This window comes from Garra rufa, chromosome 2, assembly GCF_049309525.1.
Source record: "Garra rufa chromosome 2, GarRuf1.0, whole genome shotgun sequence".
In the NCBI taxonomy this organism is placed as follows: Eukaryota; Metazoa; Chordata; class Actinopteri; order Cypriniformes; family Cyprinidae; genus Garra; species Garra rufa.
In genome coordinates, this window is record NC_133362.1 from 51,343,116 (window position 1) to 51,415,204 (window position 72,089).

Consider the following 72,089-nt stretch of genomic DNA (forward strand, 5'->3'; position numbering starts at 1 on the left):
TATTCATTTTACAAAAACTAAAATTAGTACACGATTATGGCCTTCGTCTGTGTGACTTTCAAATGAACAATACCAGAGGGTTAAGTAAAAGTCAAATATAGGAATAAATAATGCAACCTTTGGTGCAAACGTTGGATGCACTTCAAGTGCCTGAAGGAAGATGGCTCTAAATCGCGTTTTCATCATTCCAAAGGCATGCTCAATAATTGAGCGGCCTTTGGAAAGATGTGCATTGAAGCGCTGAGTAGATGGTGAGGCTGGATTTTTAAATGGTGTCATGATTGCGATTGGCTTCTCTGTGCAGGGGTACCCACCATCACAGAGAAGGAAAAAGCCCTGAGGCGGACACTTGGCTTGTGTGTGAATGGGGCTGTTCTTAAGCACCCGAGAATCGTGGATACTCCCGGGATACCCTACAAAAATGTCTAAAAATGCCCCATGATGGTCGCAGATCCCTTGAAGCAGGATGGAGGCAAACAGCTTTCTGTTTTTATAGCACTGCCCATCAGGGCCAGCTGATGGTTTAATTCTCACATGGCATCCATCAATTGCTCCAACAGCTTTACCAAATGCCTGGTGATTGGTGAGAGTAGCAAAGCCAGAACCAACCTATAATTCTGTGAATGGTTGGCTGTGGGATCCCAAAAGCCTGTGACCAAAGTCCCTTTAAGGTATTCAGCCAATCACAATGCACTGGACAGCTGGTTAACCAGCAGCATGCTTTTCAGAACGATTAGCTTTGTAAAACTCAACACGTTTCAGAAAGGCGGGCAGAGAGGGGAAACAAATATATACAAAAAATAAAGTTTTTGAACCGTAGACTGCGTAAAAGCATTACATTACACCAAATACACAAAGTTACGTTTTAATGTCATATAACCCCTTTAAATTCATATGTAATTATTTCAATTTGCACAACCTACCTCTTTGACAGAATTTTTTTTTTCAGTTTTTCACTCTTTACTTTCTTTGTCTTCTTTCCTTTCTTCCTTTCATTTGAAGAGTCTGAGGTTGATGACTCTGGGTCAGAAGACTGGGACGAGTCAGAGGATTCTTTTTTCAATTCCCAAGAGATTTTCTTTCTTTTGGGGTTTGTCCGCAGGCTTATCTTTAATTTTGTCAGGCATGTTGTCCACCTTGATGGCTTTAATCGGGAGGAACAAAAATAAATAAATAAATAAAACAGGTAATATTCATACTGCATGCTTGCATTCGAGACTTTTAAGGATTAGTTCACTTCCAGAATAAAATTTTTCTGATCATTTACTCACCCCTATGTCATCTTAGATGTTCATGTCTTTCTTTCTTCAGTATTTTGAAGAAAACATGCCAGGAATTTAATTCAAACAGTGGTGTTCAATGGTGGCCAATGCACCATTCAATCCAAATTGCAGCTTCAATGCAGCTTCAAATGGCTCTACGCAATCCCACCTGAGTAATAAGGGTTTTATCTAGCGAAACAATCGGTCATTTTCTTAAAAGAATGAAAATTTATATACCTTTTAACCACAAATGCGCCTCTTGCACTAGCTCTGCAGTGGACATGCATTACGTAATCAGATTTAGAAACTAACATGCTTTTTTTTTGTAAGGGGTGTCCAACATGATAACATAATGTGTGAAGTAGGGCTGGTGCGAAACAATTTGTGGTTAAAAAGTATATACATTTTTATTGTTGAAAATAATCAATAAAAATTATCATTGAAAATGACCGATTGTTTCACTAGACGAGACCCTTATTCCTCGGCAGGAAAAACGGCAGACAAAAGAGGCTTACATTTTTTTATGGTATAGTGCAAAAATAGTACTGATAGCACTATAGTAAACATATGTATATATATTTATCATCAATATTTATCATAATATGTTATATCATAATGTTATATTTATAAAAAGTTACATGTTATAGTTTATTTATCTTAATTTATTTTTTATATTTATTTATAGTTAATTTATTTATACCAGGGCTCTCAAGTTTTGGAAAAAGTTTGGAGTGAGATTTTATCTGTTAGGGGAGGAGCCACTCAAATATTTGCAGCAGCGGCCCCTCGGCCCCACACAATTCTCTCCAGTTTTTAGTAAAAGTTCAACTATCTATTGTTCATAATTAACCAGCACAAAATAAAAAATATAACAACTGGTAGATCTGATAAGTCAAATTCATGTATCAAATGTAAAAGAAGAAATTTGGCCCCAAACGAGCAAACTAAACATCAGTGCTCAATGCACATACTGCTCCGGGTGTGTGTTCACGGTGTGTGTGTGTTCACTACTGTGTGTGTGCACTTGGATGGGTTAAATGCAGAGCACAAATTCCTTGTATGGGTCACCATACTTGGCCTCACTCACCCCCTTTCCTTTCCTTTCCTTTAAACATACAGGAGGATTGCAGAACTTGCTCATAGCATGTATGTCAATCTGTGTGTGTGTTTGTGAAAGAGAGAGGGTACATATTTCAGCTTACTAATGTCATTTTGTATTTCAAGTGTTATTGCACACTTTGATGCCTTGAGGACAGTGGTAGGGGCTTGAATTTAGCTAGAGTAATTAGTTACGTGTAACTGAATTTTGTAATTTAATTATAAATTACATTTAATCTGTTACAGTTACTGAGAAATAACAAATATAGTTAAATTACAGTTACTTTTAAAAAATGTTTACAATTACAAAGTGGGTTACATGTAAATATTTTGATTGATTTATTTCCCAAATCGCATTGACTGCTTTAAAATAGAGACACCAATGTTTCAGGAGTTAAACAGAGGTGCTAAAGATTTTGTGGTGGCTGTGCTTTAAAATTAAATTATTATAATCTTAATTCAAGTTGTGAAGGATTTTGTAAAATTGACAGTAATTAGTGTTGAGTGCTACTGTAAGGAAAACCTGCCTGCTTAAAAAGTTTTTAAAAGGATTAACAGTTGAAAACATTCCTTAGAAATTTAGTAATCAAATGTAATGTTACATTACCTCTAAAGCAATTGAAATAGTTACACTACTTTTAAATTACATTTTAAATAGGGGAATTTAATCTGTAGCCTATTACAGGCTATTTCCAAAATAACCTTCCCAACAATGTTGATACATTTGTGTTTTGAAATATATAAAACAATTTATTTTATTTGGATGAATTTGTCCGTCTTTTTAGCAGATTTACCAATTGTCTTGTCTTTTCCTTAATTTCAGGCCCACAATTGGTTAAAGCTGTTGAAGAACGTCTCGGGTTACTACTGTAACCTTAGTTCCCTGAGGGAACGAGACGCCGCGTCAGGAACGCTATGGGGAACGCCATTGGCGGGCAGCACTCTGAATCATGTCTTGCAACCAATGAACGACGGGGGTGACGTCACAGGCGCGGTGACGTCACCGACCAGGAACTATAAAACGCGTGCGTTTGAAGCCGGCGGCAGCTCATAGGAATGAGGCGAGCGCCGCAGGGTGCGGGAATTATGGTCCGAGACGCGGCGTCTCGTTCCCTCAGGGAACTAAGGTTACAGTAGTAACCCGAGACGTTCCCTTCCGGGAACTCGAGCCGCGTCAGGAACGCTATGGGGAACGAGACTACCAACGCCCCCATAATTTCCGAGCCCTGCGAGTGTCTGCTCAACCAGGGTGGAAAAGGAGAGAGCCCTTGTCTAGCATACCGCGGACAAGAAGGCCCTGTAGTCCTCGGCCCTCGGGCACACGAGGAATGGTAGTCTTCCTCTGTCTGGTCGCCAGCCAGAGCGAGAGGTACTCCACGGCCCTCAGGCACACGCAGAGTCTTAGTCCTTTGTCTGGGAGTCAGCCAGAACAAGAGGGACCGAATGACCACTGTCTAGCACTCGGCGGACAGATGGTGTGTGTAGTCCCCGGTCCGTAGACCCACGAGGACTGAGAGCTTGACCTCCAGGCTCCTCGGCCCTCGGGCACACGAGGAGTGGGTGATCCTTTGCCTGGGGGTGCAGCCAGGGCAAGAGGGATCCAAGGCTCGGCCTGTGCTACGCCAGGACGCGAGAGATAAGGCCATTGTCGGCATTCCGCGGACAAGAGGGCACTGCAATCCCCGGCCCTCGGGCTCACGGGGAAGACAGTAGGGGCCTCAGCCTGGTAGCCAGCCAGTGCATGAGGCACTCCTCGGCCTTGTTGTAAGGCAGACGAGGAGTCTTAGTCCTTGGTCAAGGTAGTTTCCGGAACCAGAGGGACCGCATTACACTCGGTCTGATAGCATACTGCGTCAGAACACGAGGACAAGTGAGCCATTGTCTAGCATTCCGCGGACAAGAGGGCTGTAGAGTTCTCGGCCCGCAGGCACACGAGCATAGAGACCTCCGCCTGGTTCGCCAGTCAGTGCAGGAGGCACCCCTCGGCCCTCGGGCACACGAGGGGTCTTAGTCCTTTGTCTGGGAGTTAGCCAGAACAAGAGGGACCGAATGACCACTGTCTAGCACTCGGCGGACAGATGGTGTGTGAAGTCCCCGGTCCGTAGACCCACGAGGACTGAGAGCTTGACCTCCAGGCTCCTCGGCCCTCGAGCACACGAGGAGTGGGTGATCCTTTGCCTGGGGGTGCAGCCAGAGCAAGAGGGATCCAAGGCTCGGCCTGTGCTACGCCAGGACGCGAGAGATAAGGCCATTGTCGGCATTCCGCGGACAAGAGGGCACTGCAATCCCCGGCCCTCGGGCTCACGGGGAAGACAGTAGGGGCCTCAGCCTGGTAGCCAGCCAGTGCATGAGGCACTCCTCGGCCTTGTCCTAAGGCAGACGAGGAGTCTTAGTCCTTGGTCAAGGTAGTTTCCGGAACCAGAGGGACCGCATTACACTCGGTCTGATAGCATACTGCGTCAGAACACGAGGACAAGTGAGCCATTGTCTAGCATTCCGCGGACAAGAGGGCTGTAAAGTTCTCGGCCCGCAGGCACACGAGAATAGATACCTCCGCCTGGTTCGCCAGTCAGTGCAGGAGGCACCCCTCGGCCCTCGGGCACACGAGGGGTCTTAGTCCTTTGTCTGGGGGTTCAGCCATGACAAGAGGGACTGAAAGCTTGGTCTGATAGTAGTGTCAGACGCGAAGTAGGGCCTTTGTCTAGTTTTCCACGGACAACAGGCTAAGTATTTCTTTGTTTGATTGCAGATCTCTTTAGTTTGGCGAAACTAACTTCTCTTCTTTCCGCAGAAAGATGCGCCTTGAGAAGTCTTCTCCTGGCTAGGGAGGTGGCTGACTCTCCAGGCCTAGCGCACTAGGCCGAGAGCACAGCAGAGCCTGGAGCGGCTCTGAGGTCAAGCTCATAGTACCTGACGAATGTCAGGGGCGATATGGACCAACCCGCAGTTCCTGGAAGCGGAGCTTCTGGAGAACGGAGGCTTCACAGAAGACTCTCTAAAATGAGAGGGAATCTCAACGCTCAATCCAACAGCTCTTAAGAGTGGAGGTCTCAGATAACCCTTCCGTGAGGGGAGACCTAGCTACACTCACGCTTTTTTTTTTTTTTTTGGTACTAGAAGCGGCGCTTGGCTGCACAGCGATCGGGAGGATGTGTAAAGACGCAGCCTCGGCAACGTCCGTACTATGGCGTCCAGTCCGGGCAGACCTGGAGGCACTAGGGAGAACCAGAGGGAACCTTGCGATATCTATAGAGTCGCAGAGGTCCCATCCTCTGAGTCTGTATGCTTAAAATTTTTCATACTTCATTACTCCCGATGAAGCCTTAATCTCCCGACCGTGGAGGAAACGTGTGACCAGGGGGCTCTGCCCACTGAGAGGCCACCTAGAGGGGCGTGGTAGGCACTCGTAGCCGCCACGTAACCCCTCCAGGTGGAGTGAGCTAGCCCTGCGGAAAGGCGAGACTGTAGGAACTCCAGAACTGTACCAACCGGGCAGTCGACTGGGTCTAAGTGGCGCTCGCGGCGCCATCTCGCAAACAAGTTCCACTTGAGGCCATACAGTTTCCTCATAGAGGGAGCTCTGGATTGAAGAAGGGTCTCAACCACCTCAGTAGGGAGACCCGCTCCTCTAGGTTGTGCCCCCTCAGGGGTCACACCCATAACCTCAACTTCTCTAGGTGGGGTAGCAGACTGCGCCCCTGGCCTGAGATAGGAGGTCTCTCCTGACAGGAATCTCCCATGGAGAGCCGTCTAGGAGAAATACCAGGTCCGAGAGCCATACTCGTGCCGGCCAGCGCGGGGCTACTAGTAGCAGCCGCACTTGAAACCGACGGACCCGTTCCAGAACTCCCGGGAGCAGAGCGATCGGGGGGAAGGCGTACAGACGCAGCCTCGGCCACGTCTGTGCCATGGCGTCCAGCCCCAGTGGAGCTGGAGGCACTAGAGAGTACCAGAGGGGACAGTGCGATGTCTCTTGAGTCGCAAACAGGTCCACCTGTGCCTGGCCAAAAACTCTCCATATCTGCTCCACCACCTCTGGGTGGAGCATCCATTCCCCGGGCCTCGGCCCCTGCCTCGACAGGACGTCTGCTCCCACATTCAGATGTCCAGGAATGTGGACTGCTCTCAGGGAGAGGAGTTTTCCTTGAGACCACAGGAGGATCCGATACGCCAGCTTGAATAAGGGGCGTGAGCGGATTCCCCCTTGATGGTTTATGTAATAAACTACCGCTGTACTGTCTGAACGAACAAGGACATGACGGTTTCTTAGGTCTGGTAGAAAACTCCTGAGGGCCTGGAACACCGCCAGCATCTCTAGGCAATTTATGTGCCATGAGTGATGGTGCGGGCTCCACAGGCCTTGGGCTGAGCGGCCACACATGACCGCTCCCCATCCGGTAAGGGACGCGTCTGTCGCTAGTGTGACACGGCGGCATGGCATCCCTAAGACCGGTCCCTGAGAGAGAAACCAGGGTTTCTTCCACATGACCAGGGCACGTAGGCAGCGCCGCGTGACACTGATCTTGCGGAGCGGGTTTCCCCTCGGGGAGAACCCCCTGGTTTTGAGCCACCACTGTAGTGGTCTCATATGCAGCAGTCCAAAAGGTATTACGTTGGAGGCGGCTGCCATAAGACCTAACAGTACTTGGAACTGTTTGACAGTGAGTGACTGGCCTAGCTTGACCGCATTTACTGCAGTAAGTATGGACTCCATCCGAGCAGGTGACAACTGTGCCTGCATCGTGGATGAATCCCATACCACGCCCAGATAAGTAGTCCTCTGTAAAAGAGAGAGGACGCTCTTCTTGGCGTTGAGTCTCAACCCTAACTTCTGCATGTGAGCGAGAACAACACCTCGATGCTGAACCGCTAACTGCTCCGAGCTGGCTAGGATCAGCCAGTCGTCTATGTAATTGAGTATGCGGATGCCCTGGAGTCGCAGTGGAGCCAGCGCAGCATCCACATACTTCGTAAAAGTTCTGGGTGAGAGAGCTAGGCCGAAGGGAAGAACCCTGTATTGGTACGCTTCGCCCCTGAAAGCGAACCTGAGGAACTTCCTGTGCTGAAGAAGGATGGAGACGTGAAATAAGCGTCTTTTAGATCTATCGTGACGAACCAGTCCTCGGACCTGATTTGATACACGACCTGTCTGACAGTAAGCATCTTGAACTTCAGTTTTCTGACTGAGAGGTTTAGAAGCCTGAGATCTAAGATGGGCCGAAGCCCCCCATCCTTCTTCGGAACAATGAAGTAACGGCTGTAGAACCCGGATTCCCTGTCTTGAGGAGGGACCACCTCGATGGCCTCCTTCCTCAGAAGAGTATCTACTTCTTGTTCCATTATCAGACCCTGCTCGGGGCTACTAATGTTGGAAATACCCCGCTGAAAGGTGGCGGCTTGGGGCCGAACTAGAAAACATAAACCTTTCTCTACAGTACGCAGGACCCACTTTGAAATCTTTGGCAGTAGTTTCCACGCTGCCAGAAAATTTACTAAGGGTACCAGCCTCTCGAGACTGGTGTCTGGATTTACTCGAGGAACTAACCCGGAGACCTGTAACAGTGAACCGGCAGGACGCTCCTGAGCTAGTTCCTCTGGGGACCCCCGTGGGGTTGCGAACTCTCCAGGGCCGCTACGTTTTTCGGGCGGAACAGCTAGAGGATGTTCGCGGGAGATTGCCGCGCCTTGTAATGCTGGCAGGGTTAACTGACAAATCTCCTGAGGGCCCCGAGGGGGTTGGAACCCGCACCTAGGGTACGGTGCAAACCCCCCCGCGAGGGGCAGCCCTCAATGGCTCTGAATCACAATCCTCAGAGCCGTATAGCCGAGGACTTCCTGGGTTTTTTTTTTTTTTTTTGGAAGCCCCCGACTTAGAGCGTTGCTTTCCGGGCCCTCTAGGCATAGCCGGAGGGACGCGGGTGGCAACGCTCTGTTTCTGCGCCTCTAAAGTAGAGAGCTGGTACACGGCTGGGTTTTACTTCCCGTCAAAAGACCCCAGCATGTGTATCTTTGCTGATCAAGCCTGAAGTTTTCTTTAGGCGGCTTGGAGAGCAAAGACGGAGCCTTAAAGAATGATGCCTAGACCGGGGAACAGATAGCGTCTGTTCGACCCGCGGCGTCATCTTTACCGTTTGGAAGTGCTGACTTAGTCCGCAGGAAGCAAAACGTTTGCTTTTCTGCGGCTCATATTTGCTTATTTAGCTAATGCACAGTCAGCACAACCACCAGCTCATCATACTGAGGCGATCAGGGGGAGGGGGGCGGTTGAATACTTTTGACAACGTACTTCACATCAACCTCCTCGGAGGAAGATATGGCAAGCGTTGAAAACCTTTCCTGGAGGGAAGTAACCGCATTGCGGGCTTCCATATCCAGAAAAAGATTCACTGATCCACCAGATAGGAGAGGAGATAGGGTATTTTTTAAAACACCCGTCTCCAGTCCCTCTAATAGATCGAGCCGCGATCTCAGCGAGTGCAGCAACCGCTCCGCCTTGGCGGAAGCGGGGCCACACCCGCGAGAAACGCAGGCGAAGGCTCCCTCCTCGAAGAGAGCCTTCTGTGGAGCACCCACAATGGAGGATTTTATGCTCACACTGTGGACAGCCAGCCTTTTCGAGGGCTGACTGTGCGTGCTCTACACTCAAGCAGACCACACATAGACTGTGTGTATCCCCACCAGTAATAAGCATTGGTAGGGAGGAACACACTATCTATGCGGCTGCTTGTACCGCCTAGTTTCGTAACACTTCTTTCCCCCATGGTTGCATTTTAAAGGTCATACTACTCAAATAAAAGCCGTGCAAACTGGCACGAAAAAACAGCAGTATGACCGGGACAGACACAGACACAGAGCGCTCTCGCTGAATGACAAAAGCTGCCGCCGGCTTCAAACGCACGCGTTTTATAGTTCCTGGTCGGTGACGTCACCGCGCCTGTGACGTCACCCCCGTCGTTCATTGGTTGCAAGACATGATTCAGAGTGCTGCCCGCCAATGGCGTTCCCCATAGCGTTCCTGACGCGGCTCGAGTTCCCGGAAGGGAACTAATAATTTTGCACAAATTTAGCTATAATCCCCAACATCAGTTCTCACTATCTTTGATCACAGGCAAGTGATTTTAAAGTGATAGCGGGACAAGTTATCCCTTACTTTTCAGCGTGAGAAATACAAGGTTTGGCGTCAGAGCGTGTGAACTGGTTGAAATGCGTATATCTCACACTGAATGCGTGAGACTTGAGAGCACTGTCTTAAAATGTCATTGAGATTGCTTTGTCTCAGATGCATACCAGTAATGTGTTTTTTTCCTTGCATTTTATAAAAGCTGTTTAAATAGCCTAATTTAACTAAGGTCTAGTCCTGATTTAAGCTAAGCCCTGTCTGCGAATCAGGGTCTATATTTTTTGAAGTTACCACAAAGTTTTTTGTTGTTGGATTTTTTTAAAATAATAATTAGCTTTACCTGAATTCAATGTTATTTTCTTGTTCAAATAGTGTGGGGCAAAAATAAACACATTTCTATGTAAACTGAAGGATGTTTACTTTGAGTGACTTATTGTTTTAAAACCATATTAATTACAGTCATGCATGTTCTCTGATGGAAAAAAGTAAAAAGCATGATTGATTTGATAATGTTTCTATGTTAATTCAATGTTAAATAAGTGATTTTATTTAAGTTGAAGAAATGTTGATTTAATGACCATCTTGATCGATTTTTCATCATTGAAATAACATTTCAGGGTGCAAAACTGATGAAAAAACAATGTTACATTTCAACATTGATTCAATGATAATATGATTGATGCATTAGCATTGATTCAATGTTGATTCAGTGTTGGTCTGCTATCTGGGAAGGTATAAAAACAGTATAGTGTTATAAATTAAAAAAATACATTAAAAAATAGAGATAAGTATTCCTAGATGTATGACGTTAATAACTTTAGACAAGCATCATCATATGGGTACGACATTCAATTCTTTAATCAACATTTCTATGATGTGCTTGTGATTCTAGAGAGCAGTGCAGCAATGGACTTTTATTTTGCTCTGGTGATGTGACGTCATAAAGATGCGCTGAGCTCCTCGTCTGTTGTGAGTCGCCTGAAGAAAGGTTTGTGGTTTTAAAGTTTTTGAATCAATGCTAACTGTTACATTAGTGAAATAATTTACAAGCTATGTAAAATAATTAAATGCACAATTGTTAAATATAACGTTGAAATGCTTTATTTAGTGTTAGTTAAAGCGTTAGCCTTTAATATCAGGGAATGTGCGTGTCATTTCGCTCTCTATATCATGAATCAATCGTGTGATGATAAGAAGTGATGAGAGAAACTGAGAATCCGAATCATTTGAATCAAATCATTTATGAAATGATTCAGTGATTCGATTCAGCGGCACGCGGACTACAAACGACAACAACAAACACAAACGAGTGAATCACAACCGAGAATGATTTCATTAAAGTGTAATATATTAGATATGAACAAATAATCGAATACAAAATATAAATCAAAAGTAGCCTACCTAAATATGAACCTTCTGTGTAATTTGAATATATTTTATAAATTTTATATATTAAGTCTATTAACTCTCTGACTGTCCTACTAGTGCACTGACTACTGAAAAACTCCTGGAGAATCAACAGAGATCCATGTGACACACTATTATAAATATGGAGTTTATGAAAGAGGAGAGTGAAGACATGAAGATTGAAGAAACTTTCAGGGTCAAACATGAAGATACTGAGGAACAAACAGGTTGGTTTTTATTCTCAAAGCTGAAATTAAAGATATTAATGAATAATGTGTGTAGACATCATGCATTTGGTTCAGTTGTAACAATAATATGGAATTAGCCTAAACAATATATATATATATATATATATATATATATATATATATATATATAAAATGAAATGTGAATAATCATATTTGGCTACTGCATGCTATCTACAAAAAATGACAAAAAGTCTGACAATAAAAATAAGCATGAACAAGTTACATTTAGTTGTAATTATGTGAGGTGTAAGATTGTAATGTATAAGTTGTACACTTCTATTTCTTGTATATAAAAATATAAAAAAGGAGGGAAAAAGGGGGGGAAATAGGAAAAAGGGAAAGAAGAAGGAACAAAATATATAAAATAAATAAATAGATAAAGAGAACAAATTAAGAAAATAATACAAATAATAGCAATATAATTAAGTAAATAAATGAATAATAAAAAAAAAATGACTACTGTTCAGGAGCATGAGCATCAGAGTGGAGCAGTACTCTTATAAAGTACTGTAAAGAAGGTTCTGTATTTTATCATGAGAACGGTATAAACCAGTGGTTCTCAAACTGATGGAGGGGTACGTGAACAAAATGCGGAGCTTTGGCATTTGTTTATTTCTACTCCAACTTAAAGTAACATTAAAATAAGTATTTCTGACAAGCAAAGTGCCACTTTTACTATAAAAACAGATACATTTGAGTAAACGACGTTAAGTTACCTCAATTTTTGAATGCCCACAGATTGTGCTGCTTTAGCAAATCATGCTCCTGTTCATTGTGTCTTTAAAGTAGATTTGTAGCACTTAATAGCATGAAGAACATATGTCTACAGACTGTACAGAGCGATTGATTTAAGAAACTCTTTGATACAGAAACATACGTTGTGACTTACTGTTGTTCATCTTTAAAATATGAGCAAGAGTGCAATTTTCTCTGAATATTCAAATTTTTCAATTGTTGGTTTTATAAGTTAAACAAAACGGACGGACGACAAACTCCGGTCCTGGGGAGCCAGCGTCCTGCAGAATTCAGCTCCAACCCTAATTAAATTTTACCTGCCTGTAGCTTTCTAGTAACCCTTTAGACGTTGATTATTTTTTTCAGGTGTGTTTGATTAGGGTTGAAGCAAAACTCTGTGGGGCCACAGGCTCTCCAGGGCAGATGTTCACCCCCTGCTCTGGAGGGTCTCCAATTAGCACACCGCTCCAAAGGAAAACATCTGGGTCCCCCTCTCATCTATGAGAATTAAGTCCTCTGCTCCATGGAACTTCTTGAGGCAACCATACCAGGTGTATTATTCTTCTGTATGCAAGCTTCTCCCTGGGGCTCCAATCATGTGACTGCCTTTATGGTTGTCAGTTGGCAGTGTCTCCCAACCTTAACTCAATTTATATTATGTTATGTCATGTCAAGCTCTGGGGGCTGTTTCAAAAGACTAAGAAGCTGGGATTAAAGTCCAAAACCTGACTTGAGATAAGATAACAAATCAGTCTGGGTTAAAGTGGTTCCATAAATGACCATTTAAGGTCACACAATCTCACTAATGTGATCCTGGTTCAGTCAGTGAAGGCAATTTGATGTGCACGCTTGTTCTTAAGCAGTCCTTAATGTTGATTATGGATCTATTTGTGTTGTTTAATACATTTGAGATGTTGTGTTTTCCTGAGGGCATATTCTTCATCTGTAAATGTTAGAAAGTCATGCAAACATATCAAGTTTACTGTAAGGAGTGGACGAGTTTTACAAAAGGAAACCAGCGATGCTGCATGATAAACAGACTGAGTAAAATATTGTAGTAGCTCAATAATTCTGGGAAAAGTAGACATTTTGCTAAAATATTTGTTGTTGGACATTAACTGTGACACATGTACAATTATAATCCTTAATGTAAGTGTATTTTTATAATAGCAGTAAATGGAAATAAAATGTAAGCTGACTAATACTGTAATGAAGCGAAGACGAGGCAAGACGAAGTGAGGATCTAAGTGCAGGAGTTTATTGAAAATCCCAAAAAATATTAATCTGAAACAGAGAAAACCAGGACAGAAAGCAACCATTAGACATTTAACAACTGACAAGGCACAGAGGAAACACAAGGACTAGTTATACAAAGGGCTGAGGTAATGAGCTAATTGGTACGAGGGGTAACTAATGAGGGAGTAGGTGTGGTGAAGGAGCAACTGTGGTTTGACTTGGCTTTGAAGGAGCAGCTGTGACTTGGCTTGACTTTACTGGAGCAGCAGCGACTTCACGTTATTCAGGAGGTTCTGCTGTGTCTTGATATGACTCTGGAAGTGCTGTTGTGTCTTGACTCAGGAAGTGAAGCAGTATCTTGACTTGACTCAGGAAGTGAAGCGGTGTCTTGTCTCAGGAAGTGAGGCTGTGTCTATACCTGACTCAGGAAGTGAGGCTGTGTCTATACCTGACTCAGAAAGTGAGGCTGTGTCTATACCTGACTCGGGAAGTGAGGCTGTGTCTAGACCTGACTCAGGAAGTGAGGCTTTGTCTTGACCTGACACAGGAAGTGAGGCTGTGTCTTGACCTGACACAGGAAGCGAGGCTGTGTCTTGACATGACTCAGGAAGTGAGGCTGTGTCTTGACCTGACTCAGGAAGTGAGGCTGTGTCTTGACCTGACTCAGGAAGTGAGGCTGTGTCTTTACCTGACTCAGGAAGTGAGGCTGAGTCTTGACCTGACTCAGGAGGTGAGGCTGTGTCTTGACCTGACTCAAGAGGTGAGGCTGTGTCTTGACCTGACTCAGGAAGTGCTGCTTAACTTAGGAACCTAAACCGTTACATGACTCAACTTAGCAGGAACAGCAGCTGTGACGTTACCTGATTTTGCAGGAACAGCAGCTGTGACGTGACGTGACTTGACTTTGCAGGAACAGCAGCTGTGACGTGACTTGACCTTTCAGGAACAGCAGCTGTGACGTGACTAGACTTTGCAGGAACAGCAGCTGTGACGTGTGACATTAGCGGGCGCTGGCTTGGCAGACGTGAAGCTAGCATAAAAGGATGGCTGTGTAAAAGGAACTCTTCCACATAACATTCAACAGGTCGGCCATTCTGAAATATGGTGCAAAGGGCCCTTAGAGGGTTGCACAAAACTCCTGCTAGATCCATTTTTTGGTCTGTTGTTCTGTAACAAAGCGAAGACGAGGCAAGATGAAGTGAGGATCTAAGTGCAGGAGTTTATTGAAAATCCAAAAAAACAACAACTAATAATCCGAAACAGAAAAAATCAGACCAGGACAGAGAGCAACCATTTCAGACATTTAACAACTGGCAAGGCACAGGGGAAACACAAGGACTATTTCTACAAAGGGCTAAGGTAATGAGCTAATAGGTAACCGGGCTAACTAATGAGGGAGTGGGTGTGGTTCAATGAATATCCATGACCAGGGGTGTCGCTGGGAATTCTGGGCCCCGTGCACTGACTCAGCTAAGCGGCCCCCCTAAAAAAAAATTACGTTCTAACTAAAAATGGTTGTGTAACCCCCTCTCACTCTGGTCCTACTTGCACCCGCTCTGAGCGGGTCTCCGGCATGGGAGGCGGATGCACTAACAAGGAGGCTAAAGAGTGCAATCTCTAGCATCGGTCGCTAGTGTGTCTCTTGAGATCGGATTAGGGACTCTGCTTCCGGCTTTGCTACTGTTCGGACGCTTTTGCTTACTGCTCCACGCTTTTCTCCCTGTTTATGAACTTTTCTCATATTTTCTAAGATTTTAACTTCAGCATATCAGCACAGTGCACAGTGAATCCCCAAATGTGACTGAACATGGATCGTATCAGCCTGCTGCTTACATCGCTACAAACAGGCGTGCAAGTTCGAGCAGACAGTGCTCCATCTCCATTATCAGAAATATAAGTAGCAAAACTACAACTAGATGCTGCATTCCTCAAGCAACCATCTCTGATGTGAACAAGGAACTTCGGAATATTCTAATGAAACACAAGACTGCAAATCGAATCATCATCCATGTGGGAAAGAACGATATTCTGAAAGAGCAGTCAGAACTCCTAAAGAAGGATTTTGGTGAACTCATTGAAACACTTCGAAGACTTGAAATTCAGTCGTTCATCAGTGGACCACTCCCAGCAAGGGGAACTAACATGTTTTCACGGTTGCTTGGACTGAATACCTGGCTACAAAGAACCTGCAGTCTAAAATAAGTCAACTTTATTGACAACTTCAACCTTTTCTGGGGCCATAGACAACTGTTCAAACTGGACGGCCTCCACCCAAACAAACTTGGTGCGAGAGTGCTAAAGGACAATATCTATTTTTCACTCCAGCATCCATCAGTGGAATGTGCCAGTCTACCCAACATGAATGGCACACACACACTTGGACAGTGTATGCGTGACGACAGGACATCTTATCAGCTTCAGAGTCATCATGTGGTCAACACAACCCACAAGGACACTGACAACGCCACACAGCCACAACAAGCACTGCTTATGGACACTTTCCTGCCCACTGAGCTCATCACAGACAGACTGTGACGTACTGTCACAGCTCCAAGACTCAGCACCGAAGGACGACTTTCTGGTAAACAGCCAGGGAAGCCAGGACAACAAAATTTTTCAGCCACTGGAAACATCAGAGCCAGAGCTCCATTCACCAGACTCATTATCCCTTTCTCCAGCATCTCCACTTCTAAGCTTCTCACAGAAAATGGAGGAACTGGTATATTCTGGAAGTTATCAACTAAAAAACGGCGGCCCCACAACCACCAAAGCCTGTGGGCCCAGCTCACCCTCCTCCTCCTGTGAGAGCTCTCTGGCTGCTGCCACAACGCCAGGGCCCAAACCCTCCTGCATCTGCTGTGAGTGAACCAAAAACAACTGATAACAGCTCTCAGTGATATGTGCCGGGTCCCCGCTATGATAACAGCAACACTCAGCAATGTTTACAGAACAAGCGGGAACCCAGTGTGCCTGTAGTTTTCCCTATTTCTGTTTTAATATGTGAAAGAAAGTTTAAGGCCATCCCAAGCCGTACGGTTGACCCATCTAATCTGAGGCCTATCCTGCATCAAACTAAGATTGCTCTAGAGACAAAAAGTAATACCATCAAGCTAGCATTTTTAAACATTCGCTCAGTAAAAAATAAATCACATCTGATCAATAATTTGATAACCACAAACAACCTGGATTTTATGTTTCTAAATGAAACATGGCTAGAAGACAGCTGCAGCGCAACAATCCTCAATGAAGCAGCCCCTCCTAACTTTACTTTCATGAGTGTCTGCAGAGCTGTTAGAAGAGGTGGTAGTGTAGCTGGTCTTTTTAAAGATGTCTATCAATGCAAGCAAGTGTCATTTGGTCAGTACATGTCTTTTCAATATCTAGGGGTTATGCTGAAAGGGGCTCCACTCATTCTATTTATCATTGTTTACAGGCCACCAAAATACTGTCCAGTCTTTGTTGATGAGTTCACAGAACTGCTATCAATGATTTGTTCAGAGTTTGACTGTTTTGCTATTGCAGGGGATTTTAATGTTCACATAGAAACTGCAGAAATCAAAACCACAAAAGAAATTATAACGGTTTTGAACACTTTTGACCTGATTCAGCATGTGCATGGTCCTACACACAATCGTGGACACACTCTTGATTTACTCATCAGTAAGGGTCTAAACATTTCATCCACTGTTATCAAGGATGTAGCACTTTCTGATCACTTCTGTGTTTTCTTTGATATTGATCACTGCTCCTAATGAATCTAGATCTGTCTCTGTCAGAAAGAGATGCATTAACGATAACATAGGGCTGGACAATATATCGAACGATATTGTGCGGCGCATTTAGTCAATGAAGCCGGTACTTTGATTAGTAGTAAATCTCCATCACGTGCGTTCCGCTCATTCAATAAATGCACAACTGAACAGATGAGTTTTGAGTCTGTATTTAAATGTGGCTAATGTATTAGCATATCTGATCTCTTCTGGAAGCTGATTCCAACTGCGGCCGCCCGCTAAAAGCGGATTCCCCTTTTAGCTTAAACTCTATAGGACACCAGGCGACCATGATCAGGTTTGGATACTATGATATGAGATCTAGCATACATGCTTTACATATTGACATGTTTTGGTGTTACCTATTGTGGCATTGTGGCATTAAACTGGGGTTAACTATTATTTCTTTGTTTTCCAACCTTGTGCCCAACAGCACTGAAAGAGGAGAGAGAAGATCTGAATGAAACTGAAGAGAAAGATCAGTTTGAGAATCTTCATGATTTCATAACTGGAGAAAAATCATTTTGTTCCTTACAGTCAGAAAATAATTCTAGACAAAAAAGAGCTCAAAAGACAAGAACTAGGAGTTTTTTTCACTTGCTTACAGTGTGGAAAGAGTTTCAATGAACAAGGATTTAAAGTCCACAAGAAAATTCACACTGGAAAGAGGCGTTTATGGAAAGAGTTTCAGTACTAAAAGAAACCTTGAAAGTCACATGAGAATTCACACAGGAGATAATAGTCCCTTTTACAAGGCTATATCGCCCTTATCTTACATCAACTAAACACCTGTTGTAAAGTAACTCAATTTCGAACATGGTATCTTCAATTGTTTCATTTTCATTTCAGTTTCATTCGTTCATTCCGTCGGAGCTTGTGTTGTCTCTTTGAAATCCACGCAGTTTCTCCCGATTCTTAGCTCAATGTGCTTCCTTACTCTTCTTTGATATCGCAACGGCTACTTCCCAGGATCTCTGTTCAGGGTTCATACACATTTTTACCAGTAAAATTCCATGACTTTTCCATGACTTTAAGTAAATATTCATGACTTAATGTTTCATGAAATGTATCAGGGCTCGAAATTAACTTTTTTACTTGGTAGCACTGGTGCTCCCAACTTCAAAAAAATTAGGAGCATCCCAAAAAAATTAGGAGCACCCAATTTCTTTTTAGTTATGTGCCATTCTTCATGGCGGATTCTGATTAGCACACGTACATCTCAGAGATGTCTATTTGACGTCTGCATTTACATCTGCAAGACATCTACAAGACGTAGTTTGCTCATCTTCAATATGTCTATTGGACGTTTCCTATCAGATGTCAAATAGACCTCTATTAGATGTTTGTGATTCAGAATGTGTGTAAAACTGACATCTTACTGACATCTGCCAGACGTTTGTACACAGCAGATACTTTCCAGATCAAGAGATCTTTAACAGACATCTTGCAGATGTACGTGTGCTTTGTGCGTTGTACAGTATATTGACACGGAGGCGCCAGAATTGTATCTGACAGAATGTGCGCTGTAGCACAAAATATACAATATTTCTACAAAAGCAGATTGTGGAGACCTTTTAATTGTCCACAATAAAAAAAGTAGTCATACTTCACACCCCTAATTGCCATGCAGTTTGTGCAATGCCGGTACAGGGTTTGGTTGAGAGAAAGAAAAAAAAACATCCAGTTCCAAGTTAAGCGGAGCGCAGTGTCAGTGACAGGGAGTGATTGACGGCTCAGGGCTCGCAAAGTGTTAAAATCTCTGGTAGCCCTTTGGGCAGGTACTCATCAGATTTTGGGAGCCCGAATAACTAGCCCAAATAAAAAATACCTTTTTTTTTTAATTTAGAAAATCAGATAGTTTACATTTTAATCAAAAATGTTTATATAAAAAAAAGATATAAGATTATTCTATATATATTACGTAATTGTTTAGATTTTTAAAAGGCATATTAACTTTTTTCACATTTACACCTCTATGTGTCTGCTGCATAAAAACATGGATTGATAATTGCAATAATTTGACCATAAAGAGCTGGAAAAAAAATTATTGCAAATAAAAAATTATTCTGTCACTAGGGGACGCTTTAGGAGCGCTTTGGAATGGACAAAAGTCTCTGGTTAGAGGACCGGAGGGATATGGTTACACTGTGCTCAGCGAGTAATTCTGAAATATATGGTGGAGCAATACCATGAAGTGATTTATAGACTATGAGTAAAAATTTTAAATCTACTCTGTAACGCACAGGGAGCCAGTGTAGGGACTGTAGAACTGGAGTAATATGATCCCGTTTATGAACCCCGGTCAAAAGACTAGCTGCCGCATTCTGAACCAATTGTAATCGGGATAAAGCTGTTTGACTAATCCCAACATAAAGGGAGTTACAGTAATCTAATCTTGTAGTAATGAAAGCATGGATTACCTTCTCAAAGTTTTTAAATGGAAGAAAGGACTTTACTTTAGATAGAAGACGCAGCTGAAAAAAGGATGATTTGACCACAGAATTTATCTATCAAACCTCAGATGTTCATCAAACACCGCACCCAAATTTTTTACATATTGTTTAACACATGGGGATAACCCACCAAGGTTTGGATTTGGAACATTTAAAGAATCTGAGGGTTTAAAAACAATAATTTCAGTTTTGTCCTCATTAAAATTCAGACAATTTAGTGACAACCAAGCCTTTACATCTGTTAAACAAGCAAGGATAGTATTTAATCCATCTGAATGCCGGTTTATTGGCAGATAGACTTGCGTATCATTAGCGTATGAATGGAAAGACAGCCCATATTTTCTAAAAATGGAACCAAGAGGAAGCATATATGTGAAAATCTGGAATCTGAGGGTGCAAAAAAATCAAAATACTGAGAAAATCACCTTTAAAGTTCTCCAAATTAAGTTCTTAACAATGCATCTTTCTAATCAAAAATTACATTTTGAAATATTTATAGAAGGAATTTTACAAAAAATCATCTTGGAACATGATCTTTACTTAATTTACTAATGATTTTTGGCATAAAAGAAAAATCTATAATGTTAACCCATACAATGTATTTTTGGCTATTGCTACAAATATACCCCAGCGACTTAAGACTGGTTTTGTGGTCCAGGGTCACATATAAAGAAAAAAGAATAGGAGCCAAAATGGATCCTTGAGGAACCCCACAAGGTAACATAGCACTTCTAGAAGAAGACTCTCCTTTCTTCACTGAGAAAGATCTATTAGTAAGATAGGATTAAAACGACTCCAATGCACTGCCTGTAATACCTACATAACATTCCAATCGATCAAGAAGGACAGCATGGTCAATAGTGTCAAAAGCGGCAGTAAGATCTAAAAGCACAAGAACTGCGTAGTTGCCTGAATCACATGTTAAAAGAATATCATTAAAAACCTTCAATAAAGCAGTCTCTGTAGAATGATATTTTCTGAAACCAGACTGAAAAACTTCAAAAAGCATCTTGTCCGCTAAAAAGGTTTGCAATTGTTCAAAAACAGTTTTCTCCATAATCTTTGTAAGGAACGACAAGTTGGAGATGGGCCTATAATTTGATAAAATGGTGGGATCCATGACCTGTTTTTTAAGCAGTGGACGAACTTTTGCATGTTTTAGCAAATCAGGTACAGTTCCAGTTTCTAAACAACGATTTATCAGACACAAAAGATGTGGACCCACCACATCCAATACTTGTTTAAGAAAAAACGGGGGAACCACATCTGTTAAAGAGCCAGATGGCTTAAGATTTTCCACTAATTCTATAAGATACGATTCAGTAATGGGAGTAAAATTACTTAAAACAGCAGTACAACTAATGGGAATCGTAGGGTCAGACAGAACAGTATTTACCCCCATTCGTAAAGCATTTCTATTGTTTACAAAAAACTTGAGAAAATCATCACATGATAGTGAAGACACTTCAGTATCAGAGCAAGAAGAAGGACTAATAGTAGCATTGATAATGTTAAAAAGTATTTTTGGTTTATGGCAGTTCTTATTTATAATTTCAGTGAAATACCTTGATTTTGCTGTTTTTACAGCTTTCTGATAGCGGAATAATGAGTCTCTGATTGAGGGATTTCAGGAGTTTCAGAGTTTATTTAAAACGCAAGGGAGCACTGCAAAGGCTGGAAAAGCAAGGAGAGAGGGCTGGCAAAAAGTTGTGAACACATTAAATATGTTAATGCTGCCCATGTTACATGTTTTTTCCTTTATATGTTATTTTATTTATATTTTTATTTTTTTATACACTACCGTTCAAAAGTTTGGGGTCAGTAAGACTTGTAATAGTCTTTAAAGAAGTCTCTTATACTCATCAAGGCTGCATTTATTTGATAAAAAATACAGAAAAAACAGTAATAGTGCAAAATGTTTTTACAATATAAAATAATGTTTTTTTTATTATTATTTTAACATACTTTAAAATAGAATTTATTCCTGTGATGAAAAGCTGAATTTTTATCAGCTGTTACTCCAGTCTTAAGTGTCACATGATCCTTCAGAAATCATTCTAATATGCTGATTTATCATTAGAATGATCAATGTTGGATAACATCAACAGTTGTGCTGCCAAATATTTTTTGGAACCTCCGATATATATATATATATATATATATATAACAATGTAAATTATTTATTATTAACTTTTAATATTTTTTTTCATTATTAACTTAATACATCCTTGGTGAATTAAAGTATTAATTTCTTTAAAAAAAAAAAAAATGTACTGACCCCAGACTTTTGAACGGTATATATACCATAGACTGTAAAAAAGATATATACTTTCTTGCAAGATACTTTTTGTGTGTCAGTCCGCGTCAGTCGTGCTCTTTAACCAATCAGATGTGACCTCGCCATTTCAACCAATCATAACCCGACAGGAGCGCAGCCTAAATCCTGTTTACATGAAATAAACCTGCTCCAGAGCAGGTTTAAGCTGGCGCACCTGTTGCTATGACAGCAAGTCCCGGATGAGCTTCGAAGAACCGAGCGATCCAAGATCACGCAAAATCGTCAACAATCAAATCCAGCTAACTTAGTTAGCGAGGTACGAAGAACGGACCCCTGGAGTCTATCCTTTTTCCATTTTCGCTCACATTTTCTACAGATTTGCCTAAGACAGCGAGTAAAGTCATCTAACTAAGATCTCAATTTATGATGAAGTGTCTTTAGGGGTGCCACTTAATCTAAAACATTGTCCACAGGTGGAATTAAACCGAAAAAGAAGCTCTTCAGCACTTATATCACAGTTTAAAACATCCATTCGTAAAGACACCTCACTAAAAGATGAGGAAAAAGCTTCCCTCGTACTTGGAGTAATAAGCCGAGACCGGCGAGCAGAACAAATCGGCTTAAATACATAAGACATAGATAAAAACGTAAACATAACAGTCTTATGATCAGAGAAACCATTTTCACACACCTCTAAATCACAAAGAGAAAACCCATAAGTTAACACTAAATCTAGTGTATGACCATGCTGATGAGTAGGTACATTGACCTGACGAGTTAAATCAAAAGCTTTTAACCCCTTAGCGTTCCTGTCAAACTTAACTCAATGCAAAACGTTCCGCCGGTGGAACGTTGGAACACTAAGGGGTTTTAAAAGATTAAAAAATTCCTTTGCTAGAGAATCAGCAGCACAACAAACGTGAACATTGAAATCTCCTAAAATTAGGAGTTGCTCATATTTCGGTATAACATCCCCCAAAAAGTCTGCAAAGTCCATTAAAATGTCCTTATTATATTTTGGGGGTCGATAGATCAGTGCAACCAAAAAAGGCTCACACAGCTTCACTACAAACAGCTGCAATTCAAAACTATTATAATTTTTTGACACAACGGGACGACAAGAAAACATCTTTATATATGGAGGCCAAACCTCGACCTTGCACTGTTAAACGTGGAGAATTAAAGAACAAGCAGTTTGAGGGAAGCAATTCAGAAAAGGAACTTAAATCCCCAGTAGTGAGCCAAGTTTCAGTCAGAAAGAGAAAGTCCAATTTACTAGCAGAGAAATAATCATTGATGATAAAAGTTTTATTTCCTACTGATCTGACGTTGATCAAAGCCATCCTAAGCTGAACCGGGTGATCAGAAGAAACCGGATTGATTTGCCCGAGGTAACGGGCGAAGGTGGTCCGTACACACTCCTCCACGACCAGGCCGAGGTGAGCGGAGTATAGGGAGAGGTGCCGATGAGATGGGAAATACAGGAGTAATCCATCCGTACACTGGTTCCAGCGAGCGCCAACGGATAAAGCGATTCCCGTCCAAACCTTCCACGTGGATCCCCAGTTGAAATTGAGACTCCCTATGGAGTCGCTGGGCAAGCTTTAGCCTAACCGCTAGGCCACCCCGTCTTCCGCATCGGCCAGCGGCGTAGATAGCCAGGTATCGACATCAATAGGGGAGGAGGGGCATACTGAGAACGGATCACCGCTTGATTCAGTAGCTTAAATGAGATTTCTTCCAGATTTGAAAGAGACAGTCGATCATAGGTTAAAACTGATGAAGCACATTGCGTTAAACATAACATAAAAAGATTAAAACAGACAAATGCAGAGACAGACGGCAAGCCACCCACAATGGCGCCATCTTTGCCATCAAGATAGAATACAACAAACAAGGGTCAGTCTATATATAGATCAGTCTATATATAGATTTCCTAGATTATCTTTTTTTCTTTTTTTTCTTTTTTGTATAACAGCCAGCTTAAACTCTGGCCAGGATCAGGTTTGGACACCCTGGTATAGGATCTAACATACATGCATTACATATCTACATATTTTGATGTTAATTGCTTTGTGGCATTAAACTGGGGTTAACTTTTTTTCTCTTTATTTTTCCACCTTAGGCCTTACAGCGCTGAAAGAGGAGAGAGAAGTACCGAATGAAACTGAAGAGAAAGATCAGTTTGAGAATCTTCATGATTTCATAACTGGAGAATATTCTGAAAAGACTTGTGAACAAAAAAGAGCTCAAAAGACAGAAACCAGGAGTTATTTCACATGCTTTAAATGTGGAAAAAGTTTCCATCAACAAGAAGACCTTAAAGTCCACACTGGAGAGAAGCCTTTCATCTGCAAACAGTGTGGGAAAAGTTTCAAAAGAAAGCTAAAACTTAGCTTGCCAACCTGCCAACAGTGTGGAAAGAGTTTTAACCGACGAGGAAACCTTGACAGGCACATGAAGATTCACAATAGAGGGATAGAGGGAGTCAATCAAAGTGGAAGCCTTGACGTCCACCAGAATATTCACACAACAGAGAGCCTTTTTACCTGCCAACAGTGTGGAAAGAGTTTCAGTCAAAAAGCAAGCCTTAATAGGCACATGAATGTTCACACTGGAGAGAAACCTTACACATGCAAACAGTGTGGAAAGAGTTTCAGTCAAAAAGCAAGCCTTAATATGCACATGAGAGTTCACACTGGAGAGAAACCTTACACATGCAAACAGTGTGGAAAGAGTTTCAGTCAAAAAGCAAGCCTTGAAATGCACATGAGAATTCACACTGGAGAGAAACCTTACACATGCAAACAATGTGGAAAGAGTTTCAGTCAAAAAGCAAGCCTTGAAATGCACATGAATGTTCACACTGGAGAGAAGCCTCACACATGCAAACAATGTGGAAAGCGATTCAATCAAAAAGCAAGCCTTGAAATGCACATGAGAGTTCACACTGGAGAGAAGCCTTACATATGCTGTCAGTGTGGAAAGAGTTTTGGTACAAAAGGAAGCATTGACAAGCACATGAATGTTCACATTGTAGAGAAGCCTCATTCATGCGAACAGTGTGGAAAGAGATTTAGTCTACAAGGAAACCTTGTTAGGCACATAAAAAAAATTCACAATAGAGAGAAGTCTAAAGATCCCCTCATCGTGGAAAGTGTTTCAACTAAAATGTATAAAACAGACAATTCCGGTTCTTTATTTCTGATTGGTTGAGCCACATTTGAAGCTTAACATTTGAAGACATAAATACATCTATTAGAATTTAATTTTATCTTTTCATCTTTTTTATCTTTTTTTATCTACTTTTTTCCCTGGTATCTATGTTTAACAAATATTTTATGTTTAGTTTTATGTTTTACCTTGATGTACATTTTTTCATTTCAAGAGTATTTTAATTTTGTCTTTCTTTCATAAGTACAATTGAATTACATTGAATTAGTTTTTTTTTGTTTATATTAGATTACAATCATTACAGGCTTTCACCAAATTAGTTCATTAACCATATGAATTATTGAGGAATGGTGTGGGCAATGAAACTAACACTGGCCAATATAGTGTTGAAGGTTTCATGGCTATATTTGCGCAGCCTGGTGGCTAATCTTCACTGGTTGAGTGTGAAGATTGACTGTTCATCCAATGGTTCAAACATTGTAACCAGAAGGTGGTGCGATGTATCAGGAAGATAATGCACCAATACACACCACAAGATTGGTGAAAGAGTGGTTTGATAAACATAATAGTAATATTTTTCATCAAAATGCTGTATAGGCAGCAAAAGGAGGCCCAACGCCATACTAATTGTGGTATAAAACCAGGTGTTTGAGTTTCATTGTCCAACCCCTGTACATTCACTGTTGAACTCCTGAAGGCTGAGCCTTAAACTATTTTTTATTTTAATTTTTTTTTTTTTTATTATTATTAAATTAATTTAAATAATAGTCTGTCTAAATATTTATTTTGACTGGCTGGAAGGTAAGCAATAAAATGCAAATGAAATGAAAATAGCTGTCATTTTTATTCTTTCATTCAAATATTGAGCTGCAAACATCAATAACTGCTGTTAACTTTTAAAGACTCGCAAAAACCATGGTATAATCAAGAAAATCAATGGTTAGCCATTATGGCTGTGAATCTTTGGGTAGACAGCGAATCGATTCTGTAAGGGGAATTTTACAGTAAAAACCCAAGGACCAGATATGATGAACAAAAACCAGGAGTCAAAGATTCAATCAATCGAAGTCATGTTTACTGAAGAAAATAGTTTGCAGTTTCATCAGCAGAAGTCAGCTTCAACACTCTCGATGGAGTTCGTAGGCCGCTCTGCGTACATGTTCAAAACACCAGTAATTATACTCTAACAGAGGTTGCTAATTACGTCAATGCATAGGTTAGGAAGATCCTGATTGGTCAACAACTTAGATAACTGTAAAATTTTCCACATATGGTAGACAAATCAAAGCTATCAACAAGTGATTACACAGGCGACAAAGATCAGAGGTCAGACACAACAGGCTGTCTTCCAGAAGCCCGTTGTGACCCGCAACATCAACAAATGGCAAGAACCTCCTCAGGATGGTCTTTCCGCCGTCACGCCTGATATTAAAGACAGAGGCTGACACACACACACACAAATTCACACATAGAGACCTTATCTATCTTCAAGGTTGCCTAGCCAGGCAAGACTCAATGTGGCTTGATACACGCACACCTAACAGTTAGCCTCTTGGAAAAATGGAATCAAATCAACAGGATTTCACTAATACAAGTCTAAGGGATATCAAGAACATATGTCATAGATGTCCCAAATCACAGATGTCTTGGTCACAGTTGCTCACGCAATCAGGAGGGTCATCCTGACCTCCTGAGGTGTGATCTCAGTCCCTGAGAAAAGAGAACTTCAACAGACAGAAAACACATTTGGCACACACTTTAATATTTTCTATAAGGCATCTATTCTAGTCACTTACTAATATTAACCCTTTAGGCGCCAGGTTTTTTTTTTGAAAAATGCTGGATTTTGACATCAAGATTTCAAAAGCTTGTGGCTTGAAAGGGCTTAAAGATAGAGATCTACTGTAAATTAGAAAAATGTTGGGCATCACCAAAAGTTGATGTGGGGTGTAAATATTCTCATCTAATTTGCATATTATGATGTCATCATGGGGGCGGCATTATTGAAATTCATAATATTCAGGAAATAGTAGATATTGAATTGATGTTTTTTTTAGTTTTTTGTCTTTTTATCCACATTATAAATGATCAGAAAAGAGAAAACCAACAATAAAACAGGAAAAATTACTCAATTATTACTATATTACTATACTATATAGTAAAATGCACGTGAACAGTAGCGTAATGTTTGATTAGTTCATCAGTAATACTCAGGAAATAATAGATATTGAATGGATGTTTGAACTTATTTGCTCATTTTTTGGTCTTTTATCCTTATTTCAAATAATCAGAAAGAGGAAACCAACAATAAAACAGGAAAAAGTACTAAATTATTACTATATTACTATTCGATGTAGTAATAAAATGCATGTGAACAGTAGCCAACTGTTTGATCATTTCACAAGTAATATTCAGGAAATAAAAGATAATAAATGGATGTTTGAACTTATTTGCATGTTTTTATTTTTTTATCCTCATTCCAAATGATCAAAAAAGAGAACACCAACAATAAAACAAAAATATTACATATTACACTACTATACAGTAGTAAAATGATCAAATTGATGAGAATAGAGGAAACCAACAATAAAACAGAAGAAATGACTAAATTATTTGAATATTACTATAACCCTGTGTACAATATGACCATATTCATCCCTGCCATCCCCGTTCCTTTTGGGCAAAGGGACGAAATGATCGCTGGTTATGCTTTGTAAACACTTTCTCGTGGTGCGCGGCGGCACCACTGCGAGGCAAAGATGTACCGGGAGACGCGCGTCTATTAGACGGCCGATCGTCACTTCCAAAAGGCAAACATTCCCCTTCAGAGTGAGAATCGGCAAATAACATTTGCAACATTTGTTTGTGCTTTATTTGTTTGTGCTTCATGAACAATCTCGTCTTACACAGCACAACTGCTCCGCAAAGATGTACCGCGAGATGCACGTCTATTAGACGGCCGATCGTCATTTCCAAAAGACAAATATTCCCCTTTAGAGTCACAATCAGCAAATAACATTTGCAACACATCTTCACGGTACAACTTTTTATCAGCCGTTTGGTGCTTTTCTCCTCACAAATCTGACAATTTACTCTATTTACACTATGAACTGTACTGCTTCCGCATCAATGAAGATCGCTCGCTTTCTCTATGATTTCCGCCATATGAACAGGAACAAGACGTAATTTTGGTCTAGAATCGAAGTACTACATGTCTGCCATCTAGTGGTTAGGAATACAAATGAGAAATTACACCGTATTAGGAACTACAGTCTATTTCAATGGGTATGACGTCTTGTCGCAATTCTGCGACTTTGGCGCTTAGAGGGTTAAACAACAAATAATATTAGAAGTTAAACACTGATTTATGAGCTAGATCATCTACTAAAAATGTGTAAGAATTAATAAGGATATTAATTTGTAAAAAGGCCATGATGTCTTCCGACTTCCACTCCTTCAATCCCCCGTTTAGACCAATTGTGGAGTCCAATACTCCACGTCCGGTCTACCAAGTGAGGTCACTATGGAAGGCGGAGGTTTTGAGTCATGCTCCCCTGGCGGGTCACAATCGTCTCTTCACCCCATCATGGACAAGCCGGAACCTAAAAATTCCGGTCCCCATGGCAGGGGCTCTCCCACCTTCCACTCACAACAGGGCGTTGACGTTGTCTTTGGTCAATCGTTGATGTAAGCTGTTTGACAGCTTCAGCAGGCACATCTCTCCTTGTACAGGATTCACTGTCCTGCAGACATATTTAAAAACGTACAAGAAACAACAACAAACCATCCTCCAAATAATTAGGACAGCTAGTCCTAGATATCCTCCAAGCGCGTACAAAGCATACTTTAAAACTTCCACAAACTCCTCTACCGAATCTGTCAAGTCCGTAAAAACGTTCCTACTGTAAATGTAACATTCACTTGGAGCTCTCTTCGTATTATTATTTTTTTTTTTCTTCTAGCAATAATTTTCAAACACAAATTAAACCTATTTAAATGCATCTAGCAGTGACATTATAGACCATCGAAGTGGCACTAAAGCAGTTACCTTTAAGATGGTCATGTAGTTGTTCCGTTCTAGTAATGGACTTGGTATCTGCAATAAAACATCTACAAAATTTGCTCACTTATAGTCAGCCTTAACAAATGATAATTAACAAACATCCTTATATATAAACATACTAAAATCAATCCCAACTATTGGCCAAAAGCATACTGCACACATTTTTTTCAACTCCAAGAATTATACTTCTTCAATGGAAACAATTCTTTAATTGGTCTGCTGCTTCTCACAACCCCTGTGAGCAAAACTGAATATCTTTTCCCTTTAATAGTTATACTGGAACTAAAAGTCCTACAGTGCATGTAGTGCATTGTTGGCTGTCATTATCTTAGACACAATTGTCTTTACCTGTCTTATACAAATATAATGCCTCTTAGTTAATTTGGTAATATCTGAAAATTAACTGATTACAAGAATCAAGCTTATTTATTCCATGGAAGCCAAGCTAAATTAATAAGCATTCTCAAGATAGATATCCTATTTTTATAAAAACTGTTATTTATAATATATAGTGCAAGATGCGGGATTGTAAATCCACTCATTCATTCCCTATCATGGACCATTTTGTGGTCCAAAACAATGGCAGTCTAAAATAAACAAACCCAACATAAATAAGACCTTGATTAAGCCATTGTTAAAAATAGAAATAAAAGAATACATAATCATTATTCCACTTAAACCTAGAATAGTTCATAATTGTTACTTAACAGCCCTTTTATTATGTTTAGTCAAAATTACATTGTCAGTATCTAACTTGTTATTGCCTTGCATATCATTATATCATGAAATGACTCAGTGATACCCAAATGCCTAATTATTGTAATTTCAATCTTCTCAATTATCATACCATATTACTGTACTCCGATTACAGTAAATAATTCAGGACTTTCAGCGAATTCTCAGGGCTTTGTTTAAAGGCAATTTCTCATTGTCTTGTCAGTTAAAAATGGTTACAGGTCAAGCTACCTGATCAACGTCTTAAAAACCCTTTGTTCATATTTGTCATTTGGCAATGATCATTATCATTAATTTCTAAAACTAGAACTGACAGATTTCACAATCCTGTAACCATATAAACAAATCTATTGCTCAGATGTAAACTGGCAAATAGTTTACTCAGTTTCTAAAGCTGTTTTAAAACAGTGCACATTATCAGCAGGCCCTGCCAGTGTTATTGGAATATTAATTTGGTTTGATTTGACAAGTGTTCATAAACTGTTCCAAAGTTCCTATAACAATTTTGTTGTTCATAACATTTATTAAAACTACTTGTCACCAAATTCCTCCATCAGCAGGTTATCCAGCAGATTCAAAATGTTTTGTTAAATTGTCTCTGTTCTATAAAAACCAAACCAACTATTACATCACCTCAGCCTTGAGACACAGACAGCCTTACAGCTGTGTTTGCCTTTAACCCATATTACTCTTAGAATGTATTAATTCCTCCTTTGTTTGCCCACCAGCCTTTCTTACTATAACATGAGGGTACTCTCTGCACTCAAAAAAATAATTCGGTCTAAAAATAAACTTTATGTAATTAAATTAAATGCTAATTTTCCATGTATTTGGATTACATAGTTTTGATATAAACATATTAATAAACTTAATGTGATTCATATGCATCAGTGATACGTGAATGAAACAGGTAAGGTTTATGTAATTATTCCCAGTGTTAAACAAGCACTGCTCAGTGTTCATGTGTTTCCACACTACAGAGTGTTCAAGTAGCATTGACACAGTGTTGGAGTTAAGGAGATCATTATGTGATGATTGATCATTAATGATGAACACCTGCTGAATCATCAATGGAAAGAGAAACACAAGAACTACAGCTGACTTCAACCACAGCCTTAGAGGAAATCAACTCAAATAAAACAATACATTAAACCTCTCAAGATCTGATTCAACAACTCCACAAACAGATTGACCAGCTTCACTCATTACTAACCAGATTGTCTTCTGTCAGACTTCTAGAGAAGCTCTTATTGAGAATTAACAGACGTGTAGATGTTTTGTTTCATGTGAAATCACCATCAATGAGAGCAGGGTTTCCTTTGGTTGGGCTCTTGACCCGTCACATGCTAGGTTTAATGTTGTGCTGATAGCTTTTGTTGTACTTAAATCAAACATGTAGAGCTTGGCCAACAAAGTGTTAAAAAAAAAAAAGAAAAAAAAAAAAAGTAGGGGGATCTGTTAGTGTGTCAATTTCTTTTGAAGTTTATTTGTTGCATAGATGGATATTGTGTTACTTTAATATTAGGCCTACTTACAGCTTTACATTTATGTGTTGTATAAATCATATTAGCCGAATCATTTTATCATACTTTGTGTGCTAAAAGTTTTCATCTGTTTCTTTCTAAAGACCACAGACATCATGAATCAGCATATGAACCTCAACAATGGTGATAATCAACAAAATGTTCAGATACATCTCTGAACATCTTAAAACAAGCTATTAAAAAGTCTCAACAAAAAAGGAAGCATAAAAACAATTATTAAGAGTAAAATAAAAATAATCTGACAATTCCACTGCATTGTTTATTCATGTTGCAATGCATGCTGGGATACATGGGAGGGTCTTTTACCAAACTTGTACCCAGCATGCATTGCAACATGACACATATTGTTGACCGTCATCATTGTTGAGATTCATATACAGATTCTTGATGTTTTTGGATTTGAAGCTGATACAGATGAAAACTTTTTGAGCACATAATGAAATACAAAGTATCTAATCTTCGTGACTTATGAAAAACAGTTACTTGTGAAACTATAGAGACTACTATAACAACACAACACCCATCAAATCAGGACTTTGAAAGAATCTGGAGGATTGACTAACTTTTTTTCTTCTTTGACTTTGGTGGCTAAGCTTCATGTGTTTTATATTTACACAATTAAAGCTACCACCACTGACACCAGCATGTGACGGGTCAAGAGCCCAACCAAAGGAAACCCTGGTCTCATTGATGGTGATTTCACATGAAACAAAACATCTACACGTCTGTTAATTCTCAATAAGAGCTTCTCTAGAAGTCTGACAGAAGTCAATCTGGTTAGTAATGAGTGAAGCTGGTCAATCTGTTTGTGGAGTTGTTGAATCAGATCTTGAGAGGTTTAATGTATTGTTTTATTTGAGTTGATTTCCTCTAAGGCTGTGGTTGAAGTCAGCTGTAGTTCTTGTGTTTCTCTTTCCATTGATGATTCAGCAGGTGTTCATCATTAATGATCAATCATCACATAATGATCTCATTAACTCCAACACTGTGTCAATGCTACTTGAACACTCTGTAGTGTGGAAACACATGAACACTGAGCAGTGCTTGTTTAACACTGGGAATAATTACATAAACCTTACCTGTTTCATTCATGTATCACTGATGCATATGAATCACATTAAGTTTATTAATATGTTTATATTAAAACTATGTAATCCAAATACATGGAAAATTAGCATTTAATTGAATTACATAAAGTTTATTTTTAGACCGAATTATTTTTTTGAGTGTGGATAATCTGATTAGTGACTTGGCCAATGTGTCACTGTTTCTTTGCCATCAAGTCTAAAACATATACCTTTTATCATTCAGATACCAAACAGTTAGCTGTATTTTAATTTAGACCCTCAGTTAAATTTAGACATGGGTTTTTACCCCATTATGGATGACAATTTCACAAATTCAATTTACCTAAACACTCTGAAACATATTAAACCAGAGAGTGATTCAAATCAGCATTATAAAGGACAAAATAAGTAGTTATTACTCATAACAGACCGAGCCAAATAACCAATCTATATAAAGCTTGTCCATGTTCTGTGTCCTCTTTTCATCATATTCACCAAGAATGATCAACTTTTGTAACGTTTGCCATTTAATTTAACCCAACAGTAACGATAAAACCCTCATTCCAGAGGTTGTGGGCACAATATAGACACAAAAGCAACATAATCGTTCCCCAAATCAACAACAAACAGTTCATAGGTTAGGTTACTATTTTGGTGTTAAATCTGAAGGATTTAAACTTAATATTTTTCCCTGCTAGTTTAAAATAGTTTTTACCTTGCCTCTTTTCCAGTCTCAATGCTTGTCATGGCTTTGTTTTGGTTGAACTTATTTAGCAGGCCGATAAGAGAGGCAGAGTACCATCCTTGCCTCCACTCAAGCTGTCTCTCTCTCTCTTGCTGTGCAAATTATCATTTGACAGCTTTACCAGACATTGACTTTGACTATCATACTAAATTCATTACAATATAACACTTCACTTACCAAAGCTAAAAGTGTTACAGCTTCTATCTCAAATCTCAATTTAGATTATTTAAAGTATGCTAGCAGCATTTTTTTTTTCTTTAAATTGTTTACTTTAAATGCTTAATTTACTTAACCTTCATTATCCAGACTATCTGTTCAATCAGCAAAAGCAGTCTTCATCTTTAGCCACCACCATGTCTTGTAATTATCCTATGCTATGTCTAAGGACCTGCAAAAGTAAAAACTGATATAGACATATTAGTTTATTATCATCTTGGCCTCATTGATTCAGGAATTTATCATAATGCTGAATCCACAAATGTTATGCAGTTCTTGTCAGTAAAGCAACCAACTTCATCCTGACATGAATAAAGATATTTTGTTATGTCTTACTAGAGATAATGGCTGCCATCACATGGTCTCAGATGGTTCTTGAAAGCCCATTGCAGTTAACTCTTAATAAATAAGCTCCTTTTCCTCAAGGTGTGATGCCCTGGCATGTTTGCATCAGGTTGTAGATGCTTGTCACAATCAAGCAATGCGGTTGCTGGTGATCAGGTCTGGAGGAGCGCACATTTTTGAGGCAGATGGCTGTAATTTCTTACAGATCCCCTCTTTAACGATGCTTTAGGCCTATTCAGCATCCGCTCAACTCCGCTACCATCTCAAATATAACACCTCCCTTCACGGGCAGGTGCCCAGTGGCGGTGACCCCCTGCCTTAGGTTGCCCTCCGCTTGGCCAAAAGAGGATCTTACCCGTCATTGAGAAATCACCTCATTCACACTGGTAACCGCTCTTTCCATTTGGACATCCTCGACAGTTTTCTTCCAGAATCTGGTAATTTCTTCAGCTTAGGAAAGGAGCACTCAAGAACCATGCGAGCCATTGAGACCACCTAGTAGTACTAAAACATTGAGACATGTTAATCAAAGCAATATTTTATCACTAAAATCAATTAGACATCTTCAAATCATCGTGCTCATATTACTCTCAATTAAAATATCAAACCCATCCACTCAGTGTAATGCTCTGCTACTGCTGTATAGCCAGAGCCATCAGGCCCTGTATGATGGTGGAGACTAAAAATAAGACAAACAAGTTATTGGCTGCAATACAAGTTACGATGCAAGTGTTTAACTATTTCAAATCATCACTTCTATTGTTCAAAATTCTATAGATTCTAAATCATTTAACAACTAATTGCTCTCTGACTGCATAAAATTTAAAATGTAGAATTTTTTAACTCCCTGGGGCATGTCCTTTAACATCTCTGTGTCTATGATTTGCATTGAGACATTGTGCTGTACTATTAATAGCTTATTATCATTTATGACACAAGCTCAGATTACAGCATTTAGCTGACTTTGAATGAGAGAGAAGGAACTCTGAGGGATTCAGGACTGATAGCAATGCATGCCATTAATCTATAATTTCAATGTGATATCTTTTACTATAGCCCAGTTTAAATTTATATAAAATAAAAAAAATGACAAGCACTTTCAAATAAACATCTTCCTAATTGTCTTTTTTTTTTTACTTACTTTGCTACTCAAAGGCTAAGTTTTTCCAAAGCTCTGCCTATGGCTTTGGAAATTCGACAATGGTACTTTAAATCTGTCAGGGGTTATCTGACCCAGATATGTTACCTCATGCTATCTAAACTTCTTTAAAATTAACTTTAAACCCCCGTTTATGTTACTTGTTTACAATATTACCAGCTTCTATACAAACATAATTATTCACTAAACATTGGCATATGGCTGTGATGCTGAGTGGCTGAAATGTTCTATTCCACAATAAATTTAGTCTTTTGTCCAAACATCAGTTATTACTGATTTCAACTCAGGACAAGACTCTGTTACTTTTACAGCTTCAGCCACACAGCGCAAGATAAGCAAACTGTTTCACTGCAGTCAAATGCAATCTTATCTTCTGAAAGCAAAACAAAAGCTTCAAAGTTTTTCCAAAATGCTAATGCCTAACTGTGTGTCTAGACAGTGTTTTTACTAACCCAGAATTCAGTCCAATACATTGTCAGAGCTTACAACAACTAAATAGGGACTAAAACAGATTTATGATTTCATTCTTTGTCATTTAAAATCTTCTATGTACAAAGAATTAGATTAAATCATTACTCAATTAATTCTGGTATTATTTTTAACAAATAGCCACTCTACACCTCTAAAAATAGGCACATACGTTGTATCTGGTTCTTTCTTTGTATGTAGCCAATCAAGTTGTTTTAATTTCCCAATCAGAATCAAAGCCCAGACTGACCATTTCACTTGGGCTGAGAATATCCCTAAGGTTTGAGCTTCATAGCAGAGCTGTTTACAGCATCTGTTCTCTTCTATTTCATTATTTCTATAAGGATTAAGCAAGTTACCTAATTTATCAGCCATATTTCTATTACAAACCAAAAAAACAAACAAAAGAGATGATAGCAGCAAGAGATTGAGGCGGCGATCTTACCAATTCCACTTGACGTCTGCGTGATGAAACTGCAAAGTATATTCCAGAATTTCCATATAGGTCCATTCCAATTAGGAACATACAAACAACCATTTTAGCTCTTTCGGGGTTGTTCCTGATACATTCCAGATCAACCAGTCCTTTCCCTAACATATATTAATATATAGATGTGCACATTTATTGTATTACTATTTCTGTTTTTAACACTACTTTCTGGTTACTCTGTTCCCTAACCAACTGATCTGACCTGATCGCTAAAGCTCGGGGTACCCCTGTCTGTGGTGGTAGGAATGGAGAGTTGGTTGAGCGATTTACGACTAGAACCCCTCTCTAGCGTCTTACATTCTCTCAGTATTTCATATACTTAAAACAGACTGCACAGACTGCAGACTGCACATCTCATCTCTACGGCTCTCATTGCCACAGAATGCACTATCTGGCCTTTACGGCTCTTTAGTGCCACAAAATAGAGAATGCGTTTTGTCCCTACTGGACTGTGCTTTTTATCCCCCAATGGAATGCACCTACTTCTACTACACACCTCTCAATCTAAGTCTACTATTAATATCACAGGTGTGCACTTGTACACCATGCCAAACCATATGTAACTTAATGTTACAGGTGTACCTCAATTCATGACACCAGTTTACTAATTCACCAAGTTCACCTAAGTCTGGTGTCACCTCAAATCCACGACACCAGTTTACCAATTCAACTAAATTCAACTAAGTCTGGTGTCACCCACTCACGTCTGAGTGAGTCTCTATATCACTCTCCCTTCTCCCACCCCTTCCACCACAGACAATCCCTAACCAGAAATAATTTTACACATCTTCCTACCTTTATTGATTGATCAGGGATATCACCAAAGAACAATTTGCCCGCATTCTCCACCATTACTGTAAGGGGAATTTTACAGTAAAAACACCCAAGGACCAGATATGATGAACAAAAAAAACCAGGAGTCAAAGATTCAATCAATCGAAGTCATGTTTACTGAAGAAAATAGTTTGCAGTTTCATCAGCAGAAGTCAGCTTCAACACTCTCGATGGAGTTCGTAGGCCGCTCTGCGTACATGTTCAAAACACCAGTAATTATACTCTAACAGAGGTTGCTAATTACGTCAATGCATAGGTTAGGAAGATCCTGATTGGTCAACAACTTAGATAACTGTAAAATTTTCCACATATGGTAGACAAATCAAAGCTATCAACAAGTGATTACACAGGCGACAAAGATCAGAGGTCAGACACAACAGGCTGTCTTCCAGAAGCCCGTTGTGACCCGCAACATCAACAAATGGCAAGAACCTCCTCAGGATGGTCTTTCCGCCGTCACGCCTGATATTAAAGACAGAGGCTGACACACACACACACACAAATTCACACATAGAGACCTTATCTATCTTCAAGGTTGCCTAGCCAGGCAAGACTCAATGTGGCTTGATACACGCACACCTAACAGTTAGCCTCTTGGAAAAATGGAATCAAATCAACAGGATTTCACTAATACAAGTCTAAAGGATATCAAGAACATATGTCATAGATGTCCCAAATCACAGATGTCTTGGTCACAGTTGCTCACGCAATCAGGAGGGTCATCCTGACCTCCTGAGGTGTGATCTCAGTCCCTGAGAAAAGAGAACTTCAACAGATAGAAAACACATTTGGCACACACTTTAATATTTTCTATAAGGCATCTATTCTAGTCACTTACTAATATTAAACAACAAATAATATTAGAAGTTAAACACTGATTTATGAGCTAGATCATCTACTAAAAATGTGTAAGAATTAATAAGGATATTAATTTGTAAAAAGGCCATGATGTCTTCCGACTTCCACTCCTTCAATGAGATCAGTTGTCCTCTAATCACCGCTTTAGCTGCGTCCCATATCACTGCAGGAGTGACAGGGGAGGCTGCATTGTCCTGCCTATACTGTTCCAGCCATTGTCTAATATTACTACATGCTTCCGTATTCATAAGAAGCGAAGAGTTAAATTTCCAGTACCTAGTTGGATGCACCTCTTGATTCAGAAATAGCCTAAGAAAGACAGGTGCATGATCTGATATGAGAATGGAGCCTATACTACAGGAAATAACAGAAGAAAGAGAAACCTGGGGCAAGAGGAAAAAATCTAGCCGAGAATATGTTTTATGTCTCGCCGAGTAAAAAGTATAATCTTTCACTAAGGGGTTAAACTCTCTCCATACATCAACAAGACCTGCATCATTGGAGGCCACGTTTAAAGCTTTTGCTGCTTTAGGATTAGAAGCAGAGAGTGAAGATTTATCTAGGCTGCTGTCCATACTACAATTGAAATCTCCAGCAATTATTCCAAATTCTGTATTATATTGGCTAAAAAGAGCAATCATTTTTGTCATAAATTTAGGACAATCTGCATTTGGGGCGTAGATATTAAGCAATGTAAATTCCTGACCGTAAAGTGTACCACGTATTAGTACATACCTACCCTCTTGGTCATTATATTGCTCTTTAAATATGAAAGGTAGATTTTTGTGAATTAGTATTGCCGTCCCCCTTTTATTGCTTGTAAAACTTGAAAAATAAACCTGCCCTACCCAGTCTCTTTTGAGCTTTTTATGTTCCTCACTGGACAGATGGGTTTCCTGTAGTAATGCCACATCAGCCTTTTCCTTTTTCAAAAAGGTAAGGATTCTCTTACGTTTAATTGGATGTCCTAAGCCTCTGACATTAAAAGAAATCACATTAAGTGTGTTAGCCATTCAAAGATATACATATCCATATAGTGCATGACCAAAGAAAAAAGAAGAGAAGAAAAAGAAGAGAGAAAAAAACAAACAAAAAAAAAAAACCGAACATCCCCTTATCCCACCCAAAAAATAAAGCCTAGTCCCCAAACGACAAGGCAACTTTATAACCACAATATCCGATGGGCCACTAACTAGAACGGCCAACAGCAGGGTCCCACAACAACACGCATTATTTTACATGTGCGCATAGAACTTCACATTTGAATCAAATAAATATAGCTTAACTTCCGTTATTTATATTAGCAAAGAAAACTCTTTTTTTTCTTTTGGGTATAAATATAAAATAAAATGAAGTAAAGTACTTTGTCGTTATCGATATTGTTCACTGTTTACAAATCGACTGGTATAAAGGTTTTTTTTTTTTTTTTTTTTTTTTGTCTTGTAAGGTTTGGGATGGTAAGCTTATACAAACTAACCATTCACACCTTCCCCTTCATATGAAACTGTCAAGTCCGACCTGATCGTCCATGGTTTATTTGGCGCTGATACTGCGATGGAATTCCTCAGCCTCGCGCGGTGTGGAGAACAGCTGTATCTTCCCGTCATGAAGCACCCTCAGCTTACACGGATGGTGAAACCCGCGGAAGGTTCCTTTGCTGATGAACAATTTCTTGACGTCGTTAAACTCACGCCTCTGTCGGATCGTTTCTGCTGACAGATCTTGAGCAAAGAAAATTTTGGACCCATCGTGGATGATACCCCGGCTTCTTGCGGTGCGCATGACAAACTCCTTGTCTTGAAACTTGAGAAAACGGATAAGCACAGGTCTGTTTTGATTAGGAGCTGCGGGTGCCACCGTGCGGTGGACTCTTTCCAACGTGAAGGATTTTTCGGGTTCGAGGCCCAGCCATTGAGGAAGCATATCGTGCATAAAGTCCAGTAAAGAGCGTTTACCTTCTGCTCCTTCTTTGAGGCCAAATACACGGATATTCTTTCTTCTCCCGCGATTTTCTAGATCATCCGTCTTCATCTCCAGATGTGCAATCCGCTTTGTCGCCGCGGTTAATGCAGATTCGGTTTTGTCAAGTTTGTCCTCTATTGCAGAGATGCGGGACTCGGCTTCTTGAATCCGTTTTTCATTGGTTGACACCTCACGTTTGATGTCAGTTAAATTGGTCTCCAAAGCTGAGATAGAGCTTGCCATTACTCCCAGGCGATTGTTTATGCCATCTAACTTTGAACCAAACTCGGAGCGAAGTGCTTTTAGTTCAGTTAGCACCTCAGTTAACGTTAGATCCGCCATGCTGCCAGTCTTCACGCTCTCTGCCGACGATGCTGCTTTCCCACTTCGTGTGCGTGCTTTAGTAAAAATATCACATTCCTTAACTGACAAGGGTTTAGACATAGTTAAGTCCAGGTTTACGACCAGGTTTGTTGAGTTTAGGGGTAGTTTTTGCGCGAAGTTGTGGAGAGATTTTAAATAGGGCAAATACTGTATCTATCACTTGACGAAAGCTCAGACTTTTGGATTCCCATTAGTTTATTAATTGCACCGATACTTACAGCATAGTTGTCGTTCTGTCAGGATGGCCGAGCGGTCTAAGGCGCCAGACTCAAGGGTTTCAACCTTCTCAAATCCTGAGGCTTCTGGTCTCCAAATGGAGGCGTGGGTTCAAATCCCACTTCTGACAATAACTTTTCAGAAGCCCGAAAAAATGACATCTACGACTTAAGCAATATAGAATATGTTCTCTAGGGCTGTCCCCGACTATGAATTTTCATAGTCGAATCAGAATTTTCGAATCTTTCTATAGTCGACCGATAGTCGAATCATCTTATGTGCGTGTGTGAATGGGTTGGGAGGGGCACGACACTATAGTCAGCAGGAGGGTAAAAATATTTTTATTTTATTTTATAAGCGACCAAAACTGCCTGCCAACTGACAGACAAACGTATTTAGGTTTAAATAAAAACACAGAACGCGTCTTTTAGTTCTAAAAACGCAAGGCGCACAGCACTGCCTTTTTTGGTGACTTTTAATGAAAGAGCAGTGTGCTGCGGTTTTTTTATGTTGCTAAGCAACGACCAAAACAGCTGTCCTGTCAGTCAATTCAAAGGATTATAGCGCGAGCGCTCTAACTTAGTTTTTTGCTGTTAAGTAAACTGTCATATTAGCAGAAACCCTAAATAATACAGCTCCGGGTTACCCACGATAGACACCAAAGGTTTCTCCTCCATTTCTTGCAGTCCCCGCACTTTTTAAGCAACGGTAAACTTTCGCCATCACAACAGAAGACCCGCATCTCCATTCATTCGATTGGACAATGGAAAAGAACGCGAATGACGTTGGGTGTTTTTCCGCTCAGAGTTGATTTTTTTTTTTTTTTCAACTTCAGGCGCTCAGAGCGCTCCTGCAAAACGCGAGGCGCAGCAGCCGGGGGCGCATAAACAGGGCACAGAACGCTCACTGCCAGCAGAAAAACATTCAAAAGAGGCGCCTCCAAGGCTCCAACTGCAAAAACGCGTCAAGATGGTCCTCATCTCATCAAGCATCAGAGAAAGTGAAAATTAAATTTGTCACAGGGGTGGTTGGAATTATTCACAAACACGTTAAAAATATTTACTGAACGCTTCTTTCTTTTCACTTTTGTTTTTACTGCATTATCATAATCAAAGGCTGTATATAACTTAATATAACCGTACAAAACCAGTAGTTCTGTGTGCAATTAGACATTGAGCACCCCCATAATGGCAAAATGGTATGATGCTCGTTTCACCCGCGAAGATTCGACTGTGAGATCGGTGGTCGAATCAGGCTCCGCATATCGATGCATCGAATCTTCGACTATTCGGGGACAGCCCTAATGTTCTCAGATTTTAAATGTGGCAAAACTTGACGAAAACTCAGACTTTTGGATTCCCATTAGTTTATTAATTGTGCCGATACTTACAGCATAGTTGTCGTTCTGGTCTCAGATTTTAAATGTGGCAAATATCTATCACTTGATGAAAACTCAGACTTTTGGATTCCCATTAGTTTATTAATTGCACCGATACTTACAGTACAGCTGTTGTACTGTCAGGATGGCCGAGCGGTCTAAGGCGCCAGACTCAAGGTTTCAACTTTTCAAATACTGAGGTTTCTGGTCTCCGAATGGAGGCGTGGGTTCAATTCCCTCTTCTGACAACTATATTTCAGGAGCCCGAAAAAATGTCAAAAATTACTTAAGCAATATAGAATATGTTCTCAGATTTTAAATAGGGCAAATACTGTATCTATCACTTGACGAAAGCTCAGACTTTTGGATTCCCATTAGTTTATTAATTGCACCTGTAACCCGGGTAATCCAGGCTACAAAGAAATTAAAATACTTCAAAACATAGAAAGAGCTGAAGGAAACTGAGAGATGAGAAAAAGGGAGAAAGTTCCAGAAGGATGAAAGATTGATCAAATTACTTCTCACTTCAGTGACAAACTTCTGTAAGAGCCAATGGTAGCAGCACATTTATAAGCCCCGCCCACCTGCAGCGCCGGCGCTGCTGCACCTTTCAGAACAGACAGAGAGACGAGATTGCACGAGACCGCAGCACGGAGCGTTTGTCTAGAAGCTCATAGCGTTGAACATTAATCTAAGGAGAGATGTGATAGAGAACACTTGGAAACGAAACTTAAGGAATCGTGACATCATCTTGAAGTGTTGTCGTCGGACGAAAAGAGAGAAGGGAGACGTGGAAATTGGAAGAAGTGTAGTTGGAGCGGATCTCAGTGCTGAAGCCCTGTGATTAATCATCTTTGACAAAATATTGTTCTATTTTGCTCTGGTGAGTGAATTTTCATATACTGACCTAAAATAGTTTCAAAATGAGATGTTACAAAGCAATTTTGAGTAGGCCGTGCGCATACCGCGTGCGTCAAACTAGTTAGCACGTGTGCTAAAGCTATCACATGTAATATTCATAAATCGGTTATGAGACAAGTCAAAGAGTAATTTATGAAACTCAACGTGTTTAATAACAGTTGAAATGTTGTATTTGAGATGTGTGTGTGTGTGTGTATGAACTTGTGATGAAAACGTTTGAATCAGAAGTTAATTGTGTTTGCCTTGTGTTTTGCAAGGCTGGGTTTTTTTCTTCCCTATGTTTCTTCTGAGATCTTCTGAGAGAATTACCTGTTTTGTGCCGAACGTAATCCTCTGGTGAGAATCATCTGTGTTGATCGCGATTACATGTGCACAAATGGCGAGCTGCCCACGGACCTTTGAACTGTGATTTGAATTCATCGACTGGTAGGAGAATTCCATTGTTTCCTGTTCTTTTGGACACAAAAGATCCCGATACTTTGAACAGAATTGATTTTTTTTTTTGCATCTGAAACGGAGAGACTTTGTTTTTGAGTTGGAACTGGTAGAACGAGTGTTCTTGAAGCTGAATCATTTGATTCACGAACTTTGATCAACTGAGTCGTTTAATCCACAAAGCATTGTTCAATTGAATCGTTTGATTTGTTCTTGTGTTTTTACATTTCATGGTTGAATTTACTGTTGAGTTTTGAAGAAAAAGTGTCATTTACATCTATTTTCTGGAATTTAGTCAGAGTGAACATCCTATTACAAACTCTTTTTGAATTATTGGGTTTTTGAATGTAAAGCTCATTGAAGAGTATTTTATTGTGAATTTATTTGAAAGGAACACACACTATTGTTTTGTTTTTTGAAGAGCTTATTTTATTTTGGTCAACATTGATTTGAATCTGTTGAACTGTTAACATTTTTGATACTGTTTGAGACAACAGAATATTTCTTGACCGCTGTCAATTGGTTGTCCTTCAATGTGACTACTTGAAACAAACTATAAAGAAAAAGAAAAGAAAACCCATCAATATAAATTCTTTTTAAAATCAAATCTAATTGTCTTGTCTATTCACTCACCAGTAGCATCTCACCCTCTCTCCAGTAGACGTTCCTGGCTTCTGATCTTTGGCCCATATTGAACCCTAAGCTAGTGTGACACGCTAAAAACGTCGTATGCTACACACCGATACTTACAGCACAGCTGTCGTGCTGTCAGGGTGGCCGAGCGGTCTAAGGCGCAAGACTCAAGGTTTCAACCTTCTCAAATACTGAGGCTTCTGGTCTCCGAATGGAGGCGTAGATTCAAATCCCACTTCTGACAACTATTTTTCAGGAGCCCGAAAAAATGTCATAAATGACTTAAGCAACATAGAATATGTTCTTAGATATTAAATATGGCAAATATCTGTCACTTGACGAAGCTCAAACTTTTGGATTCCCATTAGTTTATTAATTGCACCGATACTTACAGCACAGCTGTCGTATTGTCAGGATGGCCGAGCGGTCTAAGGCGCCAGACTCAAGGGTTTCGACCTTCTCAAATACTGAGGCTTCTGGTCTCCGATTGGAGGCGTGGGTTCAAATCCCACTTCTGACAACAACTTTTCAGAAGCCTGAAAAAATTCCATATATCCTTATATGTCACTTAAGCAATATAGCATGTGTTTCAGATATTAAATATGGCAAATATCTGTCACTTGACAAAAGCTCAGACTTTTGGATTCCCATTAGTTTATTAATTGCAACGATACTTACAGCGCAGCTGTCGTATTGTCAGGATGGCCGAGCGGTCTAAGGCGCCAGACTCAAGGGATTCAACCTTCTCAATACTGAGGCTTCTGGTCTCCGAATGGAGGCGTGGGTTCAAATCCCACTTCTGACAATAACTTTTCAGAAGCCTGAAAAAATGACATCTACGACTTAAGCAATATAGAATATGTTCTCAGATTTTAAATGTGGCAAATATCTATCACTTGACGAAAACTCAGACTTTTGGATACCCATTAGTTTATTAATTGTGCCGATACTTACAGCAGAGTTGTCGTTCTGGTCTCAGATTTTAAATGTGGCAAATATCTATCACTTGATGAAAACTCAGACTTTTGGATTCCCATTAGTTTATTAATTCCACCGATACTTACAGTACAGCTGTTGTACTGTCAGGATGGCCGAGCGGTCTAAGGCGCCAGACTCAAGCGTTTCAACCTTCTCAAATGCTGAGACTTCTGGTCTCCGAATGGAGGCGTGGGTTCAAATCCCACTTCCGACAACTATTTTTCAGGAGCCCGAAAAAATGTCATAAATGGCTTAAGCAATATAGAATATGTTCTTAGATATTAAATATGGCAAATATCTGTCATTTGACGAAAGCTCAGACTTTTGTATTCCCATTAGTTTATTAATTGCACCGATACTTACAGCACAGCTGTCGTACTGTCAGGATGGCTGAGTGGTCTAAAGCTGAGTTCAGACTGCACGATTTTCAAAGCAATCGCGTCACAGATGTTTTCACACTGCATGACTATCTGGGGTTGCATTCTGTCGCTGCTGTGTTCACACTGCACGATGGATCGGAGACAGGGGGTTTCACACTGCATGACTTTGCAATAGGAAGAATCGCCGACAACTTTGTCCCGGTCCGCGAACTACGTCTCACAACCAAACACACGCGAAATGTGACATGGAAACAACGTGAGGTCAGGCGTGCAAGTTCTCACATGAGACTGGTGTTATTATAAAAAATGGTAGCCCGCAAGAAGCTTGTCATACAAATAGCATGTGCACTCATTTGCAGCGAAAAGAAAAGAAGCCGAAGCCATTCTTGTTGATACTGTGATCTATACCTTCATAACTCCTCCCCCAACTTTCCGCTGGCCTGGATGTTGCTGTCTCATTGGCTGTAGGTAATCGCCGATGTGATTTTCAGTCAGATCACCTTTCACACGGCATGATTTTGAATCGCCGACAGGTCCAGATATTTAGCATGCCAAATATCTCACGGTTGTCGGCGACACGTCGGCGATTCTCTCAGATCGCATCTTTGATAGTTCACACTGTGTGATTGTCACTCACGTGAACGAGCACTGATTTGCCTGTGATTTCGGGCATTTGTCGGCGATTTCTCAAAACCTGTCGGCGAGTCAAAATCGGGGCTAAAATCATGCAGTCAGAACTAGGCTTAAGGCGCCAGACTCAAGAGTTTCAACCTTTTCAAATACTGAGGCTTCTGGTCTCCGAATGGAGGCGTGGGTTCAAATCCCACTTCTGACAATAACTTTTCAGAAGCCCGAAAAAATGACATCTACGACTTAAGCAATATAGAATATGTTCTCAGATTTTAAATGTGGCAAATATCTATCACTTGACGAAAACTCAGACTTTTGGATTCCCATTAGTTTATTAATTGGATCGATACTTACAGTACAGCTGTCGTACTGTCAGGATGGCCGAGCGGTCTAAGGCGCCAGACTCAAGGTTTCAACCTTCTCAAATACTGAGGCTTCTGGTCTCCGAATGGAGGCGTGGGTTCAAATCCCCCTTCTGACAACTATTTTTCAGGAGCCAGAAAAAATGTCATAAATGAATTATGCAATATAGAATATGTTCTTAGATATTAAATATGGCAAATATCTGTCACTTGACGAAAGCCCAGACTTTTGGATTCCCATTAGTTTATTAATTGCACCGATACTTACAGCACAGCTAATGTACCGTCAGGATGGCCGAGCGGTCTAAGGCGCCAAACTCAAGGTTTCAACCTTCTCAAATACTGAGGCTTCTGGTCTCCGATTGGAGGCGTGGGTTCAAATCCCACTTCTGACAACAACTTTTCAGAAACCTGAAAAAATTCCATATATCCTTATATGTCACTTAAGCAATATAGCATGTGTTTCAGATATTAAATATGGCAAATATCTGTCACTTGACAAAAGCTCAGACTTTTGGATTCCCATTAGTTTATTAATTGCAACGATACTTACAGCGCAGCTGTCGTATTGTCAGGATGGCCATGCGGTCTAAGGCGCCAGACTCAAGGGTTTCAACCTTCTCAAATACTGAGACTTCTGGTCTCCGAATGGAGGCGTTGGTTCAAATCCCACTTCTGACAATAACTTTTCAGAAGCCCGAAAAAATGACATCTACGACTTAAGCAATATAGAATATGTTCTCAGATTTTAAATGTGGCAAATATCTATCACTTGACGAAAACTCAGACTTTTGGATTCCCATTAGTTTATTAATTGCACCAATACTTACAGCATAGTTGTCGTTCTGTCAGGATGGCCGAGCGGTCTAAGGCGCCAGACTCAAGGGTTTCAACCTTCTCAAATCCTGAGGCTTCTGGTCTCCGAATGGAGGCGTGGGTTCAAATCCCACTTCTGTCAACTATTTTTCAGGAGCCCGAAAAAATGTCATAAATGACTTAAGCAATATAGAATATGTTCTCAGATTTTAAATGTGGCAAATATCTATCACTTGACGAAAACTCAGACTTTTGGATACCCATTAGTTTATTAATTGTGCCGATACTTACAGCAGAGTTGTCGTTCTGGTCTCAGATTTTAAATGTGGCAAATATCTATCACTTGATGAAAACTCAGACTTTTGGATTCCCATTAGTTTATTAATTCCACCGATACTTACAGTACAGCTGTTGTACTGTCAGGATGGCCGAGCGGTCTAAGGCGCCAGACTCAAGGGTTTCAACCTTCTCAAATGCTGAGACTTCTGGTCTCCGAATGGAGGCGTGGGTTCAAATCCCACTTCCGACAACTATTTTTCAGGAGCCCGAAAAAATGTCATAAATGGCTTAAGCAATATAGAATATGTTCTTAGATATTAAATATGGCAAATATCTGTCATTTGACGAAAGCTCAGACTTTTGTATTCCCATTAGTTTATTAATTGCACCGATACTTACAGCACAGCTGTCGTACTGTCAGGATGGCTGAGTGGTCTAAAGCTGAGTTCAGACTGCACGATTTTCAAAGCAATCGCGTCACAGATGTTTTCACACTGCATGACTATCTGGGGTTGCATTCTGTCGCTGCTGTGTTCACACTGCACGATGGATCGGAGACAGGGGGTTTCACACTGCATGACTTTGCAATAGGAAGAATCGCCGACAACTTTGTCCCGGTCCGCGAACTACGTCTCACAACCAAACACACGCGAAATGTGACATGGAAACAACGTGAGGTCAGGCGTGCAAGTTCTCACATGAGACTGGTGTTATTATAAAAAATGGTAGCCCGCAAGAAGCTTGTCATACAAATAGCATGTGCACTCATTTGCAGCGAAAAGAAAAGAAGCCGAAGCCATTCTTGTTGATACTGTGATCTATACCTTCATAACTCCTCCCCCAACTTTCCGCTGGCCTGGATGTTGCTGTCTCATTGGCTGTAGGTAATCGCCGATGTGATTTTCAGTCAGATCACCTTTCACACGGCATGATTTTGAATCGCCGACAGGTCCAGATATTTAGCATGCCAAATATCTCACGGTTGTCGGCGACACGTCGGCGATTCTCTCAGATCGCATCTTTGATAGTTCACACTGTGTGATTGTCACTCACGTGAACGAGCACTGATTTGCCTGTGATTTCGGGCATTTGTCGGCGATTTCTCAAAACCTGTCGGCGAGTCAAAATCGGGGCTAAAATCATGCAGTCAGAACTAGGCTTAAGGCGCCAGACTCAAGAGTTTCAACCTTTTCAAATACTGAGGCTTCTGGTCTCCGAATGGAGGCGTGGGTTCAAATCCCACTTCTGACAATAACTTTTCAGAAGCCCGAAAAAATGACATCTACGACTTAAGCAATATAGAATATGTTCTCAGATTTTAAATGTGGCAAATATCTATCACTTGACGAAAACTCAGACTTTTGGATTCCCATTAGTTTATTAATTGGATCGATACTTACAGTACAGCTGTCGTACTGTCAGGATGGCCGAGCGGTCTAAGGCGCCAGACTCAAGGTTTCAACCTTCTCAAATACTGAGGCTTCTGGTCTCCGAATGGAGGCGTGGGTTCAAATCCCCCTTCTGACAACTATTTTTCAGGAGCCAGAAAAAATGTCATAAATGAATTATGCAATATAGAATATGTTCTTAGATATTAAATATGGCAAATATCTGTCACTTGACGAAAGCCCAGACTTTTGGATTCCCATTAGTTTATTAATTGCACCGATACTTACAGCACAGCTAATGTACCGTCAGGATGGCCGAGCGGTCTAAGGCGCCAAACTCAAGGTTTCAACCTTCTCAAATACTGAGGCTTCTGGTCTCCGATTGGAGGCGTGGGTTCAAATCCCACTTCTGACAACAACTTTTCAGAAACCTGAAAAAATTCCATATATCCTTATATGTCACTTAAGCAATATAGCATGTGTTTCAGATATTAAATATGGCAAATATCTGTCACTTGACAAAAGCTCAGACTTTTGGATTCCCATTAGTTTATTAATTGCAACGATACTTACAGCGCAGCTGTCGTATTGTCAGGATGGCCATGCGGTCTAAGGCGCCAGACTCAAGGGTTTCAACCTTCTCAAATACTGAGACTTCTGGTCTCCGAATGGAGGCGTTGGTTCAAATCCCACTTCTGACAATAACTTTTCAGAAGCCCGAAAAAATGACATCTACGACTTAAGCAATATAGAATATGTTCTCAGATTTTAAATGTGGCAAATATCTATCACTTGACGAAAACTCAGACTTTTGGATTCCCATTAGTTTATTAATTGCACCAATACTTACAGCATAGTTGTCGTTCTGTCAGGATGGCCGAGCGGTCTAAGGCGCCAGACTCAAGGGTTTCAACCTTCTCAAATCCTGAGGCTTCTGGTCTCCGAATGGAGGCGTGGGTTCAAATCCCACTTCTGTCAACTATTTTTCAGGAGCCCGAAAAAATGTCATAAATGACTTAAGCAATATAGAATATGTTCTCAGATTTTAAATGTGGCAAATATCTATCACTTGACGAAAACTCAGACTTTTGGATTCCCATTAGTTTATTAATTCCACCGATACTTACAGCACAGCTGTCGTACTGTCAGGGTGGCCGAGCGGTCTAAGGCGGCAGATTCAAGGTTTCAACCTTCTCAAATACTGAGGCTTCTGGTCTCCGAATGGAGGCGTAGGTTCAAATCCCACTTCTGACAACTATTTTTCAGGAGCCCAAAAAATGTCATAAATGACTTAAGCAATATAGAATATGTTCTCAGATTTTAAATATGGCAAATATTTATCACTTGACGAAAGCTCATACTTTTGGATTCCCATTAGTTTATTAATTGCACCGATACTTACAGCACAGCTGTCGTACTGTCAGGATGGCCGAGCGGTCTAAGGCGCCAGACTCAAGGGTTTCAACCTTCTCAAATGCTGAGACTTCTGGTCTCCGAATGGAGGCGTGGGTTCAAATCCCACTTCTGACAGCTATTTTTCAGGAGCCTGAAAAAATGTCATAAATGACTTAAGTAATATAGAATATGTTCTTAGATATTAAATATGGCAAATATCTGTCACTTGACGAAAGCTCAGACTTTTGGATTCACATTAGTTTATTAATTGCACCGATACTTACAGCACAGCTGTCGTACTGTCAGGATGGCTGAGTGGTCTAAGGCGCCAGACTCAAGGGTTTCAACCTTCTCAAATACTGAGGCTTCTGGTCTCCGATTGGAGGCATGGGTTCAAATCCCACTTCTGACAACAATTTTTCAGAAGCCTGAAAAAATGACATCTACGACTTAAGCAATATAGAATATGTTCTCAGATTTTAAATGTGGCAAATATCTATCACTTGACGAAAGATCAGACTTTTGGATTCCCATTAGTTTATTAATTGCACCGATCCTTAATTCAATTCAATTCAATTCAAGTTTATTTGTATAGCGCTTTTTACAATACAAATTGTTGCAGAGCAGCTGTACAAAAGTTTTAGGCTACTACAATATATTTAGTAGCTTATTAGTGGTGAATACTGTATGTTGAGTCGATGTACATATGATATAAATATTAAAATCAGTAACTGTGTAATCAAACAGATGATGAACACTAATTGCAATGGTTATGTGCTGTAATCGACTTGTAGGAAAATTATGTAGTGCTGTATGTTGTTTCAAGGCTGGCATCATCTGCGGTCCTCTGAGGGGTTGGCATCATCTCTTCTTCTGAATCCGGGCTGAATCTTGTGTAAACCCTAGTTACCACGGGATGGAAATCCCGTGGCAGAGACAGAGAAACAAAGAAATAATTAGCGTAGCTGCTTTTCCAACTTCCGACCAAACAAAAATGATGTGTTTAGCCCAAGCTGAGGAATATTAATGTGCATTTGATCAGATGTTACTGAAATTACAACGTTATGAGATACATTATGTGAATGCTTGGCTAAAGATGAGTCTTTAACCCTCTGGGGCCTGAGGTGTTTTGGGGCCCTGAAGAAGTTTTGACATGCCCGGACATTTGTGCTTTTTTCAGTATCTTAAAAACATATGAATGGTTAAAGTCAGATTACATTGTAATCAGCACATATTGGGCTACAATAATATGCAAGCAACATTAATGTGCATGTTTGTGTTTTTGAGAAAACTATGTTTATGCGTGGTTATTGAAATTCTAAAGTTTTGAAGTCACTGAAATAAGGCCATGAAGCACATACAGGACATTTCTTTACAAGACTTTAGATAATTGGATATCGTAGGCTAGAATTTTTTCAACCAAATGATGTGAAAATCATCTCGTTCACTCGTTCAGAGAAAACAATATATTGATTTAAATTTTATAAAACATGTTTTGTGATCGAAAGGGATTATTCATAGGTGTGGCAATGGCCCATGAATATTTAGCAATTCACACCTGAAAGACAAAAGGGCCCTCCCTAATGGCCCCATCAATGTCTGACTTGACTATAGCAGGTAAGGAAACAATGTAAGAAGATTCAGAGAATGGTGTTTTAGATTATTTTTATTTTATTTACTATCACTGTATACACAAAACATACATAATGAAGGTCAAAGACACATTATTGAGCTCCCTCATCTTACCACACAGATGTGCACAGACTTTGTGGCATTTCTGAAAACTTCTTCTGAATTCTGTTCAACAAATGAAACAAATCTTACCTCCTATTTTGTGTGCCCTTAAAAAAATAAAAAAAAAGTCAAAAACTTGTTTTACACTAGAATATCAGTGTAGTTGAACATCTCAAGTTTCTAGTGCTCTCAGAGGAAAACAGTTTGAAGGGACTCAAGGGAAAGAGGGCAGGATTCATCTTTTGAGCAGGTTTGAGATCACTACAAAAACAAAACAAACCAAAAATCATATCAGGATCATCTGTCAGAATACAGTCTATACTCTAGAATTTGTACTAATGTAAAAAAAAGGACATGTAATATCTAAGAAACTAATAATTATCGTTTAGCACTATATTACTAATAAACGTGATGTAAACACACATTCAGTGTAAGCACTCAGAATACTTTTACACTGTTATACAATAAAATAAATAAATAAAGTATGATTCTACATTCATAAAGATATCGTCCTAAATGCATCTCACAGTCATAATCACATCGTTTTTATAGAACATTATAAATATCCTGCCATTGTAAGAGATGCAACCCAGATAGCAAGAACGTTTGGGCCAAATGTGGCTGATAGCTGTCACGTTTGGCCTAGGTATGGCATGGCTGAGCACATATGGGCCAAACTTGTACCATATATGTTTTGCCATGGCTTTAGAATTGGAGGGAATTTTCATTTGGGTGACTTTTTGTATTAAGGTATATGGCCCATATGACAGTACACAGACAAGAGCCATATTTGGCTAGGCTATGGCACATCCTGAAATATGTCAACTTATGGTTAACATTTGGCTTTTACTTGGAAAAACACACATAACCTGCTATAGTCATGTGTGGCTGGTTTGTGGCAGTCCAAATGTCAGCCCATTCATTCCTTCTTCCTGTATTCCTATTGGTGGATTACTGAAAATTTGAAAATACATGTCCGTTATTTCCCGCTCTGCTCCTGAGTCTACAACAGCCTTTGCCCAGACACACTCTTATTCAGGTAAGTGCAGTTTTGGTGTTTTAAATGTTTTCTAGGGATGTAATGGTACGCTTATTCGTACAGAAAAAAATTGTGTGCTTAGGTATGTGTACCGAACAAACACAGTTTCGTTTTGACCACGATCATGTGCTGAATTCATATGCGTGAATAAAACGTCACTATACATACATGCTGTCCAGAAATCATGATAAGATTTGGGTTTTGTTATTTTCGATAAGTCTCATCTTTAAAATTATGTCTTTTATATCAGAAAATTTAAACGATAAATGCCTTTTTGACACTCTTTGATGTTACGTGACAGACCGCTGTAAGTGATGTTACAAGCGGAGAGCGCATGAACGCGATCATCCTTTCTACTAGTTATAACGTGATTTAAAAATACCCTCGAAAAATGCTAATAAAACAGGATTACCTTTACCACCAGCGAGCACTCATGTCATGGCTTGTTTTAATATTCAAATATCTAATACTAATTATGATATGCTAATAATCTTTTTTCTCTCCTTTTTCCTGACAGATTGTGAAAGAAAGGCTGGGGAGACTTACTAAAAGTATCCATTATCAGTGTTTCCCCTAGGTTTCCAGTGTTAGGGGGGTGCCGGTAGCCAACGTTACTTTTTTTTCCCCGGTACTTTACCCTACTTTGTGAAATAACGAAAACATTATTATAGACTTATTCAGTGGAAAAATAAGTCCAAAACTCTCTATTTTAACATTTTGAACAATAGGGCTCTACCAACTTTTGCTTTTTTTTTTTAATTCTTGTGTGTATTATTTTTTCTCATAATCAAATTAAAAGTATAAACATTTATTTATTTTTAATCAAATGAAAAATAAACCCTTTTAATTTTTGGCAAACAAACAGAGGTTTACTGTTAAAATCAATAAATAATAATAATTTAACATTTAAATAATAATTGTAGTATTTTTTCTACAATTAAGTGGTTAATCTTGTTATATTTATTTTTATCATATATATTGTTTCATGTCAATTATTTAAATAGGAATATATAAACAACTACATTATACTGTACAAAAGTAATACAAGACTAATGTTCTGTTACATGTTACTTTTATTTTGACAGGTTGCCTTGAAGTTTCTGTGTGTGTACAGCATGTTATGATGCTAGTTTTCTCAAATGAAACGGTAAAAGTGACACTCACAGCAGCTTTGGATATTGAGTTTATCTGTTCATGCGAGATGCAAATGCCCAAAATTAGCGGGAGCGTCACGTGTGCTTCAGTATATGCGTGTAGTAAAAGCGCGTCTCCTCCATTCATACATACAGAGGCAAACGGAGCATGCAGGATTCATATTGAAACGGTCTTTTTGCATTTCAGTTTTCACAGACACTAGTCCATATCGCGATTTGAATGAAGTAACAGACCAACTTTTGATTTATTAATCCAAAAATCGACGAATTTACGTGGCATTTCGCGCTATAGTAGATTCGGTTTTTATGAATGGAGTCCGCGATCCCGTCTGTGTTTTCGCAGATGAGACATTGTAAACACGCGATCATGTAAAGACAGAAATGACATGCCTTCGTGTAAAAAAGATAAATAACACAAGGCAATTTAGTTTGTTTAATAAAAGAACAATGTATAGCCCTGTTCTATAGGAAAGATAACCTTAATGACTTCTATTGTGATCTGACGCTATATCAAAAATAAAATGAACTTGACATTCAAGGGGGGCGGGGGGTGCCGTTGGGGGGGCGGGGCGCCCCCCTAAGATAATGGTAGGGGAAACACTGCATTATTGTACATTTATTTACTCATTTGACATTTACACCACATCTTATGTTCTGTATTGTACTTCTGTTATTAAAATAGTATTATATTAAAAATGTCTGTGAATCAATTTTGTGTTTAATACGTGTTTAAGATTTACTGTGTAATTGGTATTTTAAATAAATAATAGGTGTGGCATAAATATGGTTAAATTATGGCTTTTGATCTATCAGCCACATGTGGTCCACATAGGGGCCATTGCCCTTTACAGAACTCAGCCATATAAGAATACCACATAAGATCCATATATCAGCCACATCTGTTTTCATGATTTGGCTCATTTTAGGTTGGGTTATGGCACTGTTTTGTTTCGGTTCTGGGTAAAAAGATGTGGACCAGTTTTGGGCCGGGGAACCTAAACTTATCTGGGCCACACTTTAGCTGTTGGTATGGGCCAGATCCGGCCCAGAGGAAATTTGCTGACTGGGAATGCAATCAAACGTACATCATAATGTTTCATTTGATAAAGTCAGGAATTTTAGTTTGGAATAAGTCTAACTAGTAAAATGTGTACATGTTTTGTCAAAGTAAATAACAGCGAAAGCTAGTAGGAAAATGAAAGTAAGACTCACTCATGTAAATGTCTCCTCCTGCTGGGTTTGCGTCGCATCGCGTCCTTCTTGTGATTGTGGTAAATATAAGTCTTATTCCTCACAGCATGTCTTCATTCAGTAACAAACTGTAACCAAGATGAACTTGAAGTCATGTTGCTTTATTGCGGTGATGTGGGAGTTTCCTCGCGTACAGATACTCCGGTCCTTGCCGCGCTAGTAGCACATGGCTAATTTGCATGGCAAAAGATTTCGCGATAGTGGGCACGGTCACATTAGAGATAATTAGTTGGAACTGGACAGACTAGACATCTCCTTGGTTTCATATAGATTAATTCATCTCAGATTATTTGTTTTTGATAAAACTTACTTTGTTTAAAAGCATAAATCTCAAGCTTTCAGTAGATACCACTTTTATGTTTGTGTGCTAAATATTCACCGTGTTTGAATGATATAAGTGACGCATTTCTAAAAGCAGTTCACGGAGACAGAGAAAACAGAAATCACCCTGTTTGTTTTCTTTATTCTAAATAAAAAAACACAACTTTCTGCTGTTCTTTTGAGTGTGCCCAAATAAAAGTACACGCTTTACAGTTTCCATTGATGTATATCTCTAATGTGTATGACTAAAACCGACAGAGCATTTTTAGTGTCTTTTGCACTGATCTAAAAAAAAGTAGGTTGGTCACGCCGGCGTGACCGTCGGCCCCAGGGGGTTAATCTAGATTTAAACATAGAGAGTGTGTCTGAACCCCGAACGTTATCAGGAAGGCTATTCCAGAGTTTGGGAGCCAAATGAGAAAAGGCTCTCCCTCCTTTAGTGGACTTTGCTATCCTAGGTACTACCAAAAGTCCAGAGTTTTGCGACCTTAGGGAGTGTGAGGGATTGTAGCGTAGTAGGAGACTAGTTAGGTATGCAGGAGCTAAACAATTTAGGGCCTTATAGGTAAGAAGTAATATTTTTTAAGTGATACGGAACCTAATAGGTAGCCAGTGTAGAGACTGTAAAATTGGGGTAATATGATCATATTTTCTTGACCTGGTAAGGACTCTAGCAGCTGCATTTTGGACTACCTGTAGCTTATTTATTGAAGAAGCAGGACAACCACCTAGTAGTGCATTACAATAGTCCAGTCTAGACGTCATGAATGCATGAACTAACTTTTCTGCATCAGAAACAGGTAGCATGTTCCGTAGCTTAGCAATGTTTCTAAGATGAAAGAATGCTGTTTTTGTAACATAGGAAATATGATTTTCAAAAGACAGGTTGCTGTCTAATATAACACCCACATTTTTGACTGTAGAGGAAACAACAGTACATCCGTCTAGTTGCAAGTTGCAGTTTAAGAGATTCTGTGTACTGTTTTTTGGTCCAATAAGTAATATCTCAGTCTTATCTGAATTTAACAGTAGAAAATTATTGGTCATCCAGTCTTTCCCATTTTTAACACACTCTGTTAACTTTGCTAAGTTAGAAGTTTCATCTGGTCTTGTTGAAATATATAGTTGAGTGTCATCAGCATAACAATGGAAACTAATCCCATATTTCCTAATAATATTACCAAGGGGTAACATGTAAATTGAAAATAGCAGAGGACCTAGGACAGATCCTTGTGGCACTCCATACTTTACTGGTGATAACTGCGATGACTCTCCGTTTAAATAAACAAAGTGGTAGCGATCGGACAGGTATGATCTGAACCATCCTAAAGCCTGCCCTTGAATACCTGTATAGTTTTGTAATCGATTTATGAGTATTTCATGATCTATAGTGTCGAACGCAGCACTAAGATCAAGTAAAACTAGCAATGAGACGCAGCCTTGATCTGACGCAAGTAGCAAGTCGTTTGTGATTTTTACAAGTGCAGTTTCTGTGCTATGATGGGGCCTGAAACCTGACTGAAATTCTTCAAAGATATTATTATTTTGCAAGAAGGAGCACAATTGAGCAGACACAACTTTTTCTAGAATTTTAGACATAAATGGAAGATTAGAAATGGGTCTGCAATTTGCCAGTTCACTAGGGTCTAGCTGTGGTTTCTTAATTAGAGGTTTAATAACCGCTAGTTTGAATGGTTTTGGGACATGACCTAAAGATAACGATGAGTTAACAATATTAAGAAGCGGTACTTCTGCTACAGGTAACAACTCTTTTAGTAATTAAGTGGGTACAGGATCTAATAGGCATGTTGTTGGTTTAGATGTGGTGATACGTTTATTTAATTCTTTCTGTTCTATAGTTTTAAAGCACTGGAGTTTTTCTTCCAGTGTAATGACTAGGGCTGGGTATCGAGTTCGATACTTTTTAAGCACCGACCGAATTGTCTCGATACTATCGAGTATCGAAAAAATCATTTTCGTTCGGTACCAAATTTCGATACCCAAGGATATAATCTTGTCAACGTCAGTGAGCTAGAAAACGTGCGGTATCTTTAACGTGCCCGGATCAAATGCTGGTGATTAGCTGCGGCGAGGCTGCCTTGAAAATCAATAGTTTACGGTGGTTACGCCCACTCGCCCAGAGCTTGTCAAATGTGAGGCTGTAATGTACACTATACTTTAAAGCATAGCATAAATGTAACGCAAAAGATGTATAAGCGATCAAAAGTATTGCTACATTATGCCAATATTGACGGCAACAGCGTGCAATGCAATATTTGTAAAAAGGTTATCGCGTCCAAGACTGGCAACATGTCAAATATGAGAAAACACCAGACACATTCTGGCGCCTCAGTCTCAATATAGTCTCAGTATAGGTACAACGCCACATACATTCACATCAAACGATAACTCAGCGGCAGAGCTGCACTCACACAGGGGCGTAATTTTCACTGGGGACACGCTTTTCAAAACCCCGTTTGTGTCCTCCTCCCACTTTCAAGAGGTTTTGTTAAAGTAATCTCTTGTATTGTAGAATGCACGCTCATCCCCGCCGAGTTTCGCGGGATCGTTGAAAAGAAACCAAAAGTAACACGCGCACACGCATTTAAAGCTATTTTAATAACCCACGTTTAGAGAACGACTTCCAAATGCGCGCAAATTAGGCTACATAAAATATTGAAGCTGTTATTAGAATGTGGGCTAATAAATTGTGTAGTTGTCTATTAATAGCTCTGTATCATGCTTGAAGATTCGGTCTCTGTTTGCACTTTGAATTTTGAAAGAGTATAGCCTATTTTGATTATAGCTGTATTTATTGTCTTCACGACTAAGAAAGAACTGTCGTTTATTTTTTGTTATTTATAATATATTTTGTAATTTATTTAGATTTTAATCTAAATGCAGTGGTTGCCTATAATTTAAATGGTTGTACCTATAGCCTAATAGAGAAAATAAACATATTGTTCATCTACTCATATTATCATTCATTCTTGTCCCTTGCTTAAGGTGTAAACTAAATATATTAAAAAGGCTTTCAGAATCAGCCTATTTGCTTGTAAAACATCGGCAATCGAAATCGACCATGAAGAATCAATATCGATGCTACATGCTAATTTTTCTGAAGAACTGTTGAGTGATTTCAGGTGATCTTAAAAGGTTAGTTCACAAAAAAAAAATAATAATAATTATTCTGTCATTAATAACTCACCCTAATGTTGTTCCAAACCCATAAGACCTTTGTTTATCTTCAGAACACAAATGAAGATCATTTGGATTTAATCAAAGAGCTTTCTGATCCTCCTATATTTACTGGATATGCATTTTCAATGCCCAGAAAGGAACCAAAAACATAGTCAAAATAAGTGGTTCAATCATAATTATATGAAGCTGCGAGAATACTTCTGTGTGCAAAGTAAACAAAAATAACTTTATTCAAAGATTTATCTATGGGAGGATCAGAAAGCTCTTGGATTAAATCCAAAATATCTTCATTTGTAGATAATTAATGACAGAATTTAAATTTTGGGGTGAACTTAACCTTTAAGCACCAGTGAGCCTCACAAATACTTAAATCTGATTGAGTTAAAACTGTTTGAACTTTATTAAAAAAAATTCACTGTTATATTGTCTTAACTACACTTTGTTCATTTTGTGCTTTTGTTCCTTTGTTTATTGGTCTTAGAGATAAGCCTGATGTGAAAGTGTCACAAACATCCTGAATAAGTAATCTTGTTAAAATACATTTCTTAAAATAAAAGTATCGAAAAAAGTATTGTTCGGAACCGGTATCGAATTCAGGGTATCGGTATCGGTATCGAACATTTTGGAACGATACCCAGCCCTACTCATAAGTCAAAATTGGGTTGTTTAGACAAACACACACATCAAGAACCAGCGTATGAATCTCAGGAAAGGTGACAAACGACGTGTTCAGATAAACAGATCAACTCTGAACTCTCATAATTTATCCATGCCGCAATGCATGATGGGAGTCATGGATGAGTCCTGATTGGCTACAATACTATTTTTGATGGTCACCGTTGTTGTGGTTCTCACACTGATTCTTCATGTCTGTGTGTCTTAACTACTTTATTTTCATTTTGTATAGTCTTTGATCAAAATACTTTTTTTTTTTTTTACATATCTGTCTGATTAAAGATGTGGTTCTCATTCATAGAGTCTATGTAACCAGTGATAAAAACCATAGTCTAATATTTCACAAAGAATTATTGAAAATCTGGTTGCCTTTTGTCTGGCTGTTATAACACTGCTACAGCAGCCAAACAAGTTGAGATTTTACAAACGTTAAGTTCAAGAGCCCAACTAATGCAAACACTGACCACTGTAATGGTTTCTTAAAAAATGTGATTTTCTCCTTTGGTGATTGTGCTTGTTAACATCAGGTGTCTTCAATAATGATCAATCATGACTTAATTAATCACTAATTATCTCGTTGACTTTAACTCTGCTTCAGTGTTAATTTAACTCTCTGATTTTAACACTTAACACTTTTGAGAGTGGAATCATATAAACTCCCTGGAGAGTTAATTTAACTCTGGCCTTTTTGCTGTGTAAACACCAGAGAGATGATTCATGAAAAAGATGGTCTTTACTCATCTCACTTGCACAAAATAAATGCAGTAATAGAAAATACAGAAATGCACAAAATACACTGAAATACACTGAGAATTATATGCATTTAAAAATTTGGTCGGGTTGAAGTCATCCCCCCGGATCTTCTGCATCCACTCAGCCCCTACGCAGCGTCAACGGGGAATGCGACGAAACAGTACATAACGGCACACAACGATGAAGTGCTGAGGCTGTCACACTCTGAAAGGCAAGTCTCCTCTCTTGAATCCTAAACACTCAATGTGAAAAATATCTCTGTGGTAATGGAACTCAGTCGCTAATTACTGTTAATTTACACACACACACACACACACACATAGAGAGAGAGAGAGAGAGAGAGAGAGAGAGAGAGAGAGAGAGAGAACAGCGAACCCACTCCAAAGTCCCGATCTGAATCAAATGATTTTTCGCGATACGCGATCCGATGGTCTCTCTTTTAGGCGCGCTCACGATTACACTGCGTTTAAAATCTGACAAGTTTTATGTGATGTGAATAATCATCCTTTCTAAGCTTGTGAAGTGAAGTACAGATTCCCTCTTTACACTGTTTGCGTAGTTGCTGCACACTGACAACACAGCGCCCTCTATGGTATACAAAATACGATGGTCACAGAATTTGGTGTAACACCCATAGACATATCGGCTGCGTTCGAAACCGCATACTCAATGAGTAGGTACTTAATTTCAATAAGTACTTACTTAACGAGTGCTAAAAGAGTACGTACTCTACAGCCAAATCTCGTTGAGTATGGATGTGATCTGCACGTCTTCCGCCATGTTGACGTTATCATGTGACCAACGACGTTATAACAAGTGCAACAACTTAACATATAGCGACAGGTTTAATTCATCTTTCTATAAATATTTTGATATTGATGACATTTGTTCATTTTGTGGTCATGTTGAAGAAACAGCTGTTCTTTTATTGTGATTGTAGTATAACGGATACGTTTTGGGTTCATTTAGGTTTTTGTATTTTTTAATTCTTAAAGAAATAATTTTTGTTAGGAAAACCCAAATTCTTTATTTTTGCAAAAGTTATTACTTTTGTTTTATGTTCAAAATTGTTTATCCACACGCAAAACTATAGCTTAAATTACTGTTAAATTTCTCTTTTCATCCCTGAGGCTTATCAGTAACAAAAACAAATCCAATTTTGGATAAACTATGATGTGAATATTTGGATTATTCAGAGATATTTAATCATACTTCCCTGTGTATATAATCACATACTATGATGTAAGCAAGCCTAATAGTTATGTTTTCAGGTTTTATCATTATGATTGTCCATTGCTAAAGATAAATACCATCTTTCCCTGAGCCTGTAATAAGTTATGTAGTAATAATAATAAAAATAAAATAAGCACAACAGGTGCTCAAACACCTCATAGCATCAGTAACACAACAACCCTACCTAGTACATCTTCCTCCATGTTTGCAATATCTGCACAAAGGAGACGTGGATCCGCTTCTCCAAGGTCTTGTGTTTGGAGAAGACAGTTGATTTTACACTCAAAAAATGTAAGTATTACTACTTAGAAATTATGATTACCTCAGAATGCACTGATCAATAATAATCATAAATGCTGACCTATAATTAATTATATTTTTTAGTAAAACAAGCATGTTTTTTTTTTCAATCAAGTAATTAATGAATGCATATGTTAATGAAACTTATGTTTTATTTACTGATAACAACATGGATATATGAGTAAAATAATAAAGTAACCATGAACATAAATAAAGACACATGGAACAAAGCTTTATTCAGACATATTGGTATTTTAGTCTTTCTCTAGAGATGCTCTCGCTGGCTCTTTGGTCTCTGAGGATGAAGAGACCGCAGCAACATCTGGTCCAGATGAGAGAAAGGGCAGGTGGAGTGATGGAGGGTCTCATCGATGGCACTAGACCATTTCCAGGATGCTGCTGAGGATTTCTCTTTTCTCACTGCACACACCAGTCTGCAGCAGATATTTCAGATCATACAAAGATGCACAAATATAATTATTATATATTATTGTATTAAAGATCTCTGTATTAGAAGTAACAAAATTACCAAACTTTATATTAAGTTTCGGATTTTGTTTTTCCCCAAAAATGCTGCTGTCACCTTTCCTTTCAGGTCCTGCTCCACCGCAAAATATCTGCAACAAAGGCACAGAAATCTAGAATCAGAAAAGTGCTTAAGTTGCAGTTTATTAATAATATTAAAAAAACTTTAAGGTTTAAATAGATGTCTGTAGTGTACTCACTCAAAGCCTTTGATGCCAGCACTGCTTCATCAGTCACTCTTCACCAGACAAACACACTTGTCTCATCTGTCCCTGTAACATCCACACAAGATTCAGCTCCCTCTGATTCTGTGCTCAATACTACATTTATGAGGTAGCTGTTGTGTTCATTGGTTTATCATCAAATTCAAATGCTCCTGAATTTATCAACAGTACTATTAGACAAATGAAATAGATAACTCATGTTTAGTTACTATATGCACATGTGTTTATTTACATTAATGTAAAGCAGTGTTGACAACAGTGAACTCTACATAAACTCACATAACGTCCATCACTCATTTAGATGTCTGTTTGGTGTTGTGATGTGCTCATTTAATTCTCTTAGAACATGTTCCTGTCAGTTGTTAAACATTTAGTAATCATCTTTGAGATGTCTATGGTCGCTATACGAATAAAACGTGTTTTACAGCGAAATCACAAATATACTTTAACGTTACACGTCTTGACACCTTATGCAAATCAGCAGTTTACGATACAGCTCAACAAATACGATTTTCAGACAGAGAACCGTGTTTTGGTTTGTAATACTCACATTTGTAAACACTCTCGTTGCGGTTCCCAATCACGTTCGATGATGACGTTTTGGCCTCCTGTGGACTCCTGGGATTGAAAAGTGTGCATCAGATGAACACTTCAGAATCTGGGCTGAAGCAGTAGGACATCCGGGGATTTCTCGCCTACTCTTTTATGAATACTGAGGTTTCGAACGTACTTCTTTCTTCACGTCCTCATTTTCCCTACTATATAGTAGGTAAGTACACAGCAAAATCCCCGGTGTTAATTTAACACTCTCAGTGTTAATTTGTGGACTCATATATACACTGCTTCAGTGTTAACTTCAACACTGCGTCAGTGTTAAAGTTAACACTGACGCAGTGTTGAAGTTAACACTGAAGCAGTGTATATATGAGTCCACAAATTAACACTGAGAGTGTTAAATTAACACCGGGGATTTTGCTGTGTAGGCATATTCGAACGCACTTTAAGTAGACGTTCGTCCGAATCTCGCGGGAATTAGTGCATTCGCCTACTCATTCTCGCCTACTCTTTTATGAATACTTAAGATTCAAACATACTTATTCACTCGCCTACTGCTTTTTGCCTACTATATAGTATGGAAGTATGCGGTTTCGAACGCAGCCATTGTTATGTCTATGGTAAGGCAAGGCAAGACAAGTTTATTTATATAGCACATTTCATACACAATGGTAATTCAAAGTGCTGTACATAAAAAGGAATTAAAATCACAATAGCATAAAAATCATAACAATTTAAAATAATAATCACAACAATAAAAACAAAATTAAGAACATTTAAGATGATTTAAAAAAAAGAAAATGATTTCAAATGAATTAATACAGAAATGATTATACATTAATAATGCAATCTGTTCGGACGTAGCACAGTGCTCATTCAATAAATGCACAACTGAACAGATGAGTTTTGAGTCTGCATTTAAATGTGACTAATGTATTAGCACATCTGATCTCTTCTGGAAGCTGATTCCAACTGTGGGCGGCATAATAGCTAAAAGCAGATTCCCCCTGTTTTGTGTGAACCCTTGATATTACTAACTGACTCGATCCTAGTGATCTGAGTTGTCTGTTAGGTTTATATTCAGTGAGCATATCTGCAATGTATGTAGGTCCTAGGCCATTGAGTGCTTTATAAACGAGTAAAAGTACTTTAAAAATCTATCCTAAACATAACTGGTAGCCAGTGTAAGGACCTGAGGACTGGTGTAATATGCTCAGATTTTTTGGTTCTAGTCAGAATCCTGGCAGCAGCGTTCTGTATGAGCTGCAGCTGTCTAATGGTCTTCTTGGGAAGGCCGGTGAGGAGACCATTACAATAGTCCACCCTGCTGGTGATAAAGGCATGAACAAGTTTCTCCAAATCTTGACGGGAAACAAAACATCTAATTCTTGCAATGTTTTTAAGATGATAGTATGCTGATTTTGTTACTGCTTTGACATGACTACTGAAACTGAGGTCTGACTCCAGAATCACACCCAGATTCTTGACTTGATTTTTTGTTTTTTGACCCCTAGTGTCAAGGTACGCATTTTCCTTATGAACTTCATCTTTGTTTCCAAATGCAATGACTTCCGTTTTCTCCCTGTTTAACTGTAAAAAGTTTTGGCACATCCAACTGTTAATTTCATCAATGCATTGGCAGAGAGAGTCAATGGGGCTGTAGTCATTTGGCGATAAGGCTAGGTAAATCTGGGTATCATCTGCATAGCTGTGATATGCTATTTGGTTCTTTCTCATTATTTGACTTAGTGGGAGCATATACAGGCTGAACAACAGAGGCGCTAGAATTGAGCCTTGTGGGACTCCGCATGTCATGGATTTCCACTTAGACTTATGTTCTCCTATACTCACATAATAGCCTCTCCCTTCTAAGTATGACCTGAACCATTTGAGAACCATCCCAGAAAGCCCGACCCAGTTTTCCAGTCTATCTAAAAGAATGTTATGATCGACAGTGTCGAACGCAGCACTGAGATCTAGTAATACCAGCACTGATATTTTGCCAGAATCTGAATTTAGGCGAATATCATTTATTATCTTTATGAGCGCTGTCTCTGTGCTATGATGTTGTCTGAAGCCAGATTGGAAATGGTCCAGGTATCCATTTGAGTTTATGTAGTGATTCAGCTGATTAAAAACAACCTTTTCAATAATCTTGCTTATGAACGGAAGATTTGAAATTGGTCTATAGTTGCTCAATATGGTGTTATCAAGATTTTTCTTTTTCAGAAGGGGCTTAACGGCTGCAGTTTTCAGGGAGTTTGGAAAAGTCCCAGAAAGAAGTGAGGTGTTCACCACTTTTAAAAGATCTGCTTCTAGACAGCTAAGCACACTTTTGAAAAAAGATGTGGGAAGTGTGTCGAGGTGGCAGGTTGACGATTTGAGGTGCTTTACTGTTTCTTCCAAAATGTTGCTATCGATTTCTTCAAAAGTCGACATAATGACTTCTTTTTGAAATTGCGGTCGAATCTGTCTGACCTCTGCATAACTTGAGGGTGTGCTTATTGTCTTTCTGATATTATTGATCTTCTCAAAAAAGAAGGAAGCAAACTCATCGCACTTGCTGTCAGAGAGCAGTTCACTAGGGATCTGACTAGGGGGGTTTGTTAGTCTCTCAACGGTAGCAAAAAGAGTGTGAGTGTTGTTTAAGTTGCTGTTTATAAGGTTTGAGAAGAATGTTTGTCTAGCTTTACCTAGTTCAACATTGAAAGCATGAAGGCTGTCTTTATAGATGCTATAGTGAATTTCAAGTTTTGTCTTCCGCCACATCCGCTCAGCTTTTCTGCATTGTCTTTTTATTATCTGTACTGCTGTTGATTTTCTCCACGGTGATTTCTGTCTGCCGGTCATCTGACCTTCACAGGTGCAATGTCATCAATGACATTCTTAACTTTTGAGTTAAAGGAGTCCAGGAGAAAATCAACAGAGTCTGCAGAAATGCTTGGCATTGAAGATATAGCCTTCATAAATAGCACACTAGTGAGACAGATCTATATTCAGTGGTAGCAGAGATCAATATATCAAAGAAAATACAGAAGTGATCAGATAGTGCTACATCCTTGATAACAGTGGATGAAATGTTTAGACCCTTACTGATGAGTAAATCAAGAGTGTGTCCACGATTGTGTGTAGGCCCATGCACATGCTGAATCAGGTCAAACGTGTTCAAAACTGTTATAATTTATTTTGTAGTTTTGCTTTCTGCATTGTCTATGTGAACATTAAAATCCCCTGCAATAGCAAAACAGTCAAACTCTGAACAAATCATTGATAGCAGTTCTGTGAACTCTCAAATGGTTCAGTTCAAAAGCAGGGAGCAAAGCGCAGAGCAGTAAGCAAAAGCGTCCGAACAGTAGCAAAGCCGGAAGCATGTAGAGCCCGTACACTGGTCTTTTCAACATCACTTGATTCTGGCACACATTTTTAACTTGTCTTGCAGCACCTGAGCACATATAAAAGTGACACAAGCTTAGCAGAGGATGGTTTCGATCCATCGACCTCTGGGTTATGGGCCCAGCACGCTTCCGCTGCGCCACTCTGTTTGACTTGATGTGGAGCTCGTGCACTGGTCTTTTCAACACAACATGATTCTTGCACAAATTTCTAACTTGTCTTGAAGCACTTGGGCACAAATAAAAGTGAAACAAGCTTGGCAGAGGATGGTTTCGATCCATCGACCTCTGGGTTATGGGCCCAGCACGCTTTCGCTGCGCCACTCTGCTTGTCTTGATGTAGAGTCTGTGCACTGGTCTTTTCAACATAACAAATCTTGCACACATTTCTAACTTGTCTTGCAGCACCCGGGCAAATATAAAAGTGACACAAGCTTAGCAGAGGATGGTTTCGATCCTTCGACCTCTGGGTTATGGGCACAGCACGCTTCCGCTGCACCACTCTGCTTGACTTGATGTAGAGCTCGTGCACTGGTCTTTTCAAAACAACATGATTCTTGCACAAATTTCCAAGTTGTCTTAAAGCACTTGGGCACGAATAAAAGTGAAACAAGCTCAGCAGAGGATGGTTTCGATCCACCGACTTCTGGGCCCAGCACACTTTTGCTGCGCCACTCTGCTGAAAGTCACCCCAGATGGGACTCGAACCCACAATCCCTGGCTTAGGAGGCCAGTGCCTTATCCATTTTTTTTTTTTTTTTTTATTAAAGAAATTTCATAATACAAATTTTCCAATGTGTGCTTCACATTAGAAGTCTCACGACATAAAATAAATAAACATGAAAAAATACATCACATTATCATCAACAAAGCAAAAGGAACACATTAACAATAAGATGAATTTTCAACCAATAGAAACATCAACAATACAATATAGTTGTCCACACAAAGACGAAAGAAAAGAAAAAAAAAATTAAAAATAAGATAAAATATAATCTACTCATCTCGTATTTTTTGTTTAAAATCATGCCTTTTATACTTAAGATTTAGAAAGCTCTTTCTCTTCCTGGCAATTTGCACATGAAATTCTCTAAAACATTACAAACTGTTGGTGTAAAAACATCATAAAAAGCTTTCAGCATATTTTCACTTTTAAAATACACATATAATTGTTCTACATATACTTCTATTTTCCTTTTAAAAACAGTCCAAACCTCTAACACCATTTTTTCTTTTTTGGCCACAATTCTTCTTTCCCAAATTGCGCTTTTCATTAACATTATACACAGATTTATAAACTTTTTGTGTTGACCCTTCTTTTCCCAACCAAACATCACTACTCTTTTCCATTCCATTACACTTTCATCCCAACCTTCGCTCACATCTTTAATTAAACATTTACATTTCCTTAGAAAATCCTCCAATTCTTTACAATATAAAAACAAATGTAAAATCCCCTCTTCTTTTTCATGACACACTTTACACATTGGATTTTGTTCCATTCCCACCTTGTTTAAAACAGACTCAGTAAAAACCGCTTTATGCCTTATAAAATATTCCAAACATCCTAACTTTGTTTCAACACACCTCCCCCTCATGTTTCTCCATATACATTCTTCTTTTAGATCCTTGAATTTTTCCACCCAGTACTTATTTACAATCGGCTCTTTAAAAACACCATCTCTAAAAGCACAATAAAACATTTTTACAGTACATTCTTTAAAATCATACATTTTTCCCCCCAGTTTCACAAAAATATTTCCCTCTGTTTGCTCTCTTTCCATACTCTCTATTCTTTTAATCCACTCTTAGGCGGCCAGTGCCTTATCCATTAGGCCACTGGGGCTGTCATGCAGCTGTTTACTTTTTCTTTTAGTTCTTCATCTCATTCAGCTTCTGGATGAACAACTTTTGTGAGAGGACCAAGTGACTTCAGGTTTTCACGAACAGGCTCTGAACATTTCTCTTTTTTGGGGGCTCTGTCATATATACAAGCTCAGAAGTCTTAGCAGAGGATGGTTTCAATCCATCGACCTCTGGGTTATGGGCCCAGCAAGCTTCCGCTGCGCCACTCTGCTTGTCTTGATGTAGAGCCTGTGCACTGGTCTTTTCAACATAACTTGAATAATGCACACATTTCTTGATGTGGCTAAAAGCTGGAGTCGGTAACTTGCGTTGGTGGTATAGTGGTGAGCATAGCTGCCTTCCAAGCAGTTGATCCAGGTTCGATTCCCGGCCAACGCATTTGTTTTGGCTCTGGCTGACGTTGAAGCAGAACTCCTTCTGTGACCTCTGTCAGCACCAAAATCTTTTGGATGAGTCGTTCAGCAGCAGCAAAGAGCTGGGTCTTCCAGTTGGGGAATCGAACCCCGGTCTTCCGCGTGACAGGCGGAGATACTTTTTTTTTTTTTTTTTTTTTTTTTAATTGAAAAAATTCCATAATACAGTTATCAAGCATGAGTTTCACAGTAGAAATCTTAAAGACATAAATGATTAAACACGCATTAAAATACTTAACATTGTCAGCAATAAAGTAATAAATAATGCCTTAGAATCAAAAACTAATCATATATATGAATGAAAATACAAACAGTAAAGAACATCAAAAATATAAAACAATATTGCTTTCCACACAGATCGTTATTCACTCTCGGAAAGGAGTAACCCAGCTCCTCATCACGTGTTGCGAGACAAAACAGTACTTAAGAACAGAAACATTATCCAAACTTTTTTAAAATTGCACATCTATTCCATTCTCATCTAAAGTTACACATACATCATTAGTAAAAACATTGTAAAAGAACCCCATTTGATCTTCTTGCTTAAAATAATAAAACAGGCATTGTACATATTTTTCGACTTTTCTTTTAAAAACATACCATGGCAGGCGGAGATACTGTCCACTATACTAACGAGGAGCTGTACCCGCTGTTCTTCAGCCCCGAGCCGACTTGACTTCACCGACATCAGCATAAGGAGCCACTACTCCATGAAAAAAACAAATCAACCTGCCTTGATCTTATTGAGTCTCCCAATATCTTGAATGCTACACATTACAGGGGGTCCTCATTTGGACCACTTTACTATTATTACTATTTTTTTTTTACTTTTCATAATGGGAACATGAAAAAAAGGATGGGAAATCATGTGGCAGTAACATCGCATTTACGTGGATCATATCGCCCACTGCTAGAATTCTACCACTGAACCACCAATGCTCGGAAAGGAGGGAGAACGTTTGGAATTAACACCGCATTTACGAGTATATTGCCCACTGCTAAACTTCGTCAACCTATAGATAAAGTGAACAAGTTTTATAGGCATTTGACGAATATAGACGGACCAATGAGTTTCTGACCAGATTCGGCAGGGAACAGGGGGTTGGTCGGTATGTAAAGGTTGGAGCTCCTTCAAGTAAATCAGGCTTCAATTTAAAGAACCTTACACACATGCAAGCACACACACAACTTAATTAAAAGGACTCGTTCCTGCATTGGCCGGGAATCGGACCCGGGTCTCCCGCTTAGCGGCAGCCGTGAATAGTTTAGCTAAACGTCCCTAAACCGTTTCCCATTCATTCTCAATGGTAGTGCTAAACCACTACGGATGCAATATTCTTTTGTCCACTAAAGCTCTAGTGGCGCTCTTCCGTGTTTCGTCTCCCCGGGAAGTTTGAAGTCGCCATTTTCATACCAACTCGGAGCGTGAAATACACTCAGTGAAGATCTGCCTCGTTCATTTTATTCAGCACATCTATCAAAGGTAAGTTACTTTATTTATATTTATTACCTTATAGCTTACGTTTTTGGTGCTGTTAATAATGATATCCAATTAGTTGTTGAGCGAAAACGCCTGCTTCGCTCCATTGGTCGTCACTAAACTTTACGCTGTCTGCTTTTGTTTACTATTATATCATCAAAGGTTGATTTGCACACAAAGTTATGAATGAACATGATCGTTTTATATGTTCATGTGTACAGTTTTTATGTCATTCGGTTAAACTATCCGTTTAGTTACCATGACATCACACTTGTTTGGCTTGTGGTAAATACGAGCTAAATAATGAATGAATGTTTTTTTTTTTTTACGTTTATGTGAATGGTTTTCATACCGATATAAAGTTGGTTCGACGTTTGATGTTGGATGTTTGACAGATATTCAGCCGCGAAAAACGTCAATAGATCCTAAGTGGATGAGTTTAACTGTATAAAAATTAGCTTATTTGTAAAATATCTAAACGTAGAATTTGACACAGCTGACAGTTTATTTGTTTAAATCCTCATCGATATGTTGTAACGCATAAAGGCTCTAGCAGCAGCGAGTTCGTGTTTAGGCCAGCTAGGGACCGTCTACAAAGTACACATAAAAGGATAAAACATTAATGGTTTCCCATCAGAATCTTTTTTTGTTTGTGGTTTTTTTTTAGTTAACAAAACAAGAGCAATTTTAGCACCAATGTCTCTGAAAGATATAAAGACAAACGCTTATAATGCTCACTTGCATTTCAATAAGAAATACTGTAAACAAGATATGTGATTGTGGTTATATATTATTACTATTAATAAATAAATAAAATGAATAAAAGCAAAACAATATTAATTATCATTATCATTCCATAATCCAGTGGTTATGCAGTAGGATTATTCCAGCTCCTTGTGAGAACATTTTAATGTTCATTGTATTCACAAACTGTGACACCAAAAAGTTGCTATTGAAATAAACCAATAAATAAATTCATATAAACACACTTCTCTATCACCTTCATGGTGTGTGTCTTATTTCTGTTTTTATTAGAACATTTTTTTGTTGTTTTTGTTTTTTCATTTGTTTTGGTCAGACAACAGTAACAGAACACGTGCCATAGAAATTCAACAATTCAGTCAAAGCTGGCAAAAGTGTTGTGTTGCCATTGTATTGACTTGAATTTGAAAATCTATCTAAAATATTAAAAAAGTAACCAAAAATATTTATGAGACAGTTTTATATCACTACATTAAAGGGTGTGTCTTGTTACAGATTATCAAACATTGTGGTGGTGGTTTTAGCCACAGAACTATAACAGAACACCCCAGCTAGGAATGTTATTGTTGTAATAATACTCAGAGAACATTATGCTATATGTTCTGGTAATGTTTTCAGTGGCAAGTTTTATTTTAGTTCCCAGAATATTCTCATAAAAGGCTGAATAACATTCTCTAAAAACAATCTACAAATGTTTATTAATAACAACATTATCCTCTAACATTTTCATGGATTTAAGTGGGAACCTTCCCATTGGATATTGGATGCAGACTCAAATGTTGCTCAGAAGTCAAATTTTTGGTCAAAAGTAAAAACCCAAACTTTGTTTACAAAAGATCTTACTGAGTTTGACAGAGGTTTAAATTTTGATGTCTATTTTAAAGTAATAGTTTGGTTTGTTGTTACCATTGTGGTGAGAAGTGTTTGCTTTAGTTAAGCAAAATTAGACTGATATTTTTCTGTAGCTGCTGTAGTTATGTGGTATGGTAAAAGCAGTATGAGTAAATATGGTCGGATGATAATGATTTGATTATTAGCTAGTCTGACATGCTTGCACTTGATAGTTCTGAAGACAGAAGTTCACCAGAATTTAAAAAAAACAAATTTTTTTGTCACAAACATCAAGAATCAGTGTATGAATCTCAACAATGGTGACATGCTTTATGCTGCAAAGTATTCTGGCTGCATCATACACAACTCATGCAGGGCTCCCAGAATGCATTGCGGCATGAAGCATGTCACCGTTGTTGAGATTCATACACTGATTCTTGATGTTTGTGTGTCCAAGCATTCATCAGCTTGAAGTGATTCATAAATGGTGTGTTGTAAAAATACAGTTTATCTGATGGATATTTATTAAATATAATATAACTTTGTATAGCAGAGAATAAACTCTAGATGTGATCAGATCAGCACGAGATGATATTGTTAACGTAATCTGATCACATTTTCTCTTGCTGTTGTTGCCATAACAATCACAGTTACAGCCCCAAAGAAAGAAAAATAAAAGAGTGAAATTGCCCCACTAAAGCAAACACTTTTCACCCTAATGGTGACATCAAACCAAACCATTACTTTCAATCAACATCTAAACCTCTGTTCATCTCAATAAACTTGTGTAAATGTATGACGTTCTGGTTTCTAATAAGTGAAGCTGGTAATGCTGTTTTTGGAGTTATTTAATGACGCTGGAGCTTGACATCAAACAAAGATTGGGTTTTCACTTTCAACCAGAATTTGACATCTGAG

General features: G+C 39.2%; 1 protein-coding gene and 14 non-coding genes across 15 annotated transcripts; all 15 read left to right on the plus strand.

Annotated features, from left to right (window-relative positions):
- The first annotated feature begins 10,988 nt into the window (after positions 1-10,988).
- Positions 10,989-24,914, plus strand: LOC141325584 (uncharacterized). The gene is made up of 2 exons (XM_073834365.1): positions 10,989-11,114; positions 23,733-24,914. Exons 1-2 carry the CDS (start codon positions 11,030-11,032, stop codon positions 24,821-24,823), a joined length of 1,176 nt encoding a protein of 391 aa, XP_073690466.1. The 5' UTR covers positions 10,989-11,029; the 3' UTR covers positions 24,824-24,914.
- Positions 24,915-39,886: 14,972 nt separating this feature from the next.
- Positions 39,887-39,997, plus strand: trnal-caa (transfer RNA leucine (anticodon CAA)). Its single transcript has 2 exons — positions 39,887-39,924; positions 39,952-39,997. It is a non-coding gene; the product is annotated as a tRNA-Leu (tRNA).
- Positions 39,998-41,384: 1,387 nt separating this feature from the next.
- Positions 41,385-41,493, plus strand: trnal-caa (transfer RNA leucine (anticodon CAA)). Its single transcript has 2 exons — positions 41,385-41,422; positions 41,448-41,493. It is a non-coding gene; the product is annotated as a tRNA-Leu (tRNA).
- A 2,150-nt stretch (positions 41,494-43,643) lies between these two features.
- Positions 43,644-43,754, plus strand: trnal-caa (transfer RNA leucine (anticodon CAA)). Its single transcript has 2 exons — positions 43,644-43,681; positions 43,709-43,754. It is a non-coding gene; the product is annotated as a tRNA-Leu (tRNA).
- A 175-nt stretch (positions 43,755-43,929) lies between these two features.
- On the plus strand, positions 43,930-44,039 carry trnal-caa (transfer RNA leucine (anticodon CAA)). Its single transcript has 2 exons — positions 43,930-43,967; positions 43,994-44,039. It is a non-coding gene; the product is annotated as a tRNA-Leu (tRNA).
- Positions 44,040-44,315: 276 nt separating this feature from the next.
- On the plus strand, positions 44,316-44,426 carry trnal-caa (transfer RNA leucine (anticodon CAA)). The gene is made up of 2 exons: positions 44,316-44,353; positions 44,381-44,426. It is a non-coding gene; the product is annotated as a tRNA-Leu (tRNA).
- Positions 44,427-45,593: 1,167 nt separating this feature from the next.
- trnal-caa (transfer RNA leucine (anticodon CAA)) lies at positions 45,594-45,703 on the plus strand. The gene is made up of 2 exons: positions 45,594-45,631; positions 45,658-45,703. It is a non-coding gene; the product is annotated as a tRNA-Leu (tRNA).
- Positions 45,704-45,869: 166 nt separating this feature from the next.
- trnal-caa (transfer RNA leucine (anticodon CAA)) lies at positions 45,870-45,979 on the plus strand. Its single transcript has 2 exons — positions 45,870-45,907; positions 45,934-45,979. It is a non-coding gene; the product is annotated as a tRNA-Leu (tRNA).
- A 452-nt stretch (positions 45,980-46,431) lies between these two features.
- Positions 46,432-46,542, plus strand: trnal-caa (transfer RNA leucine (anticodon CAA)). Its single transcript has 2 exons — positions 46,432-46,469; positions 46,497-46,542. It is a non-coding gene; the product is annotated as a tRNA-Leu (tRNA).
- A 276-nt stretch (positions 46,543-46,818) lies between these two features.
- On the plus strand, positions 46,819-46,929 carry trnal-caa (transfer RNA leucine (anticodon CAA)). The gene is made up of 2 exons: positions 46,819-46,856; positions 46,884-46,929. It is a non-coding gene; the product is annotated as a tRNA-Leu (tRNA).
- A 1,167-nt stretch (positions 46,930-48,096) lies between these two features.
- On the plus strand, positions 48,097-48,206 carry trnal-caa (transfer RNA leucine (anticodon CAA)). The gene is made up of 2 exons: positions 48,097-48,134; positions 48,161-48,206. It is a non-coding gene; the product is annotated as a tRNA-Leu (tRNA).
- A 166-nt stretch (positions 48,207-48,372) lies between these two features.
- trnal-caa (transfer RNA leucine (anticodon CAA)) lies at positions 48,373-48,482 on the plus strand. The gene is made up of 2 exons: positions 48,373-48,410; positions 48,437-48,482. It is a non-coding gene; the product is annotated as a tRNA-Leu (tRNA).
- A 452-nt stretch (positions 48,483-48,934) lies between these two features.
- On the plus strand, positions 48,935-49,045 carry trnal-caa (transfer RNA leucine (anticodon CAA)). Its single transcript has 2 exons — positions 48,935-48,972; positions 49,000-49,045. It is a non-coding gene; the product is annotated as a tRNA-Leu (tRNA).
- A 441-nt stretch (positions 49,046-49,486) lies between these two features.
- trnal-caa (transfer RNA leucine (anticodon CAA)) lies at positions 49,487-49,597 on the plus strand. The gene is made up of 2 exons: positions 49,487-49,524; positions 49,552-49,597. It is a non-coding gene; the product is annotated as a tRNA-Leu (tRNA).
- Positions 49,598-49,763: 166 nt separating this feature from the next.
- trnal-caa (transfer RNA leucine (anticodon CAA)) lies at positions 49,764-49,874 on the plus strand. Its single transcript has 2 exons — positions 49,764-49,801; positions 49,829-49,874. It is a non-coding gene; the product is annotated as a tRNA-Leu (tRNA).
- The last annotated feature ends 22,215 nt before the right edge of the window (positions 49,875-72,089 follow it).

What these genes read in the sequence shown, in the direction of transcription:
- LOC141325584 (XM_073834365.1), top strand. Translation starts at nt 11,030, where the DNA reads ATGGAGTTTATGAAAGAGGAGAGTGAAGACATGAAGATTGAAGAAACT. An exon ending in AGATACTGAGGAACAAACAG is followed by an intron (nt 11,115 to 23,732) that starts GTTGGTTTTTAT and finishes TTTCCACCTTAG; the next exon opens with GCCTTACAGCGCTGAAAGAG.